Raw genomic sequence first — 72,089 nt, 5'->3', positions numbered from 1 at the left:
CTCAATGGGGGCTGCACAGTTTTCCCAGCCCACACCCTGCTGTGAAAGGTTGGGGCTTCCATGATTGAATAATCAAATGCCTTTTTTCTTAACTGAGTTGAAATTCATATAACATATTGTTGCAAAATATATATAACTTGAAATTTGCCAGTTTAACTCTTTTTTAAGTGTACAATTCAGTAGCAACAGTTATATTCACAATGTTGTCCAACCATCACCACTGTTTATTTCCAAACTTTTTCATTACCTCGAACAGAAACAACAAAATCAACCATTTTGAACAATTGGTACATTCACAATGTTGTGCAACTATCCCCTTTATCTAGTTGCAAAATGTCCTTATCACCCCAAAAGGAAACTCCATACCCCTAAGCAGTTAGGCCCTGGCAACCACTAATCTGCATTCCATCTTTATGAGTTTACCTTTTCTGGACATTTTATATAAATGGAATCATATATACAACATGTGTTCTTTTGTGACTGGCTTCTTTCACACACCATAATGTTTCCAAGGCCCATTCACGATGTAGGATTCATTTTTATAGCTAAATAATATTCCACTGGATGTGTCAAATGCTGATAACAAATGATATCAAATGCTGACAACTCAGGTTTTCTTCTAGTCAGTTCCACATGGCTGCAATCATTCCCAAAGTTCTTGTCAGGAGCTAGGTCTCAAACCTGCTTTTTTTCTTTCTTGCCCCTTACCTCTGTTTCTCTCTTTTGATTGACTGGTGACTAGGTGACTAGCTTTAGTCTTCCTGAAACAAAATGTGGGAAGGCCAGGCCTTGCACTCTTTCTTAGTCATCTAGTGCTACTATAACAGAAAATACCACAAGTGGATGGCTTTAACAAAGAGAAATTTATTCTCTCAGCCTAGGAGGCTAAAAGTCCAAATTCAGGGCGTCAGCTCCAGGGGAAGGATTTCTCTCTCTGTCAGATCTGGAGAAAGGTCCTTCTCATCAATCTTCCCCTGGTCTAGGAGCTTCTCAGCACAGAGACCCCAGGTCCAAAGAACGGGCTAGTCTCTTGTTTCTTGGTGATATGAGATTCCCATATCTTTTTGCTTGCTTCTGTCTTTTATATGTCAAAAGAGATTGGCTTAAAACAAAATCCAATCTTATAGATTGAGCCCTGCTTCATTATCATAACTTCCACTAATCCCATCTCATTAACATCATAGAGACAGGATTTACAACACATAGAAAAATTACATCAGATGACAAAATCGTGGACAATCACACAATACTGGGAATCACGGCCTGGCCAAATTGATACACATATCTTAGGCGAACACAATTGAATCCACGACACGCTTTATCTCCTTCTGAGCCACTTCAGGCTTTTTTCACTCAAAATTTTGTCCAACCTTATCTCTTACTATTTGTGATCTGTAAGCGTTGACATTTCCAAGGCTGCACAGCCCTGAATTTCTGAGCATTTTTGTCTTAGCTTCCTTGTGCTGCTTTAACAGAAATACCATAAGTGGGTGCCTTTAAAGATGAAAATTTTATTTTCCCACAGTTCAGGAGGCTAGAAGTTCATATTCAAGGCACCTGGCTCTAAGGAAGACTGTCGGCCCTGGGGAAAAATTCTTGTCTCTTCCAGGATTCCTCAATTCCTTGGCGATCGATTTTCACGTGGCGTCTGTCTTCCCTCCCTTTGTGCTTGCTTATCTCTGTGTCTATATCCCTCCTTAGAGCTCAGAAATGATTAGGTTTAGGACACACTCTATACTGATGTTGCCTCGTTAACATAACAAAGAAAACCTTGTTTCTAAACACGATTACATCCACAGGTAGGAGTTAGGATTTTGACAGATATTTGGGGGGGACACAATTCAATCCACAAAAATTCTCTATTCCTTTTTTTGATAATAACTATTCCATTGATGTTCAGACAGCATTGTTTGTAAAACAGGATATGATTTTATGCACCACCAAGAAAGAAAAAATATCTGCCAATTAGGCCACGTCATTTTATATATTGTAAGTGCTGTTAGCATGTGGGAAAAAAAAATTCACATCTCAGAGCCAACGTCTTGCAGTAATCACAACGACCACAGCGGTGTGAGTCACCAACACAGACTGAGGCCTCACAGTGTGTCAGGCACTGCGGAATCTCCCTGACAGAGGCGTCCATGGCATTATCTGTTTTACAGAAGAGATAATGGAGGCCCGTGGTAGAGCGAGGACCAGGCCCAGCAGCCCGACTCCACGGCTTTGCTCGGAATATCACTGTTTGGGTGTATTTTGCATCCGCCGTGCCTCGTGGCACGTGCTGCCCGCCCGCCGTGCGTTACACGTGCTGCCCGCCCGCCGTGCGTTACACGTGCTGCCCGCCCGCCGTGCCTCGTTACACGTGCTGCCCGTCCGCCGTGCCTCGTGGCACGTGCTGCCCGTCCGCCCTGCGTTACACGTGCTGCCCGTCCGCCGTGCCTCGTGGCACGTGCTGCCCGTCCGGCCGTCCGGTCAAACACGTTCGTGCTCTCTTGTAGGAGCGCACGTGTGGGTTTGCTGTTAGTTGCCATCTTGTCGACGCCCGCTCATCGACCTTAGGTACAACAGAAAGGAACGTTGGCCGGTCCTGTGCTGTTCTCATGGTCGTTGGTGTATTAAAGTCCATTGTTCTGGCCATTGTGTCAATCCATCTCATTGAGGGTGTCTCCTGTTTTCACTGGTCCTCTCTTTACCAAACAAGGCGTCCTTTTCTAGTGATTGGCCTTTCCTGACAATATGTCTATATTGGACAATATTCTGTTGTGACCCAAGGGGTTTTCTTTAGCTAATTTTCAAGAGTAGATATTGCCAGGCCTTTCTTCCTGGTCTTAGTCTGGAAGCTTCGCTGAAATCTGTCCACCACAGGTAATCCTGCTAGTATTTGAAATACCCATAGCATAACTTCCAGCATCATTGCAAAACACAAGTCACCACAAGATGACAAACTGACAAATGGGTGATGGTTGCATGTGGGTAGAGTGGGGATTTTCCCTCTACGACCTTTCAGTCTAGTGGGAGGAGGAAAGGGATGCAATGAGATGTCAAAGAAGCTATTAAAATAGTTTAGGGACTCAGATGAATGTCACAGTTAGGGGAGTGCAGGAAAACTCCACAGAGGTGACATTTGAACCAGGTCTTCAAGAGTAAGCAGGAATTTGCTGTTCAGATATGGAATGGAGGAGAAATTACCAGGTCAGGGTGAGGACAGTATAGACACCAAGAGCAGTGCAGTGAATTACTTAATACGGCCCTTCTAGCCACGCATGATCTCATGACTCCCTCAAAATGATTGGGTGGGACTACTCAAATAAAGTTTTTATGGCCTACCAAGGGGGTTGAACAGCCTAATAGTGCAAATAAGATGTATGGAACCCTAACAAGGGGATTGGTCAATTTTTCCACCCTGATGGGCTTAAAGGGAGCCAATCCTAGAAGCAGAGAGGGAGACATCACTACTGTCGAGAAGAAGGGCCAGGAGCGGACCCCATCTTTTGAACCCAGGGTCCCTGCGCTGAGAACCTCCTAGAGCCAGGAGACAGAGAGAGCCGTAACACTAGAGGCAGCACGAGACAGTGAAAAGCAGCAGCAAAGGGGCAGAGAAACAGCAGCAGCAGAACCAGGAGACTGGCATGAGACAGCAGGAAATAGGAGGCCACTGTGGTGGGCTTCCTGGCCCATGGAGCAAAGTGGCTACAGTGGACTTCCCAGCTCACAGAGTGAGAGAGCTGAGATCCCGAGGGTAGGGGGCTTCCTGGAGGAATAAGGTGCCTCAGGCACTTGCCTGTGGAGTTAAAGAGCTTTGTAACTCTTTCCTGAGCAGAGCAGAGAACAGGCCCAAGAGCGGGCTGAGGACCAAGAAAGGAGGCCTGTCCTGAGGGGTCCGAGAGGAGCCTGTCCTGGGAGACTGAGAGAAGCCTGCCCTGAGGGGGCCAGGAGGAGACCTGCCTGAGACCGCTGAGAGGAGCCTGTCTTGAGGGGGCTGAGAAGAGGCCTGCATGGCTGAGAGAAGCTGAGAGATCCATCTTGCACTGAAGAAGGGAAACTTTACCTACATGCTTCCTGACCCTGATCCTGAGTTGTAAACTGTTGCTTCCCTAACTTCATGACTGTGAGTATGGTCTGTGAGTTCTGTGTGGCCATTACAATGAATTACTGAATCCAGTAGAGAGAGCCGTGGGAGGGACAGCTGGGGTCAGAATTGGTAGAAAGGTTGAAGGGTGGAGGCATGTCTGACCTCCACCTCACAGGAGTCAGCCTCGGGTTCATGCCGGTAATGAGCCTCCTCCTCCCTTGTGAAGTCAGAGGACCTCTGACCCCACACCATTTTTTAGACCAAGAGAGGGAAGGGAGCTTTAGGCCTGAGACCCGGCAAGCGGCCATGGATAAGGAGGCTGCAGGGGGCTTGGAAGGGAGATGGGCGCAGCTGGAGAAGACCCCCCACATCACCCTGAGGAGTGTTATTGTTATTAATAAACTCAAATTATATATAAAAATTCCAACAATTACAATAACAGTAATAATTACGGTATTTTGTCAACATGCTTTCAGATCGCAGTGAGGGAGACCCTACTGACACCTATCCCAGGGAAAGCCCGAGTTCGGCTTGGCCCCAGCACGCTCCCTCCTCCCACGGCTCATGCCCATCTTTGAGCCAACAGTGTCCTCCGGGTGGGGACGGTGTCCCTCCAGCTCACGACCCTTGGGGAACATGAGTTATCTCTTCCCCAGAGTCATATTATCCCATGGAAGGGCTGCACTGGCCCAGCCTGGGCCCCATGCCATGGCAAGTACTGCTAATTGCCAACAGGTGTCCATTCTCCCCTTCTTGTTTAATTTAAAAGCCTAATTTAATTTAGGTGGCAATATATCCAGTGAAAAGACTACATTTCCCAGACTAGCTTAAAACTAGGAGAAGCCGTGTGACTTCTATACACAGAAATATTATGTAGAACTTTCAGTAAGTCTACATAATGTACTCATATCCTTACTTATTACTTACATAATATGCTTTTTTGTTCTCCCTCACTTCCTCCTATTGCCAGTATGGAGGAATATGGATTTGCTGGCTGGAGCTCCAGCAGTCATCTGGGACAATGAGGTCAATTTACACATGAAAGCCATACTCCAGGATGGCAGATCAGAAAGACAGGGTCCCAGGTCCTGCCACACCAGCCCTGTATTACCTATGCCAGACTTCTTTTATGTGAGAGAGAAATAAAGTCCTAACTTAGGCCACTGTTATTTTTCTTTCAGCTATATGCAGTTGTATGCAGCCAGACCTAATCCTCAGTGATGTTACTTGCCCACCCCTGTGGTTTAGGGTAGGGGTGCTCAGGATAACAGAGCCACCAGGATCACATGAAGGTAGAAGGGGAGGGCCCACCATGGACAGGATGCTGTTAGACCAAACTATAGCATATCCACTACAAAGAGCTGATGTTTGCTGAGGGCTTTCTCAGGGCCCAGCCATCTGCTAAGCACTCCCCCTACATCATCTCATTTAATCCATACCAAAATGCTGTGACAAGGACTCCCTCATGACTATGGTTATTCTCAATTTACAAATGAGGAAATGAAAGCTCAGGAGGGTCACTTTCTCAAGGTCAGGTTCCAATCTGGGTCTGTTTGACTCGGGGACAAACCCTTAAACCCCAGAAGGGCCCTAAGAAGCCGGTGCAGATGTGAAAGCTGGAGAGTGGCTCGATCAGATCTGTGGCTTTGTCTCATCACAAAAGTGAAAGAAGCAGTGGGGGGGGTGGTGCCTGGCAGGAAGACAGAGGCAGCCCCTGCAGACTAGGGCCAGGCTGAGGCAGTGCTGACTGTGAGCCTGGACCTGAGTGGCTACCTCACCAACTGCTTCTCAAGTCCTCAGTCTGGTTGTCCTCTGTTAGAGAAGAGATTTATGTCATGAGTTTTCATTAAGAGCCACTGTAGATTAATGGGCTTTCTAAAGCTGTTGTCTGACTAACTTTAATAACCCATGAGTGACCATCAGGAAATGGGCTCGATTGTTGTGAAACAGTTAAAGTTTTTAATGATGAGCTTTTCAAGAGAAAACTCAGGTTGCTTGGGGTATGTGTGTCCATATGGTGTTTGTCAGAGAATCATCAGGGGTGTGGAACAACGAAGTGAGAATTAGGAAGCCAACAGTGCTGTTAAAATCAGGGCAGATCAGGCAGACAGGACCTCAAGTCCTGCCACACCAGCCCCGTGCTACCAACACCAGGCTTCTTTATGAGGGAGAAATAAAGAGAGATCAATCCTAGCTTAAGTCACTGTTGCTTTTTTCCAGTCTTGATTTGGGTGCAGAGGAGCTGGCCCCACCCATTCTCAGGGCAGTATGCATCAGACTAAAATACTACTTAGACATTAAAGAGTTTTTTTTTTTTTTGTGTAAGTTATGAAGTCTAAGAAATGTCGCAGTTACACCAAATCATGCAAAATGATGAAAAGCATTATCTGCCACTGTTTACAATGGAAGGAATACATTCATAAGTTCTTCCTGTTAGCCAAAAGCAGAGAATTTTAACTGCCTTGGCTGTTAATAATCGTATTGTTTTATGTTTTCCTTCTTAACCTTTCAAAAGTATAGCCTGTCTTAGTTTAGAGACAGGGGATACAAACAACAAACCAACCACCAGCTGCTGCAGCGTCGACTTTCACTCACGGTGACCCCATGAGTGTCAGAATAGAACTGTCTTCCACAGGGTTCCAGTGGCTGAGTTGGGGCAAGTAGATCGTCAGGCTTTTCTTCTGAGGCACTTCTGAGTGGACTCAAACCTCCAACATTTTGGTTAGTCGCTGAGCGTGTTAACTGTTTCACCACACAGGGACTCTGGTAAAAAAAAACAACCTCAGGATGGACATTCATGCATTTGCTAGGACGGAATGACACCATGATCTACTGAGTGTTTACTCAAGGCTTATGCACACAACATACAGCTTGAACAGGTACGGTGAAATGATGCAACACTGGCCCACCCCTTTCCTGACTTTAAACCACTCAGTATCCCCTTGTTCTGTCTGAACAACCGATTCTGGATCTATGTACAGGTTTCTCATGAACACCATTAAGCGTTCTGGAATTCCCATTCTTAGCAATGTTATCCATAATTTGTTATGATCCACACAGCCTTCGCATAGGCAATAAAATATAGGTAAACATCCTTCTGGTACTCTCTGCTTTCAGCCAGGATCTATCCGACATCAGCAGTGATATCCCTGGTTCCACGTCTTATTCTGAACCCATCCTGAATTTCTGGCAGTTCCTTGTCTATATACTGCTGCATCTGCTTTTGAACGATCTTCAGCGAAATTTTGCTTGTGTGTGATATTAATGATATTGTTCGATAAGTTCCGCATTAGGTTGGGTCACCTTTTTGGGAACAGGCATAAATATGGATTTCTTCCAGTTGGTTGGCCAGGATTTTTCAAAATAAAAATCCTAACGACTGGACCAAAAGCAACATCGTGATAAACAGAAAAAGATTGAAGTTGTCAAGGAGTTCATTTTACTTGGATCCACAAGCAACACCCTTGGAAGCAGCAGTCAAGAAGTCAAAAAACACATTCCATTGGGCAAATCTGCTGCAAAGAACCTCTTTAAAGTGTTGAAAAGCAAAGATATCACCTTGAAGACTAAGGTGCACCTGACCCAAGCCATGGTATTTTCAATCGCATCATATGCATGTGAAAGCTGGACAATAAATAAGGAAGACCGAAGAAGAATTGATGCCTTTGAATTGTGGCATTGGTGAAGAATATTGAATGGACTGCCAAAAGAACAAACAAATCTGTCTTGGAAGAAGTACAACCAGAATGTTCCTTAGAAGCAAGGATGGCAAGACTGCATCTTACATACTTTGGACATGTTGTCAGGAGGGATCAGTCCCCGGAGAAGGACAGCATGCTTGGTAAAGTAAAGGGTCAGCGGGAAAGAGGAAAACCCTCAACAAGATGGATTGACACAGTGGCTGCAACAATGGGCTCGAACATAACAACGATTGTAAGAATGGCACAGAACCAGGCAGCGTTTCGTTCTGTTGTGCATAGGGTTGCTATGAGTCAGAACTGACTCGAAGGCACCTAACAATAAAAACATTCACACAACTATCCCTATGCTGCCATACCACCTCCCTTTGTACAGTAATAGGAATGCTTCCTGCTGTTGTGTGCTCTCAAGTGGATTTCAACTCACAGCAACCCCATGGGACAGAGTATAGGGTTTTCTAGTAAATGGAACAACTATTCCAAGGAGTTCTGGTGCAGTGGTTAAGTGCTCAGCTGCTAACCAAAAGGCCGGGGTTCAAACCCACCAGCTGTTCTGTAAGTGAAATATGGCAGTCGGCTTCCATAAAGATTTACAGCCTTGGAAACCCTATGGGACAGTTCTGCTCTGTTCTATAGGGTCACTATGAGGCATAACTGACTTGATGGCAACGGGTTTGGGTTTGGTTTTGGTTTTGTGTCAGTCTTTATGGGAGCATATCCCCAGGTCTTTCTCCCACAGAGCTGCCAAGTGGGTTCACACTGCCAACCTCTCAGTAAGCAGCCTGAGCACTTAAGTGTTGTGCCACCATGCTTCTTGGAATGCTTGCTACCTTTATTTAACTCAGAAGTTCATGGGTTGAACCTACACATTTATCATTTACTCAACATCACTGTACCTGGTAGATGACTTCAAAGTGCTCTGAACTCCATTTCTCTTCTTTCGTTTTCTGAAAACCTTACCTATGGTTGCTGTACCCACTCCCTCACCTCACATTCCTTCCCCAGCCCCATCAACTAGACCTCCAGCCCCACTCATGGAGGCTGTGTGGTGTTTTCACGGCCTCCCTTAGGCCGGTCCAGGGCTCTCTGTTATACTCTCATCTCAACAGCACTGGCAATTGGGTCATTCCTTCTTAAGACTTTCATTTTTTGGCTTCTGAGTGCCGAGTTTCTTAGTTGTCCTCCAACTTCATGGCTGCTGCTTTCCAGTCTCCTTTCTGGATTTACCTCGTTTGACTGACTAAGGGCCCTGGGCTCTCTTCTCATCTCTACCTACATGTTCTCTCTCTGTCTCTTCCTTGCCAGGTCTTTAACTCCATTTCTAGGCCATTAACTCCCAAATCTGCCTCCAGCATTGACCTTTCCCCAGAATCCCAGGTCTACTCAGCCTCTCCACATGGGTGTCTGATAGGCACTTCCAAATTAATATGGCCAAATAAACCACCTGGTTTCCCCCCACCCCAAGCTGCCTCCTCTATCAGCACCCCCCATGCCCCATCTTAGTAAACGGCACAACCCAGTTGCTCAGACCAAAACTTCCAGGGTTATCCTTGATGAATTCCTCTCCATTACTACCCCCAATATCAATAGTCAGAATAAGGCCAGGGGCCAACTGCAGATCAGACCGTCAATTACTCATATGCAAGTTCAAGTGGAAACTGAAGAAATTTAGAACAAGTCAACAAAAGCCAAAGTAAGACCTTGAGTATATCCCACCTGAATTTAGAGACCATCTCAAGAACAGATTTGACACGTTGAACACTGACCGAAGACCAGACGAGTTGTGGAATGACGTCAAGGACATTATACATGAAGAAAGCAAAACCAAACGCAGTGCCATCAAGTCGATTCCGACTCATAGCGACTCTGTAGGACAGAGTAGAACTGCCCCATAGAGTTTCCAAGGAATGCCCGGCAGATTTGTACTGCCGACCCTTTGGTTAGCAGCCATGGCACTTAACCACTACGCCACCAGGGTTTCCTGAAGAAAGCAAGAGGTCATTAAAAACACAGTAGAGAAAGAAAAGACCTAAATGGATGTCAGAAGGGACTCTGAAACTTGCTCTTAAGCGTCAAGTAGCTAAAGCAAAAGAAAAAAATGATGAAGTAAGAGTTGAACAGAAGATTTCAAAGGGTGGCTCCAGAAGACAAAGTAAAGTATTACAATGACATGTGCAAAGACCTGGAGATAGGAAATCCAAAAGGGAATACGAGGCTCAGCATTTCTCAAGCTGAAAGAACTGAAGAAAAAATTCAAGCCTCAAGTTGCAATACTGAAGGATTCTACAGGGAAAATATTAAACCATGCAGGTAGCATCAAAAGAAGATGGAAAGAATACATGGAGTTACTATACCAAAAAGAATTGGTCAATGTTCATCCACTTCAGGAGATATCATGTCATCAGGAACCGATGATACTTAAGAAAGAAGTTGAAGCCCAACTGAAGGCATTGGTGAAAATCAAGTCTCCAGTAATTGACAGGATACCAATTAAGATGTTTCCACAAATGGATGCAGCGCTGGAAGTACTCATCTATGCCAAGAAATATGGAAGACAGCTACCTGGCCAACCGACTGGAAGAGATCCATAGTTATGCCTATTTCTAAGAAAAGCAATCTAACCAAATGCAGAAATTATCAGACAATATGAGTAATATCACATACAAGCAAAATTTTGCTGAAGATCATTCAAAAATGGCTGCAGCAGTATATTGGCAGGAAACTGCCTGAAATTCAAGCTGGATTTAGAAGAGGATGTGGAACCAGTGATATCATTGCAAAGTCAGATGGAGCCTGGCTGAAAGCTGAGAATACCAGAAGGATGTTTACCTGTGTTACTGACTGTGCTAAGGCATTAGACTGTGTGGATCTTAAAATATTATGGATAACATTGCCAAGAATAGGAATTCTGGAATTTTCAATTGTGCCTGTGAGGAATCTTGCATGGAACAAGAGGCAGTCGTTTGAAAAGAACAAGGGGATACCGCATGGTTTAAAGTCAGGAAAGGTGTGTGTCAGGGCTGTGTGCTTTCACCACACCAATTCAATCTGTATGCTGAGCAAATAATCCGAGAAGCTGGACTATATAAAGAAGAACGGGTCATCAGAATTGGGGGAAGACTCATTAAGAACCTGCGTTGTGTACATGACACAACTTTGCTTGTTGAAAGTGAAGAGAACTTGAAGCACTTACTGAGGAATATAAAAGATCAGAGCCTCCAGTACGGATTTCACCTCAACATAAATAAAACAAAAATCCACACAACTGGACTAATGAGCAAAATCATGATAAATGGAGAAAAGCCTGAGGTTGTCAAGAACTTCATTTTACTTGGATCCACAATCAACACCCACAAAAGCAGCAGTCAAGAAATCAAAAGATACATTGCGTTGAGCAAATCGGCTGCAAGAGATCTTAATGTTAAAAAGCAAAGATGTCACTTTGAGGACTAAGGCGTGCCTGACCCAAGCCATGGTGTTTTCAGTCACCTCAAATGCCTGCAAAAGCTGGACAATGAATAAGGAAAACCAAAGAAGAATTGACACCTTTGAATTGTGGTGCTGGCGAAGAGTACTGAATATATCATGGACTGCCAAAAGAACAAACAGATGTCTTGGAATAAGTACAACCAGAATGTTTCTTAGAAGCAAGGATAGTGGGACTACATCTCACATACTTGGGACATGTTATCAAGAGGGATTAGTCTCCGGAGAAGGGCATCATACCTGGTAAAGTAAAGGGTCATTGAAAAAGAGGAAGACCCTCAATGAGATGGATTGTCTCAGTGGCTGCAACAAGGGACACAGCACAGAAACAATTGGGCAGATGGCTCAGAATCAGGCAGTATTTCGTTCTGTTGTGCATAGACAGGGTCACAATGAGTCGGAGCTGACTCCACAGCACCTCACAACAACAACGTCACTGCCCCCAAACCCAACCCATTTGTGAACTCCACTTCTAAGATATTACTCAAATAGGTCCTTGTCTCTCCATCTCTACTACAGTCATTAGACTCCTCCCTGGACCAGCTGGACCCAGTTTCCGCCTGGTCTTATACGATTGCTTCTATACTGAGCAGTAAGAGTTGTCCTTTGAAAATCCAGATCAAGTCATGTTACCCTCCTCCTTATTGCTCTTGGCATAAAATCTGAGCCCCTTTCCTTGGCCCCTCTAGCCCATTCCCTTCTTCTCCCCCTGTTGCTAACCAAGCATCAGCCATGCTGGCCCTTTCAGGTCCTGCAACATGACAGGCGTATTTTTGCCTTGGGGAACTTGGCATCAGCCAATTCCTCATCCCAGAATCCTGCTGGCTGGTACCTGGCTGTCACTCAGCTTCAATAGCACCTCTCCAGAGTGGCCTTGCCTGACAACCCATCACAGGAAGTTCCCTCTTAGAACCATTTGAACCCTGTGCTTCAGAGTAGAACTGTGCTCCACGGGGTTTTCAATGGCTGATTTTTTTGAAAGTAGGTGACCAGGCCTGTCTTCTAAGGAGCCTCTGGGTGGATTTCAATTTCCAAGCTTTTGGTTAGTAGCTTAGTACATAATCATTTGCATAACCATTTTTGCCACCCGAGGACTCCATTATTCCCCTCTTACCCTATATTAATTTTTTGCAGAGTTCATATCAATAGCTTGTATTTTTCTTATTTACTTATTTTCTGACTCATTCCACCAGAATGTAAGCTCCATGAAAACAAGGACTCTATTGTCTTTTGTTTCCTGTTATGTCCCTAGCACCTACATCAGTGCTTGGCATCTGGTGAGCATTCATCACATATTTGTTGAACGGTTAAGTTCCAAACTTCCTGTCTGTTGCTTCATAAATTCTGATACCTCGGCACTGGGTTTTTGTTTTTTTTTTTTTTAGTAAGATCTGCTTTATTAAGTAATGGCAGCTTTTTATAGGCACCAAATTTTAAAACATGATACATATTTAGTATATGATTGATTCATTTAAAATTCTGGACTTTTGACTGTATCCTGTGACTCAAAACACAGCATTAATGGAAAAACTTCCCAATAATCAACCACACGTATCTGGCTTTTTACCAAATCAATGGCATTTATGAATAATAGCCAATACTTAGAACCAAAAAAATCCATTGCCTTTGAGTCAATACCAACTCACAGCAACCCTATAGGACAGAGTAGAACTGCCCCATAGGATTTCCGAGGCTGTGATCTTTATGGAAGCAGCCTGCCACAAACCCTATAGGACAGAGTAGAACTGCCCCATGGGATTTCCAAGGCTGTGATCTTTATGGAAGTAGACTGCCACAAACCCTATAGGACAGAGTAGAACTGCCCCATAGGGTTTCCAAGGCTGTGATCTTTATGGAAGCAGACTGCCACAAACCCTATAGGACAGAGTAGAACTGCCCCATAGGATTTCCAAGGCTGTGATCTTTATGGAAGCAGACTGCTACAAACCCTATAGGACAGAGTAGAACTGCCCCATGGGATTTCCGAGGCTGTGATCTTTATGGAAGCAGCCTGCCATGTCTTTCTCCAAGGGCGCTGCTGGTAGATTGGAACTGCCGACCTTTTGGTTAGCAGCCAAGTGCTTAAGCACTGTGGCACTTTACATATATGTATATGTATATATATATATTTATAACTCTTTGAGGTGGGAACTATTACTGTCCCCATTTTACAAATAGGCTGAGTGTGTTAGTTTTCTAATGCTGTACGGAAAATTACCACAAACTTAGTGGCTTAAAACAACACCCATTTATCAGCTCACAGTTCTGTAGGTCAGAAATTTGGGCAGATATCCTGAGAGTCTCACAGATCAAAACCAAGGTATCAGTTGGGCCAAGCTCTTATCTGGAGGCTTTGGAGAAAAATCCTCTTTCAAGCTCATTCATGTTGTTGGCAGAATCCAGTTCCTGCCTGGCTGTCATCTGGGGATTGCTTTTAGTTCCTAAAGGCTGCCCAAATTCCTGGACACATGGCCCCCTCGTGGTTTGAATCTCTGACTTCCTCTTCTGCTGCCAGCCAGAGAAAACTTTTAAAGAGATCACCTAGTTTGGTCAGGCTCACCCATATAATCTCCATAGCTTAAAGCCAGTTAACTTGGACTTGAATTATGTTTGCAAAATCCCTTTACAGCTCTACCTGGGTTAGTGTTTGATTGAAGAACCAGGGGATGGAGATCTTGGGGGCAGGGAGGGCATTTTTAGGGTTCTACTACGCTGATGTTGACAGAAGTTATATAATTTGCTCAAGATAGACAACTAGTATTGGAGACTGGATTCCAACCAAGAAATTCTGGCCCTATAGTCCATGACCTTAACTGACACCAGCCAGTGTAACGAGAAACCTAGCGTAGCTGTGGAAATCCTGCTGGGCAGGTGTCCTAACAATCCAATCAGCCATGCGGATGTGATGCAGGAGCCTCTTCATTCATAATGACTGGAACTATCCATGGGCCTCCTCTGTTAACGCCCCACCTCAGTTATAGCTGAAGACAGACAAGGCTGAGAAAGTCAAGGCTCTGCTTTCAGATGGACCAGAAACTTGGAGGCTTACAATGTTACACCAATCAGCAACACCATTTCCAGGTTTACCCTGCCCACAGAACTTGGTGACCCCTCAAATCCTTTATCATCATTGTGAGTGGGATTGACGTGACTCACACTAATGAGAATATCATTATTGTGCAAATGATGATTAGATCCAAAATGTAACCGAAGCTCACAAATAATTTTAGTTAGAATAACTTCTAGCCATAACAAGTCTTTAGTTTTTCTTTCCTTTTTAAAAATATTGTCACTTGACAGTGACAGGGATCATGTAGCACCACTAATGTCAGTTTCAGCCTAACGCTGTGTTTTTTCTGGTGGGTTAAAATGAGGTGCCAACATCCCCCCTGAGCAGTTGTAAGAGGCATCCCCCCTGCCCTCTCTAGTCATGCTTGCACGAACCTGTCTTGTTCTCCGCGGTGAGTTAGAGTGAAGAGAATGCGCCTTACTTGAGTTGATGTTTGCAAGGGATGTGTGTCTGTGCCACGGTTAGGAAGATGGCCACACTTCTATATGCCAGCCTGAACTTTGCCCTCTTGGAAAGTCCCCGCCTCACACACATCCTGGCTCCCTGAGATATGGACCAGGTCAGAGTTCAGCTCCCCATGGCCAGTATACTCAGATGCTGACTGGGCACAGACCTCTGCACAGCACTTGGCCATTGTCTCTTGGAGAGCCTACACTGTGCCCGAAATGTTGTTGGCTCTTGCCATCAACCATGATATTCTCAGCTCTGGGGCTCTTTTATATTTTAATTTACTTAACGAATAGATGTAAGCTTGAAATTTTTAATTGTTTTTGGACCTGTTATTTGCTAATTGGTCAGATTTTACCTCATGCCAGGGTGCGCCTTATCAGGAACTACAAAGCTTAGAGTTGGAGTAGACCTTTGAGGTCGTCTGGTCCAGGGATTGCAATCCTGACTTACCTGGTCACCCAAAGAGAGCAAAACTGGCACAAACATTGCATTGTGTTCTTGTTCATTGCTCTTTTTGGAGCGCTATCATAGGTGTCATTAGATTTGTCTCCTTCTGTCCGGCATCAATGAGTTTTCTCTTTCTACTAAATAATTTCTATCAGTATACAGATGTGCTATCCTTTCTCACATCTTAACAAAAGAGAAAATTTCCTCTGCCCCATATCCCCTTCCAGATATCACCCCATTTCTAGAAATTATTGTCCTCCCTGTCTTCAATTTCTCCCCTCCCTTTCTTTCCTGACCTAATCCATTCAGGCCTTCACCCCTTCCTCCCCAACAGTGACCTCCTCTTGGCAAATCCATTGGCCAATCCTCTCCTTACTTGGCCAATCAACAGTGCTTTACCCAGTTGATCATTCTCTCCCCCTTCCAGCATCTTCTTCACCTGCCTTCCAAGGTGCTGTACAACTCTGGCTTCCTTCCTACCTCCTGACCCTCCTGCCCAGTCTTCTCTGCTGGTTCTTCCTCATGCCCTGGCCTCTTTAAGCTGCAGGGCCCTGGGCTGAGTTCTTGCTGTCTTTTTCTATGCTCATGCCTATAGTGAACTCATCCAGTCTTGTGGATTTACATACCATATTCCATCTAATTTAAGATGCCTTCAATTATAAGATCACCATTAATTTAAATTTCTACAAAGGAAGAAAAATAAAATACTGCCAACTAAACCATTACACTCTACCTATTGTAAGATAAGTCCGAGTTTCAGATCTCCATTTGTTCTCAAAGTACCTGAACTTCTCTGAGGTAAGTGATGAAGCATCTTTGCCTCAAGGCCCCTATGGGGGCTCAGGGTTCAAACCCTATGCTCTATTCTTTGCCCTGATTCTCTTCATCGCTTACTACTGTGGGATCCTTATATGGTCTTGTGGTGATATTACCTGGTATTACACCCAGCTCTGACACGTATGGCTGTGACATCATGACCTATATGAATTTATTCCTAAAGTCGTGCAGTGTACAACTCGAACAACTGCGTATTGTTGACTGGCTTCAATCACTTTTCCAGTTTTTTTTTTTTTTACATATGCTCAAAGGAGCCTGGTGACACAGTGGTTAAGCACTCAGCTACTGACCAAAAGATCAGTGGTTTGAAGCCACCAGTGGCTCCATAAGAGGAAGATGTGGCAGTCTGCTTCCGTAATGATTACAGCCTTGGATACCCTTCGGGGCAGTTCTTCTCTGTCCTATAGGGACTCTGTGAGTCAGAATCGAATCAGTGGCACAGGTGTACTAGGCTTTTGAAACTTAAAGGCAAAAACAAGACTCTTCAGTTGTGTGCATTCTTCTCTGTCATCTCTTCCCTGAAGCAATGGCTGTGGTCCTGGGCCTGAACTCCCCCAAAGCCAGTCACGTCCGCAGATACTGACGTCAGATGGATCCTAGCTGAAAGCTGAGGATACCAGAAGGATGTTTATCTGTGTTTTATTGACTATCCAAAGGCATTCAGCTGTGTGAATCATAACAAACTATGAATAACATTGGGAAGAATGGGAATTCCAGAACACTTACTTGTGCTCATGAGGAACTGGTACATAGATCAAGAGAAAGCTGCTTGAATAGAACAAGGGGATACTGTGTGATTTAAAGTCAGGTAGGGTGTGCATCAGAGTTGTATCTTTTCACCATACCTATTCAATCTGTATGCTGAGCAACAGCTGGACTATATGAAGAAGAACAGGGCCTCAGGAGTGAAGGAAGACTCATTAACAACCTGTGTCATGCAGATGACACCACCTTGCTTGGTGAAATTGAAGAGGACTTGAAACACTTACTGATGAAGACCAAAAATCATAGCCTTCAGTATGGATTATGTCTCAACATAAAGAAAACAAAAACCCTCACAACTGGACTGTAAGCAACATCATGATAAACAGAGAAAAGATGGAAGTTGTCAAGAATTTCATTTTAGTTGGATCCATGATCAACACCATGGAAGCAGCAGTCAAGAAATCAAAAGATGAATTGCATTGGGCAAATAGGCTGCAAGAGATCTCCTTAAAGTGTTAAAAAGCAAACACTTTTTAACATGTTCCCTTGAGGAACATGCACCTGACTCAAGCCATGGTGTTTTCAATCACCTCATTTGCATGTGAAAGATGGACAGTGAATAAGGAAGACTGAAGAACTGACACCTTTGAGTTGTGGTGCTGGCAAAGAAAATTGAGTATTCCATGGACTAACAAAAGAATGTACAAATCTGTCTTGGAACAAATACAGGCAGGTAGGCAGGGCCAAGATGGCAGAATAGGCAAACACTTCCAGTGAGCCCTCTTACAACAAAGACCCCAAAAAACAAGTGAAACAAGCATATTTATGACAAGCCAGGAGCCCTGAACATCAAAGGCAAAGTTAGAAAATGAACTGAGGGGCAGGGGAGGAAGAGATTGTTCAGAAGCGGAGAGGAGTTACCGGACCTGAATCGCCGGAAACCCTCAAGCACCATTCCAGAGAGTGGCTGCAGCGGGCTGATACTAGCATTCAGCAGCAGTTTCCTCAGGGAGAAGCGGCAGGCTGTGCAGCCTACTCACACCTCCGGAACCAGAGAAGAACGGTGCTCTTGGCAAAAGCTAAGTACTTGCGTATATTTTACCATGCACCACCCCCGCTCCCAAGCAGGCTTCAGCCGCTGCTTTCCCTGGGCCTGAGACAGACCCTGCTGAGCACCTAGAACCATCCTCCCAGCCTTGGAGAAGGATTAAATTTGCAATTGGAGGAAAAGATAATTTGCCAGCTCCACTAACCGGGGGAGCTCAGGACAGAAGTGACTCCTGTCCAGGCATAGATGGTCTGTGGACTTTGAGTACCTTTCCCCTCTGCATGGATCTGTGTGGGCCTATTTCAGGACAATAGGCCCTTGTTGGCAGACTACAACTGCTTCAGCTGTGCCATGGAAAGGTGGGTGTTTGATATTTGACATTGCTTTGCCTATTAAACAGGGTTCTCACCTACCCACATCAGGGGCCTAAGGACTGCTGGCTCCACTCAGGTCACCCAGCCATCTGCATCAGGGGTCCAAGGATAACTGTTACCTCCCAGTCCTTACAATGAAAAACTTGGGTGCCCATGGTCCATCTGCAGAACCCACCCACCTGTATGCTCTAGGGAACAGGGACATCCTTTCCTCAGGGACACTTGGGGGATGAGTCTCAGCCCCCTGCCTTGTTCAGAGTGTGACACCATGCTGGAACTAGATACTGGTACCTACACCAATCACCCCCGCCCCACTAAGACTGTAGGACAGAGCCTGTATCACACACTTGATGATCAGCTACCTGGACACCAGAGCTGAATTCATACAAGAAAAGTGAATGGACTCCTAGACTGATAAACCTGAAAACAGCTCTAACCATCTGGAGACAGGCTGTCAGAGCCCCAAAGGTGAAAATAATCAAGCTAGCTCCCTCAAGCAACCCATCTGGACATACTAAAACAAGACAAAGCAAGAAACTATGACACAGTGAGCAAACAAAATAAACTAATACAATAACTTATAGATGGCTTGGAGACAACAGTCAATATCAAGTCACATAAAGAAATAGAGCATGATCACCTCAACAAGCTCTCAAAACAAAGAATCAAGGGATCATCTAGATGAAAGTGCCTTCCGGGAATTACTGGAGACAGAATACAAAAGATTAATATACAGAACCCTTCAAGACATCAGGAAGGAAATCAGGCAATATGCAAAACAAGCCAAGGGACACACAGATAAAGCAGTTGAAGAAATAAAAGGATTGTTCAGGAACATAATGAAAAATTTAATAAGCTGGAAAAATCCATAGACAGACAGCAATCAGAAATTCAGAAGATTAACAATAAAACTACAGAAGTAGACAACTCAATAGAAAGTAAGAGGAGCAGAATTGAGCAAGTGGAAGGCAGAATTTCTGAACTTGAATATAAAGCACTTGGCACCAATATATTTGAAGAAAAATCAGATAAAAGAATTCAAAAAAAATGAAGAAAACTGAAGAGTCATGTGGGACTCTATCAAGAGAAATAGCCTACTAGTGATTGGAGTACCAGAACAGGGAGGGATAACAGAAAATACAGAGAGGATTGTTGAAGATTTGTTGGCAGAAAACTTCACTGATATTCTGAAAGATGAGAAGATATCTATCCAAGATGCTCATCGAACTCCACATAAGGTAGATTTTAAAAGTCACCAAGACATGTTATAATCACACTTTCCAAAACCAAAGATAAAGAGAGAATTTCAAGAGCAGCTAGGGATAAATGAAAAGTCACCTACAAAGGAGAGTCAATAAGAATAATCTTGGACTACTTGGCAGAAACCATGCAGGCAAGAAGGCAATGGGATGACTTATATAAAAAACTGAAGGAAAAAGAATTGCCAGCCAAGAATCATATATCCAGTAAAACTGTCTCTCCAATATGAAGGTGAAATTAGGATATTTCCAGATAAATAGAAGTCTAGGGAATTAGTAAAAAGCAAACCAAAACTACAAGAAATACTAAAGGGAGTTCTTTAGTTAGAAAATCAATAATATCAGGTATCAATCCAAGACTAGAACACTGGGCAGGCAATCAGAAGTCAACCCAGGCAAGGAAATCACAAAAATAAATCAAGATAAAAAAATGCTCAAAACGGAAACAGTGATGTTGTTATGTAAAAGAAGGCAACATTAAAACAATAAAGAGGGATTTTTTAAGGAATGTAGTCATAGAGCTTTCATATGGAGAGGAAGACAAGACAATATAAAGAAATAAAAGTTAGGTTTAAATTTAGAAAAATAGGGGTAAATAATAAGGTAACCACAAAGAAGACAAGCTATCCTACACATTAAAATAAAATACAAGAAAAAAATAGAGACCCAGCAGAAAAAAATCAACAACAATGAATATGAGGAAAGGACAATATATAAAGTTTATCTACTCAGCACATAAAATTAAGTGGGAAAAAGAAACTGCCAACAACACACAAAAAAAGACATCAAAACGATAGCACTAAATTCATACCTATCCATAATTATAATGTAAATGGACTAAATGCACCAGTAAAGAGACAGAGAGTGGCAGAATGGATTAAAAAACAAGATCTGTTTATACGCTGCCTACAAGAGACACACCTTAGACCTAGAGACAAAAAAAAACACTCAGACTCAAAGGATGGAAAAAACATCAAGCAAACAACAATCAAAAAAGAGCAGGAGTGGCAATATTAATTTCTGACAAAATAGACTTTAAAGTTAAATCCATCATAAAGGATAAGGAAGGACACTATATAATGATTAAAGGGACAATATATGAACAGGATATAAGCATATTAAATATTTATGCACCGAATGACAGCACTGCAGGATACATAAAACAAACTCTATCAGCATTGAAAAGTGAGATAGACAGCTCCACAGTAATAGTAGGAGATTCATTCAACACACCACTTTCAGTGAAGGACAGGACATCCAGAAAGAAGCTCAATAAAGTTAAAAAAAATACATATTTTTTTAAAGATACGGAAGATATAATTGCCACAATCAACCAACTTGACCTTATAGACATATACAGAACACTCCACCCAACAGCGTATGGTGAAAGAATACAACCCTGACGCACACCTTTGCTGACTATAAACCAATCAGTATCCCCTTGTTCTGTCTGAACAACTGCCTCTTAATCTATGTAAAGGTTCCTCATGAGCACAATTAAGTGTTCTGGAATTCTTCAAAATGTTATCCATAATTTGTCATGATCCACACAGTCAAATGCCTTTGCATAGTCAATAAAACACAAATAAACATCCTTCTGGTATTCTCTGCTTTCAGCCAGGATCCATTTGACATCAGCAATGATATCCCTGGTTCCACATCCTCTTCTGAAACCGGCCTGAATTTCTGGCAGTTCCCTGTTCACGTACTGCTGCTGCCGTTTTTGAATGATCTTCAGCAAAATTTTGCTTGTGTGTGATATTGATATTGTTCTATAATTTCTGCATTCGGTTGGATCACCTTTCTTGGGAATAGGCATAAATATGGATCTCTTCCAGTCAGTTGGCCAGGAAGCTGTCTCCATATTTGTTCACATAGAGGAGCGAGCACCTCCAGCGCTGCATCCGTTTGTTGAAACATCTCAATTGATATTCTGTCAATTCCTGGAGCCTTGTTTTTTACCAATGCCTTCAGAGCAAAAAAAAAAAAAAAAAAAATTTTTTTTTTTCAGAGCAGCTTGGACTTCTTCCTTCAGTGCCATTGGTTCCTGATCATATGCTACCTCTTGAAATGGTTGAACATCAACTAATTCTTTTTGGTATAATGACTCTGTGTATTCCTTCCATCTTCTTTTGATGCTTCCTGCACTGTTTAATATTTTCCCCCATGTAATCCTTCACTATTTCAACTCGAGGCTTCAATTTTTTCTTCAGTTCTTTCAGCTTCAGAAACGCCGAGCGTGTTCTTCCCTTTTGGTTTTCCATCTCCAGTTCTTTGCAAATGTCATTATAATACTTTACTTTGTCTTCCCGAGCCACCCTTTGGAATCTGCTGTTCATTTCTTTTACTTAATCATTTCTTCCTTTTGCTTTAGCTGCTCGACATTCAAAAGCAAGTTTCAGAGTCTCCTCTGACATCCATCTTGGTCTTTTCTTTCTTTCCTGTCTTTTCAGTGACCTCTTGCTTTCTTCATGGATGATGTCCTTGATGTCATTCCACAACTCACCAGGTCTTTGGTCACTAGTGTTCAATCCTCAAATCTATTCTTCAGATGGTCTCTAAATTCAGGTGGGATATACTCAAAGTCATATTTTGGTTGTATCCTTTCACCATACCTATTCAATCTGTATGCTGAGCAAATAATACAAGAAGCTGGACTATATGAAGAAGAATGGGGCATCAGGATTGAAGGAAGACTCATTAACAACCTGCGTTATACAGGTGACACACTTTGCTTGCTGAAAGTGAAAGAGGACTTGAAGCACTTACTAATGAAGATCAAAGACCACAGCCTTCAGTACGGATTGCAACTCAACATAAAGAAAACAAAAATCCTCACAACTGGACCAATGAGCAACATCATGATAAATGGAGAAAAGACTGAAGTTGTCAAGGATTTCATTTTCCTTGGATCCACAATCAACAGCCATGGAAGCAGCCGCAGCAGTCCAGAAATCAAAAGATACATTTCATTGGGTAAATCTGCTGCAAAGGACCTCTTTAAAGTGTTGAAAAGCAAAGATGTCACCTTGAAGACCAAGGTGCACCTGACCCAAGCCATGGTATTTTCAATCACATCATATACATGTGAAAGCTGGACAATGAATAAGGAAGACCGAAGAAGAATTGACGCCTTTGAATTGTGGTGTTGGCGAAGAATAATGAATATACTATGGACTGCCAAAAGAACAAACAAATCTGTCTTGGAAGAAGTACAACCAGAATGCTCCTTAGAAGCAAGGATGGCTAGACTGCTGCATTCTTTGCACATGTTGTCAGAAGGGGTCGGTCCCTGGAGAAGAACATCATGCCTGGCAGAGTACAGGGTCAGCAGAAAAGAGGAAGACCCTCAATGAGGTGGATTGACACAGTGGCTACAACAATGAGCTCAAGCATAACAATGATTGTAAGGATGGCACAGAGCCAAGCAGTGTTCCATTCTGTTGTGCATAGAGTCCCTAGGAGTCAGAACCAACTGAACGGCACCTAACGACAACAACAACCACCCAACAGCATCCAAGTATACTTTCTTTTCTAGTGCACATGGAACATTCTCTAGAATAGACCACATATTAGGTCATAAAGCAAGCCTTAGAAGAATCCAAAACACTGAAATATTACAAAGCATCTTCTGTGACCATAAGGCCATAAAAGTGGAAATCAGTAACAGGAAAAGCAGGGAAAATAAATCAAACACTTGGAAACTAAAAAATACCCTGCTCAAAAAAGACTGGATTATAGAAGAAATTAAGGATGGAATAAAGAAATTCATAGAATCCAATGAGAATGAAAACACTTCCTATCAGAACCTTTGGGACACAGCGAAAGGAGTGCTCAGAGGTCAATTTATATCAATAAATGCACACATACAAAAAGAAGAAAGGGTCAAATCAAAGAATTATCCCTAGAACTTGAACAAACAGAAAGAGAGCAACGAAAGAAACCCTCAGGCACCAGACGAAACAAATAATAAAAATTAGAGCAGAACTAAATGAAACAGAAAACAGAAAAACAATTGAAAGAATTAACAACACCAAAAGATGGCTCTTTGAAAAAATCAACAAAGTTGATGAACCATTGGCCAAACTGACAAAAGAAAAACAGGAGAGGAAGCAAATAACCCAAATAAGAAATGAGATGGGCGATATTACAACAGACCCAACTGAAATTAAAAGAATCATATCAGATTACTATGAAAAAATATACTCAAGCAAATTTGAAAGCTTAGAAGAAATAGATGAATTCCTAGAAACACACTACGTGCCTAAACTAACACAAACAGAGGTAGAACAACTAAATAGACCCATAACAAAAGAAGAGATTAAAAAGGTAATCAAAAAACTAACCCCCCCCCCCAAAAAAAAACCCTGGCCCGGACGGCTTCACTGCAGAGTTCTACCAAACTTTCAGAGAAGAGTTAACACCACTACTACTAAAGGTATTTCAGGGCACAGAAAAGGACGGAATCCTCCCAAACTCATTCTATGAAGCCACCATATCCCTGATACCAAAACCAGGTAAAGACACCACAAAAAAAGAAAATTACAAACCTATATTCCTCATGAACTTAGATGCAAAAATCCTCAACAAAATTCTAGCCAATAGAATTCAACAACATTTCAAAAAAATAATTCATCCTGACCAAGTTGGATTCATACCAGGTATGCAGGGATGGTTCAACATTAGAAAAACAATTAATGTAATCCATCAAAAAAACTTTTTTTTTCATATAAATAAAACAAAAGATAAGAATCACATGATTTTATCAATTGATGCAGAAAAGGCATTTGACAAAGTTCAACACCCATTCATGATAAAAACTCTCAGCAAGATAGGAATAGAAGGAAAATTCCTCAGCATAATAAAGGGCATTTGTACAAACCCAACAGCCAACATCGTCCTAAATGGACAGAGCCTGAAAGCATTCTCCCTGAGAACAGGAACCAGACAAGGATGCCCTCTATCACCACTCTTATTCAACATTGTGCTAGAGGTCCTAGCCGGAGCAATTAGGCTAGATAAAGAAATAAACGGGATCCAGATTGGCAAGGAAGAATCAAAAGTATCTCTATTTGCAGATGACATGATCTTATACACAGAAAACCCTAAGGAAGCCTCGAGAAAACTACTGAAACTAAAAGAAGAGTTCAGCAGAGTATCAGGATACAAGATAAACATACAAAAATCAGTTGAATTCCTCCACACCAACAAAAAGAACATTGAAGAGAAAATCACCAAATCAATACCATTTACAGTAGCCACCAAGAAGATAAAATACTTAGGAATAAATCTTACCAGAGATGTAAAAGACTTATACAAAGAAAACTACAGTACACTTCAGCAAGAAACCAAAAGAGACCTACATAAGTGGAAAAACACACCTTGCGCATGGATAGGAAGACTTAACATTGTAAAAACTATTTTACCAAAAGTGATCTATAAATTTAAAGCAATTCTGATCCAAATTCTAACTACATTTTTTATTGAGATGGAGAAACAAATCTCCAACTTCATATGGAAGGGAAAGAGGCCCCAGATAAGTAAAGCATTACTGAAAAAGAAGAACAAAGTGGGAGGTCTCACTCTATCTGATTTTAGAACCTATTATACCGCCACAGTAGTCAAAAGAGTCTGGTACTGGTACAACAACAGATACATGGAGCAATGGAACAGAATTGAGAATCCAGACATAAATCCATCCATATATGAGCAGGTGATATTTGACAAAGGCCCCAAAGCAGTTAAATGGGGAAAAGACAGTCTTTTAAACAAAGGGTGCTGGCATAGCTGGATATCCATCTGCAAAAAAATGAAACAAGACCCACATCTCACACCATGCACAAAAACGAACTCAAAATGGATCAAAGACATAGATATAAAATCTAAAACGATAAAGATCATGGAAGAAAAAATAGGGACAACACTAGGAGCCTTAATACATGGCATAAACATTACTAACAATGCAGAAGAAAAACTAGATAACTGGGAGCTCCTAAAAATCAAACACCTAAGCTCATCCAAAGATGTCACCAAAAGAGCAAAAAAGACCACCTACAGACTGGGAAAAAGTTTTTAGCTATGACATTTCCGATCAGTGCCTGATCTCTAAAGTCTGTGTGATACTGCAAAAACTCAACTACAAAAAGACAAATAACTGAATTAAAAAATGGGCAAAAGATATGAACAGACACTTCACTAAAGAAGACATTCAGGTAGCTAGCAGATACATGAGGAAATGCTCACGATCATCAGCCATTAGAGAAATGCAAATCAAAACTACAATGAGATTCCATCTCACTCCAACAAGGCTGGCATTAATCCAAAAAACTCAAAATAATAAATGTTGGAGAGGTTGTGGAGAGACTAGAACACTTATACACAGCTGGTGGGAACGTAAAATGGTACAACTACTTTGAAAATCAATTTGGCGCTTCCTTAAAAAGCTAGAAATAAAACTAGCATATGATCCAGCAATCCCACCCCTTGGAATATATCCTAGAAAAATAAGAGCCTTTACATGAACAGATATATGCACACCCATGTTCATTGCAGCACAGTTTACAGTAGCAAAAAGATGGAAGCAACCAAGGTGCCTATCAACGGATGAATGGATAAATAAATTACGGTATATTCACACAATGGAATACTACACATTGATAAAGAACAGCGATGAATCTGTGAAACGTTTCATAACATGGAGGAATCTGGAAGGCATTATGCTGAGTGAAATTAGTCAGTTGCAAAAGGACAAGTATTGTATAAGACCACTATTATAAGAACTCGAGAAATAGTTTAAACAGAGAAGAAAATATTCTTTGATGGCTATGAGAGGGGGGAGGTAGGGAGACTGGGAGAGGGATATGCACTAGATAGTAGATAAGAACTACTTTAGGTGAAGGGAAAGACAACACACAATACAGGCGAAGTCAGCACAACTGGACTAAACCAAAAGCAAAGAAGTTTCCTAAATAAACTGAATGCTTCAAAGGCCAGTGTAGCAGGGGTGGGGCTTTGGGGACCATGGTTTCAGGGGACATCTAAGTCAATTGGCATGATAAAATCTATAAAGGAAACATTCTGCATCCCACTTTGGAGGGTGGCATCTGGGGTCTTAAATGCTAGCAAGTGGCCATCTAAGATGCATCATTTGGTCTCAACCCACCTGGACCAAAGGAGAATGAAGAACACCTAGGATACAAGGTCATGACGAGCCCAAAAGACAGAGAGGGCCACATAAACCAGAGACTACATCATCCTGAGACCAGAAGAACTAGATGGTGCCCGGCCACAACCGATGACTGCCCTGACAGGGAACACAACAGAGAACCCCTGAGGGAGCAGGAGAGCAGTAGGATGAAGACCCCAAATTCTCATAAAAAGACAAGACTTAATGGTCTGACTGAGACTAGAAAGACCCCGGTGGTCATGGCCCCCAGACTTTCTGTTGGCCCAGGACAGGAACTCTTCAGACAGGGATTGGACTGGACAGTGGGATGGAGAGGGATGCTGGTGAGGAGTGAGCTTCTTGGATCAAGTGGACACTTGAGACTATGTTGGCGTCTCCTGTCTGGAGGGGAGATGAGAGGGTGGCGGGGGTTAGAAGCTGGCGGAATGGACAGGAAAAGAGAGAGCGGAGGGAGGGAGCGTGTTGTCTCATTAGGGGGAGAGTAATGGGGAGTATGTAGCAAGGTGTATATGGGTTTTTGTGTGAGAGACTGACTTGATTTGTAAACTTTCACTTAAAGCACAATAAAAATTAAAAGAAAAAAAACACAGGCAGAATGCTCTTTAGAAGCTGGGGTGACAGGACTACGTCTCACATACTTTGAACATGTTATCAGGAGTGACCAGTCCCTGGAGAAGGACATCATGCTTAGTAGAATACAGGGTCAGCAAATAAGAGAAAGACCCTCAGCAAGATAGACCGACACAGTGGCTGGAGCAATGGGTTCAAGCATAACAACGATTGTGAGGATGGTGCAGGACTGGGCGGTGCTTCGTTCTATGAGTTGAAACCGACTCGACAGCACCTAACAACAATAAGAGCCAATCGCTATGGCTAGAAAAAGCCACACTTCTTAGGCTAGGGAGCCCACCTGAAATCAATCATAGTGGCAAGGAGTGTATTACCTGGTTGTGCTTGGCTCCATCAGGACTCTTACCTCCATCTGAAGATAGAGTCAGTCCCAACGAAATGTCAAGGTGGGGAGAATGGAATGAATATGGGGCTCCCATGGGGTCTATTCATCAGGATCAAGGGCAGAGTGGGTCATGTTTTATGAGATAAAAGAGACCTGGGCCTATATTTCTGCCCACGGATAGGAAAAGGTTGAAGATATTGGAGGTAAAGGCCTAAGTTTGATTAGCAGAAAAGTCCTGGAGAAGAAGTGAGGATGGAGAGAGATGGGGAAGGGAACAGACGTGAAACGAGGGGAGGATGGAGAAGAGACTAGTCTGTTCAAGTGAAAGGAGGAATGCCGTGGAGGTCCTCCGTGTGCAAGGACCAAGTGTCTGTGGAAACACTGCTGGTCGGTGTGACTTCATACTTTTGGGGAAGTTCAGCTGTGTACTTCTACAGATTCTTCCCAATACATAGAATCACTATCATTTTCAGGGATAGGTCATTTCAAGACTAGGATTTTTATTTGCTTTTCAAATGAATAGACGACTTTGGCTTGAAAATGTGTCCATCTGCCTCGCATACTTGTGCAGAGCTTGGGAGAACAAATCATGAGGTGAGGGATGTCTGCAAAGTTATTTTTGGGAATCTGTACAGCATGGTGATTAGGAATGCGGGCTCTGAAGCCAGGCTGCCTGGGCTTACATCCCACCCTGCAGCCTTGGCAGGCTCCTGGGCCTCTCCGTGCCTTGGCTTCTCTACCAGAAAATGGGGATGGCATCGCTACCTGCTGTTTAGGCTGGTTCTGAAGATCAGAGGAACGTGTGTGTTTAGGACAGTGCTAGCATGTGTCAAATGCTCTTAAATGGAAGCCATCGATCTTTGCATGAATTCTATGGCATGCTAGGGTGCACTGTCTTTAGAAGGGATGCTTGTTTATTTTCCTGATTCAATGCATCCCAAGTTTTTACAGGGCTATGGTCTCTGGGTGGCACAAACGGTTTGCTAGACTACTACCCTAAATGCTGGTGGTTCTAACCCACCCACTGCAGAAGAAAGGTCTGGTAACCTGCTTCCAAAGAGATTACAGCCAAGAAAGCCCTATGGAGCAGCTCTACTCTGTAACACATAGGGTCCCCATGGGTCAGAACTGACTCAACAGCAAGGGGTTATTTTCTTTGGTAAAAGAGTATCCAGATGTTTAAAAGGTGTTTTCGAAGTGTTGTTGTTGTTAGGCGTCATCAAGTTGTTTTTTGACTCATGATGACCCCATGTGACAGAGTAGATCTGCCCTGTTGAGTGTTCTAGGTTGTAATCTTTACAGAAGCAGATTGCCAGGCCTTTCTCCTGTGGAGCCGCTGGGTGAGTTTAAACTGCCAGCCTTTCCATTAGCAGCAGAGCCCTTAACTGTTTGCACCACCAGGGCTCCTTGTCTTCAAAGCAGAGAAGTATAAAATGTCATCACTGTGTCCTTTCTGGTGAAATGTGCAGGAATAAGCCAGCTTAAAGAGAATCCACTATGGAAACTCCAGATGAAAAATCATGGGGGGTGGAGTGCCTATATGCCTTCCAGCCCATATGCCTTAAGGAAGGATTTATTTATTAAGATATTGGGAATGTCCTCCCCCTCTGACACCAACACCCTCCTCCCCCCTCCCAGCCCAAACGAGGAGAGCTGTTCAATGGAAGGTCAAAGGGAAACCAAGATGCAGAATTCGTGGAAGGGTCTGATACCACGCTGCGTAGGTAGGGCACACTTCCACTGGCCCTCCACATGGTGCCCGCATTGCTGCTTTGGGAGGAGTCCTGGCTGCATGTCTAATGTCCTGCCCTGGAATGTTCCAGAAGGCTCATCATAGCAACGTTGTTGTTAAAGAAACCACTGCTAAAGTGATAACATCTTTGGCAGGGTCCCTTCAGGAGGAGGGTGTGGCTGCCACTTGGAGCTTACATTTCCCCACTAAATATTTCACGTTTATTTAATTCGGGCATGGTGTTATATTTTTATTAGTTTTTTTTTTTTTTCCAGAACTCCCAGGAAAACAATTATTTGACTTAGTAAAAATCTTCATAAATAAGGAATAGGCTGGCTTTCCACATATAAGATTGTCTTAGTCAGGGTTCTTTAGAGAAACACATACACATATATATATATACGCACACATACATAGATACCACTACATACGTGTACTTCTCACTTATTGACTATCTTGTTATCCGACATTTTACATTTATGACAATAGTGAAAAATCTACTATCCGATTATTTTGTGCATTAATGACGTACGTCTGGCAGTAATGAACACCGAGGTGTGAGGAGAGAGTAACACTGGCTGCTGTGATGGCTAAGGCCAGCTTGGCTGGGCCATGATTCTCACTGGTTTGGCAGTCATGAAGTGATGTAATTTGGCAGTTATGTAATGATGCAGTCATCCTCCATTTTGTGTTCTGATGTGGTCATACTCCATTTTCATATAACTCCAATTTTTGCATAACAATCTGGTCTTTGGAACCTAACCATGTCAATAAGTGAGAAGGTGGTGTGTGTGTGAATATATATATATATGGGGCCCTGGTGGCGTAGTAATTAATGAACTTGCCTGCTAATCAAAAGGTCAGCGGTTCAAATCCACCAGTTGTTCCTTGGAAACCCTATGGGGCAGTTCTACTCTGTCCTATAAGGTCGCTAGGAGTTGGAATCAACTCAACGGCAATGGGTTATACATATATATCACTAGATAGATAGACAGAAAGACAGACAGATAGATAGATCAAAACCATAGATAGATGTATCTATGTTAACTGTTTGTGGGTGGCACAAATAGTTAAGTGCTTGACTACTAGTTGAAAGGTTGGGAGTTCAAACCCACCCAGAGGTGCCTCGGGAGACAAGCCTGGTTATCTGCTTCCGAGAGATCACAACTTTGAAAATCCTGCGGTCAGGCCTACTCTGTCCTGTTGGGCCGCTATGAGTCAGAGGCGACTCGATGGCACAAAACAGTGCTCATCCATGACCAGCCATGTGTCGTCCTCCAGAAGTGAGAGTGTTGAATGCAGAGGCAGAGGCCCTTTGTGGCTTCTCCAGACGCTTCGGTGCACCCCACGGGTGCCGCTGTCTCTCACTGCTGCATATACTTTAAAAATGCTTGAAGCTGTGGAAGACGACCCAACTGCCCGTATCCTTCAAAAGAAGACTGGGAGATTGAGTCCATTCTCAGTTCTTGAATGTAAACATTCATCAACAATTTTAAAAACTTAGATTGCTATGCCTTTTAATTCATTTAATTCCTTGTGCCTTTAATGTATGAATCTGGCATATACTTGAAGTTTGAAAAATTGATAGTAAAGGTTTTGTAAAACATTTAACCCTAAAAACAGGGCATGCTGTTGTTAGCTGGCATCGAGTAAGCCACCTACTCATGGTGACCGCATGCACAACGGAATGAAACGCTGCCCGGCCCTATGCCATCCCCACAATCAGCTGTGGATCTGCAGGGTTTTCATTGGCTGCTTTTCAGAAGTAGGCTGCCAGGCCTTTCTTCCGAGTCTGTCTTAATCTGAAAGTTCCACTGACTCTGGCGTCATAGCAACGCACAAGCCTGTACTGACAGATGGGTGGTGGCTATACATGAGGTGCATTGGCTGGGAGTCAAATCCAGGTCTCTTGCATGTGAGACAAGAATTCTCCCACTGAACCACCACAAGCAGGGCATACAGCTATCTGATAAACAGCTCTGAAGAGATTATGACTTTAAATCCTGTGAGTTGTTGTAAGAGAAGAATATATGCAGAAGAGAACATACCGAAATAGACATTACCAGGACAAAGAAAACCCAGCTCCTTAGAACATAAGACAGTATCCCACTTCCTTCTCTGAAATGCCTTGACAGGAGCAAACGTTTCATAAACGACACTGCAGTGTACGCTTGAAATTGAAACGCACGCGAGACTGCTGCGTTATTTTTCAGCTGTTTTCCCGTTTCCTAAACAGAGCGCTGCCCAGGCGACCCCTGGACTGTGTGGGGTTAGTGGCTGGGTGTCTGACAGGCTCCGGAAGGGCTGCAGGGACCCTGGGAACTGGACCAGCCCAGCTCACAAGTATGAAGAGAATGTTAGAGAGGAAGTGGTGCTGTGATTCAGCATGAGTCATCTCGTTCTAATGAGAACGAAGACCCAGCCCGAGGTGTGCGCCTTTTTTTTTTTTTTTTTTTTTTGGTCTTAATCGTGTGGACATCATTGGGAAATGGAAAGAAATAAGTAACTGTATACCTACTGCTTGTCAGGTTCCAAGCTGACGTTCTAGGCAGCTCTGCCGAGCCTGTTTATCTTCCTATCTTCAGGGCACAGTTCCTGGCATGGTGACGGCATCAGCTTCTCCCTGGTGAGTATGCTTCTATCATTTTTTATGATCATTTGTGCAGTTTGCCTCTGAGTCTGAGCTGTGTTGGAGGGCTTGTGTCGTGGAGTTGACACTGTGTTTCAGTCAGGTATTGAAGATGTGTAATTTGGAAAAGTGGCTCCCTCTGCTCCCACCCTCATAATTACTGTAATTTAGCCTGGTTGTCTGTAGAAATTTCCTGGTAATTAATTGTGTGTGTATGGATCCATCGCACATTATGTTGTCTTGGAAAAGATAGTGATGCTTGCCTGGAAGATAAACTGCTTGAGGCTCTTCGGCAGAAGCCAAAGTGAAGTTTAGAGATGGAGGTGGGTGTACTCGTGCCTACCCAAGGGTGCTGAGGTCGGGTCAGTTTCAGCTCCTCAAGGGGGAGGGAAGACAGTCTGAGCAGTTGCTGCCTGCATGAGCTGAGCTGCCCAGTTTAGTCAAGAAATACAAGAAAAAAAGAGGCAGAATTTTGGCTGCCCCTCTAAAGCACATGAATGATCCTGGGAGCTGATTTTATGTCCTTTCTTTTCCTTAAGACCGAAAGTCACAGATTATGATAAAATCACCAAGAAAGTGTGCTGGGGTGGGGTAGTCTTGGCGCCCGGCCTGACCGTGATGGGTGTTTCACAAGCCGTTACAATTCCGATGAAGCTTAGCTTTACTGTCAAGTAAAAGACAGGAAATATTTTTTTAAATGTCGCTCCAGTTACTGTAAGTGAAACAGTTAAAATGTCATAAATACCTTATGATAAACATTTTTGAATTTGCTTAAAAAATAACATATCAGTAAGCAGGGCATGACAGGGAGCTTTTTCAGTACAGTCATTTGAGTGCGTGGGCTTCCTGGGTTAATAATGAGTCAGCACCGATTTCTAAAATTGGAGCAGCTAAGAGAAGCTTCAGTCTGCCCCTGAACACAGCCTGGCAGCTCAGCAGCGCCCTGGGAGCGTGGCTGTGTGGTCCCGGGTTAAAGTCGCCTTGAATGCCTCCCCTGTTTGGGGGATCCACTCTCAGCTTCGTCCCCAGCTCCCGGGTGCTGTGGCTGAGGGGTCTCTCTTTCGGGACTGACATATTTGGCTTCCTCAGCAGCTCTTTTGGCTGACATTGATGATTTTTAGGTTCTGTCTTGACAGAACTGGTTTAATAAGCAGTTTGTTAAATGAAAATCCAGTGTTAATTGTGGCCCAGGGAGGCCTGGGGCCAGAAGCTGCGTCTAGCATCCTGTGACATTCTCCTACCCTCCACAGTGGCTGAGCGACTGGCCGGAGACTCGCCACTGCAACAGCTTCAAAGCTGACATTCTGCACGTAGCAGGTAGCCTGGGAGGATTAAGTTGGCTTAAAATCAGAGCAGGATTCCAGGGAAGAAAAACTTGTGTGAACCTTATTCTTCTAATCTATGCAATGACAGGAATGTTGAGAAAATGAAGAAACAGAAAATAGCTGTGGTTGCATCTGGCAACCCAGGCCCAGATGCAGGCCTCTTTGAATCCATCCCCCAGTAGGCTTTGGGTTGTCCTTCTCAGGGCTGGTTTTTTGTCTTCCGGTGCAGGGCCCTGTGGCACTTACTGCTGCACAGGCTTGGATAGGGCAGAGAGGGGGGGCTTCAGACCATGACACCACCTGCCTCAGAAGGCTGCTGTGAGGACTCAGTCAACACCTGTGAAGTCCCAGCATAGGGGCTGGACACAGAGGGGCGCCATCAATGTTAGTTACATATGGTTCTGTTACTTACCTGGTGTATAACGAAATACCATGAATTGGGTCACTCATAAGGACCGAGATCTCCTGTCTCACGGCTCTGGAGGCTAGAAGTCCAAATCAGGGTATCAGCCATGTTGAGTCCTTCTGAGCCTTTGGGACATAATCAGTTCCAGGCCTCTTGCTAGCTTCTGGTCGCTCCAGGCGTTCCTTGGCTTGCAGCTACAGGATCATATGGTGTCCTGCTTCTGTCTCCCTGTCTCTGTGTCTCTTGCTCTGTTTTCATAAAAGGACCTAACTGATAACATCTTCAAAGACCCTATTTCCAAACAAGATCACTTTGACAGGCACTGGGGGTTAGGATTTCAACATATCTTTTGGGGGGACACAGTTGAATCCATGAAACATTGAAGGTGTTGGGGTTTGCACGCCTGAGTTAGAGCCATGGCTTTTTCAGAAAGATTCTGTGATTGCAATGCAGGCAATCATTGTTCCCAAGCTAAGACTCACAGCCATGTAGGCGTCAACACAGAGCTCTCAGCAAAGGAAAGTCTCCAAGGTCTCCACTTGGTCTATCTTGGTGAATTATCTTTGTAAGAGCTCAAAGATATCCCATCTTCGTAGAAAGAAGAGCTTGCGAAAGACAAACTGTTTTAGGCATGACTCAGCAATTCATGCACCTTAGCACTTTCTCTTGGTTCCTTTTCCGAGAAGGTGCCAGAACTGAACGTGTGTCTATTGCTGGGTCCCAGGTCTTTAAATCCTTCTAGACGAGTGCTGTTGGGAAGTGGTTTTTAGATGGGTAATCTTTATTCTGGTCATTGATTTCATTCTGTCATGTAGATTTAGGCAGTTGCAGGAGTTATGGAAGATGACTCAACTCTCAGTCATTCGAAGCCAGCCTGTGGTGAACTGATATCATTACTTTTACAATCTGGAGAAAGAATCCAAGAGCAGGAAATAAGCTTACCGACATGTCTGAAAATACAGCGTTTATTACCATGATGTGCTGGTTTGTCATGTTTGCCTGACTACCAAGAAAGCTGGGTCCAAGTGTGACGAAGGCCGGGAACGAAGAGGGAGGCCTTCTATGGCAGAAGAGTCTTTTAAAGGACACGTACTACGAAAAAGAAAACCCTGGCAGTGTGATGCTGTAAGAAAATTGCTCAGTGCCCTGTGGCTATGGCTTACTCTGCCCAGGGACTACTCTGTGTCCCACTCTCCACCCCTTGACAATCCCTGCTTTGGGCTCTCATTACCTCCTGCCCAGAAGATGGCCACAGTGCCCACCTAGTGTCCCCCGGGCTGCAGGGCAAGTTAAGCTTCTGAGCACATGTATACAGGTCACTCTCAGCTCACAGAGCCCATGGGTGATCGCCACATCCTAAATGCAGCAAGGTTGCTCACTGGACTCGTAGCCTTTGTGCCATGGCTCTAACCACCACGTACTCTAGTCACCAAGGTGGACAAGCTGCCTTCCTCTTTGAAATCACCTCAGAGCTTAATTTGCACCTTTCCCCCACATCCCCTATTTTTCTTGGAACTGACATTGTTTGCATATTTGTCTTATTCTCACTCTCTGGGTATGAAAATCTGTGCATAAAGGGCCAGGGAGGGGTTAGGCAGCTTTCAAAGCCACGCCTGGGTTACAACATCTTCCCCAGCACTCGCCAGCTGTAAGGTCTGGAACAACTTACTCAACTTCTTTGTGCATAAGTTCATCATGAAATGGGATGATATTAGCACCTTCCTCATGGGCTGTGGTGAAGATTTCATGAACTGGTGCACAGAAGCTGCAAAGGGACTTAATAACTGTTAGGTACCTATTCACTTATTCAGAAATATAACCAGGCCTTTGTATCTCCTCATGTATGGGCCCTCTGCCCTGTGGGTGCCCATAAAGAGCCGACTCCCGCGCCCCTGAATGGAGATCCCTTCAGCATCATCAGTTCCTTGGTGTGCTCTGCCTTCGCAGGAATACCACTCCTTACTTAATTGGGTAAATGGGAAATGCTCCCCTGTTCTCTCCAGGAAAAGCTGTGGTTCTCGAATTCATCATCATTAACCTCATCATCATCGCTATCACAGTAAGAGCAGCCCCCATTTTATTCAGCTCCAACCACGTGGTAGTAACTTACATCCCAAACGAAACCACATCAGTTGTTGCTGAGTCGACTCTGACTCATGGCCACACCATGTGTGTGAGAGTAGAACTGTGCTCCCTAGAGTTTTCAGTAGCTGATTTTTTGGAAGTAGATCTCCAGTCCTTTCTTCTAAGGTTCCTCTGGGTGGACTAGAACCTCCAACCTTTTGGTTAGTAGCTAGTGTATTAAACTTTAAGCTCCCTACGACCCTACTAACACATACCCTGGAGGATAAGAAGGAGGACAGGTTACTTGACTCATTCAAAGTCCGAGAATTTCCAAGCAGACACTGCTGCTGCTTCAAAGGGTGCATCAGTGCTGACCGCCCCTCGTTCCCACTCAGGAGAGGAAGGTGAGGAAAAGCAGCAGCCAGAAGCCTTCCTCATGTGACCCGCTGAGTCCTGCTTAGCTAGTCCCTGAGGAGCACTGGGGTAGGAGATGGAGCCAGTCCTCAGGCCCAGGTTAGACATCTAGCCAGACGGAGACCATAGGCCGGAAAATCCAGGACCACTGGCCTCGGGCCTGCCCAGAGGGTGGAAGCAGCTGTACTCCGTGCTCAGGCTTCCTGTCTAAAGTCATGCAGAGTCAACTTATGGTGATCTAGGTTCTGGTTATTTGAAAATCATCACAGTACGTGGAGATGATTCAAACTGAAAAAATTAAGTAAGATACACTTAAAACTAAACCCAGGGTGAACATAATCTGGTTTTCCCTGCCAATTCCAAAGAAAATTGAAGAGCACACGGCACCTCGGAAGCTAAGTCCTCCCACTCCGTTTTGCAGGAGGTTCAAAAGAAGTACCAAGTGTGTCTTTTTATCCGTGCCAGCTCTGGTGTTGCCTGGTGAAGTCGAGCGTAGCGTGTCCTATAACTCCCCTTCCTGAGTGTTTGTCTAAGCTCTGAATGCTGAGAAGTACCTGCTCTATGTCAGCCAGCGGTAAATGGTGGTGATTTGTGGGGAGGTTTTTGCTGAAAGTTTCAGGACTCCTCTTTGCCCACAGTGCATGGATGGGCAGTGGTGTGCTCAGCCCAGGGCTGTGGGGCAGGGATGGGGCTCCCACAGGTGCCAGGAGGTTCTGATTAGACCACAGAGCCCGGTCAAGTAAAGGCCAACTGAAGGAAGTTGGGCCCATGGAAGGAGGCATAGGTGGGAAGCTTGGCTAGTCTTAGAGGATCACTTTTGCTCAAAAAAAAAAAAAAAGACTTTATTGCATTTTGCGTCATTGGAAAACCTAAGGCTATGGTGAATCTCACCAACTGCGACTTTCTTGCTTTTCTATTGCTTTCAGGATTGATTATCAGGCAAGCAAGAGCTTCTGTTACAGGGGCTTTCAGCCCTCCTCCCACCTCCCTTCCCCTCATTTTAAATTAATTATACTTGAAATATTGGAATTTTCAGTGATGGCAGGAAATGTATCATTTTGGCTGTTCTCAGGGAACAAATCATTTAAAGAGAGGTGGGAGGGGCACAGGGTTTCTATAAATTTAGCTAGATATAAATGAAACCCAAATAGCAGTGGCTCCAATAAGAATCAGGCTTAACTTTTTTCTCATACAAAATAAGACTGGGAGCCGGCTGCCCAGAGTGAGCGCCAATAAGCAACCAGTTCTTCTGTCTCTCTGCTCTGCCACCCTTAGCACTGGCTTCCTTCCTCAAAGTCCTCTCTCTTATGGTTTCGAGAAGGCTGCTAGAGCTCCAACCATCACCTATGCATTCCAGACTGGAGGAAGGAGGGAAGTGTGGGGTCAAAGGTTAAGCCTCCTTGATGTCAGGCTCCTTTAAAGAGCTGTCCTAAAATCCTCAACTAACCATTTGGGCCGTTCTATCTCAAAGGAGCCTTGGAAACAGTTTTTTAACTGGGCACCTTGCTGTCGTTGATGACATGGGGCTTGTGGATGGCAACAAAAGAAGCAGGGAAAGATGGATACTGGATGGGAAACTACAAGTGTCCACCACAGACAGCTCCTGAAGACAACTGGATTTATACTCTACAGCAATCTCTGCCATGTGAGTGCACCTGGGACAAATCACTCAGTTGCTCTGTGATCAGGGTCTGCTTTCTGAAATAGCCACATTGCTCCCATCACAGTCTCAGGAGGGGTACCTATGAGATTGTGCCTTCAAGGGCTTTCAGTGACTTGGAGGACAGCATCGAAGGGACTGAGATCATTTATCTGATTTTTTTATTATACCCAAATAGAATTCCTTTTCATACATGCAGCTGGTAAGTATATATCATGTGTCCAATAGCACACTAAGAACAATTCATGCAATGCTGTGCTTAGTGCCTGCTTACTTGGTACCAGACAATTCTCTGGATACCGTGCAGAATGGCCTCACTTGGCCCTCACAGAACCACAGGAGGTAGACTCTTTCACTCCCTATCATCCAGATGAAGAAGTTGAGACATAGGAGTTAAGGGAGTTGCACAAATTCACACCTCTAGTGAGCAGAGGAGTTTAGCTTTGAACCCAGGCATGCTGGTTCTGTGACCACAGGAAAGGAGAGACAAACTAGCAGAGCAGACAAAGTCTCTGCTGTTGTCTGTTGAAACAGTGACGTCAGGCTGTCATAGCACCTCGAGGGGACATGCCCAGCACAGGGAGGTGTGGAACGCTCATCTTAGGCAGCACCTCCTGCCTGGGGGAAGGCATGGCAGAATAGGGTCCCAGCTGAGCATCCTTTCTCTCCAAAGGGGCACACACCAGGAATCTCAGCTCTGTCTAGGTTTGTGACCCACCCAGTTCTTAGCCAGTTCTTCCAGCACTCATGCTCCTGTGTTGGGACAATGCCCTTGCAGCCCGAGGATGTGGCAAGGTTTTAAAACTCAGGCTACATAGCAACAAAGAACAAAGTGGTGGCAGTAGAAGAGTTTCATCTCTGAGGACATAGAACTTATTAGATAACATGCCCTTACTCCAAGGCCAGAGCAAGTGAAGCTGTAGCCTTTTCTGCTCCAAGTGCCCTGTTATCTAGTGGCACCGCCAGGGCCATGAGGGTGCGTCATGACACGAGGGGTTTGGGGGTGGGCAGGCTTCTGTCACTCCTTCACGGACTTAAACCCCTTCTTGGCCTTCACTGTTCTGCACCATATTGAAGCCTTGCTGCTCTCCTCCAGCTTCCTGGTCTTCGGGAGCCTGGGCACTCTGCTTGCAGACGTGACTGTTTTTGAAGTGGGTTTACCTGTACGATGCAAAGAGAGGTGGGAGAAATCACTGCTGACGTTCAGTCTGTAGGTCAAGCAGCACCGCCTGTCAGGGTGGAGCTGCCTTTCATGCCTTTGGTACGGGGGGAGGGCAAAGGGCTGCAACCTGACTTCCAAGGCCAGAGGTGCTTTTGCCTTCATGGACTTCTTCCTCATCAAAAAAATTACAACTGCCTTGGTATAAAGACAAATGTGACCTAGGCTGGATTCATTATTACATATTCACTTTTATTATGTTCACGTTTTTCTTCTGATTCGCCAGGCCCTGTGCCCCCATGTCTTGGAGGGTGGAATGGAACCACGGGCCTGGGCGTGGATGGTATGGTGGGTCCCTAGAGGGCCACTGGGGATGCTCCCACAGCAGCGTGCAGGGAAAGGCTACCCTTAATCTTGCCTCTGCAGATGGCAAATGTGTTTGGCTTCTTGTGTCCTGAAAGCAGCCACACCACTCACTATAGCTTTGAAATTGATGGTAAGGATGTTCACAGCAGACTTGTCCGTCCTGTCTCCATATTTCTCCGTCATCCCTCATCCTTTCTTGAATTATTTGCTATACACTTGGCTTGTTAAGTGGGTACGCGTTTCAATCTGCAGTGCTAAGGTGTCAAAATTGTAACATTTCCTTGATTCTCTAAATGATACTAACCTCACTCCAAGCTCATGCTGCCCTTGCTTTACCCCTTCAACCTGGCTATTGGGACATTTGGGTTCTGCCATTATTGGGGGCCCATGGTGTCATCATACAGCTTAGAGTCACATGGTCCGGAATACCAGGGAGTGGGACGTCCACTGTTGAAGGTGATCGTCGTCATTGCTGCTTCAATATCTCAAGATTTTTTGGGTGTGGGTCTCCAGGAGCTGTGTCAGCTGGGCAGTTGCCTGCACCTCCCAGGGGTCCACCCCTGACCAGAATTACCCTACGAGAAATGTCCCTTGGTGTGAGTCCCATTCTCAACAGACACCGTCAGCCTGGTGGGGCACCCTCTGCTTGCCTTCTCCAGATAGCTGCTGACCACTACTGGGCTTTTCCCAGCCTGGGCCTCCCACCTCAGGCTGGGGGCCAGGAAACGGCAATGATAGCTGAGGAGGCGGAAACCTAAAAATCCCAGGGACCTGGCGAAGTCACCTGGTGTCTTCTTGTGGTTTCTCAAAATCTCTAGAGCAGTACTGTCCAATAGAATCTCTGTGATGATGGAATGTTCTGGATCTATACTATTCAACACAGTGGCCACAAGCCACACAAGGCTATTGAGATTTGGTTGGTGTGACTGAGGAACTGAATTTAAAGCTTTATTTGATTTTAATTAATTTATATTTAAATTTAAGCAGCCACAAGTGGCTAGTGGCTGCCGTATTGGACAGCACAGGTCTGGAACATGGGTCTCTTAATCTGGGTGGCTTCAAAAGATGTGTTAACACCCTGAAGACAGATGTGGTGCTGTGGGAGAGTACCGACCTGAGCACCACAGCGTTCTGTGGAGTGGGTCCTGGCCCTCAGGAGATCCTCAAAGTGATGGTGACCCTCCAAGGTAGAGGGACCCTGGGGCAGTCAGTGGGGCACCCTAGGCTCTGCTACAAGTGGCCACCAGCAGAAGCCTCAATTTTCTCATCTCGAGGGGGCTCTTGGGGCCTGTGTGTGCCCCAGAGTGAAAGTTCCTGTCCAGGAGCCTGGACCTAGGGTGATTCTGCGTCTCACCTGGACCAGGAGAGCCTCAGGTGAATTACGCACACAGCCAGATGGTCAGAGCTTCTAATATCTATGTGTGAACTCACCCATGTGGAGACAACAGTTGCTGCCCACTTGGTTCCAACTCTTGGCGACTCAGGACTGTGTTCTGTAGGGTTTTTAATGGCTGATTTTTTGGGAAATAGAACACCTTTCTTCCCAGGCGCCTCTGGGTGGGCTCAAACCACCAACCTCTTGGTCAGTAAAGGCTTGCATTATCCAGGGTCTCTGTGTAGAGGCAGGTATATTAGTTTCTGATTGCGTAAAGCCACTGCAGGGACTAACTAGACTGGTATATAGAAATTTCAGGTTTGGCCCCTGGCACTGTGCTACAAATCCCCTAAGCTTGTCTTTTTGCTCCTTTGGCTTTTAAAGGAGAAGCATTAAACTGTTCAGGCATACCTGATAAGAAGCACACAAAGCTGTGGAGAGGTGGGCTGACTGGGCACTGAGATGGCACTCGGGCCCAGGGTTCTCCCCATTGCACTCTCCTGACCTCTCCACCGTGTCTCTGGCACAAGATATCTTGAGTGCAAGTAACACCCTTGAGTGGTGGGATCATGGGCTGAGTGGTACAACCATGCCTGCCCTGCAGCCACTCCTCAAATTCCAGCCAAGTGTGGTCAGTCTGTCTTTGGGGACGGTGCAAGGCACAGTGAGGATGCCACAGCCTTGGCTCTGCCACTGACTTATTGCATGCCAAGTGGCTCAAAGCCTACTTGCCTTCATTTCCTGGTGGTCCAATGGTTAAATGCTTGGCTGCTAACCAAAAGTTGATGGTTCGAACCTACGCAGCAGCTCTGTGGGAGAAAGACCTGGCCATCTGCCTAGAAAACCCTATGAGGCAGTTCTTCTCCGTAGACTCAGCAGCACCTAACAACAACAATGCAGAAGTAATTGCCCTAGATGGTTGTTCTGAGGATGAAAGGAGTTAAAAAAACAAAAACAAAAACAAAAACATTGCCCTCAAGTCGATTCCTACTCATAGCGACCCTATAGGATGGAGTAGAACTGCCCCATGGAGTTTCCAGGGAGCACCTAGTGGATTTGAACTGCTGACCTTTTAGTTAGTAGCCATAGCACTTAACTATCACGCCACCAGGGTTTCAGTGAAAGGAGTCAGTGCACGAAAAATCCTTAGGGAAGTGACGCTCACAGGAAGTGTTCTGTGACATTAGCTGTCACGCTGGAAAGGACACCTTTCTGCCATTTACTCCTGATATGGGAGCCTTTCTCTGTGATCAGGATCTCCACCTGGCAATGACTCTTCCACCCGACCCCAGAATCCCAAGAATTCAACAATCCTGCCTTCACGTTTCATTTTCTCAGGCCCAGGGGCAGCGTTAGCTGTGCAGTAGCTGACATGTTGGGAAAAGAGATTTCTGCTTTCATTCACTTAGTCGTTCATTATTCAGCAAATGTGTACCAAGACCTGTGAAGGCGGGTGATAAACCTGTGTGCAGCAGCTGGTGAGGCGGCTGCTAAGGAGGACAGGGAGGGGATAGGGAGGTGTGGGGAGAAGCAGCCTCATACACAGGGTTATCCCCGAAGGCCCCTCTTATGAGAAGACATTTGGGTGAGATCCCGAAGAAGTGAGGTCTGTGTATCTGTGTGTCGGTTTGCTTTTCTGGTGTGAATATGGCAGCCAGAGTGGGGGACATGAAGAGAGAATCAGGGAGAATCTGGGGAAGGTGATAGATGTGACTATGTCTGTGCCAGTAGAAGGGACTGGCTTGGAGTCAGAAGCCATGGGACCGAGTCCTGGCTCCCTGCTTGCTGGCTGTGGGGCCATGAGCGTGTCACCGGACCACTCTGACCCTCTGTGAAGCGTAGGCGAGGTGACCACAACGGCAGAGGCTCTATATCCCAACTTGGAATCACTGTCTCTTTGAGTAATATTCTTCACTTTGAGTCAGGGATTCTCTGAGTTGGAAAGGCATAACCCACCACAGGAGCCACCTCTATAAACTCCCATAAGGGGCCACCTCGTACTTACACTGAAAAGTTCCTTGGTGGCACCAGTAGTTTGAGATCAGCTGCTGAGCTAAAGGTTTGCAGCTGGAACCACCTGGTGGCTCTGCAGAAGGAAGGCCGGTGAGCTCCGTCCCTAAAGATCACAGGGAACAAAACCCTGTGGAGGAGCTCTACTCTGTGACACCTGGGGTCACCATGAGTCGGAACCAATTGATGGCCGCAGTTTGCACGGCTGGAAATTATCCACAGTCTGTTTTCTGGAACTTCCACATACCGGACCTAGCTCTGTCCCCAGAAGCCACTCAGTCATGGCCATTATCATAATTATGCTCATAACTCGGCAGATTCATCGAGCACTTACTATGTGTCAGAACCTGCTAAATTATAAAACGATCCCAGGCTGCCTCCACGCCAGAGCCCTCCAAACTTCACGGCAGTACTGCTTATGTTCGCTCCTCCCTCTTCCCACGACTCCTGCAGAGACTGCGTGTGCTCCCCTGCTCGGCTCCCCTTGTCCCCTCCGCTGCCTTCCTGAGCGTGGACTGCAGTTTTCCACTGGCCCTCTCCACGTGAGCACAGCGTCCACTCTCGCCCTGGGTCCTAGGCTGAGGGTCTTTGGCAACTGTATCCCTCTGTTAGGCCCACATTATACTAGCGGCCAGCTGACATTCTGCCCCTTTGGGCTTGGGACATGCCCTCCTTCTGCACCTGAGGTTGTTTTTCACCCAGGTAGAACTTTACACTTGTCCTTGGTTTGACCTTATAGATTTGGCCCACCTATTCTCTAACATAAAGCACATCTGGGTGGTACAAATGGTTTGTGCTTGGCTACTGACCTAACCACTGGCAGTTTGAAGCCACCCAGTGAGACCGCAAAAGAAAGGCCTGGTAATCTACTTCCATAACGATTAAAAACCAAGAAAATCCTATGGAGCAGTTCTACTTTGTAACACATGTGGTCACCGAAAGTCAGAATCGATTTCACAGCAATGTTTTTTTTTTTTTTCAATCCTCTAACATAAAATGCAAAGCTTTCTGTCATCTGCAAGTTTGAGACTCAGACCCTTTCCACCTTCATCTAAATGATGAAGCAGATCCTTTGAGTCAGCATAGACCAAGAGTGGAGCCCTGCGTCACCCTACTAGAGATGGTCCTCAAGGGCCAGCACCCCAGACTCCCAGGTGCCTAACTAAACACAGACACTACCTCCCTGAGCCTGTTTCACAAATGGGGATGAAGGGGGTCATCAGACATACCATACAAACCAGTGTGTGATGTAATCCCATCAATGAGTGGAGTGAGTGGCGATAATGCAGACACTCAGCAAAAGCCGGTTCCTCAGGAGCAGAGTCCAGGAATTCCCCCGATGGGGTCCTGCCTCCCTGTCTCCTGCTCTTCCTTCCCTCCATCCTCAAGCGTGGTGGGGTTTTTGGCAAAGCTAGCTAATGCCATGGAGCCACGAATTAGGTATTAGCAGTAAGTTACCTTGGACATCCAGAACACGCACGCTCGGTTGTTGACGATGGTTGTTTTAGCTGTTTATACACGGTCGCATCCTCAGAGTTCAGGGCTTGGATGCCTCTGGTTTGCTTCAGATGAGCTTTCTGAGAGGGCACTGCTGAGCCTGGCTTCTGCAGACAGGTGGCCCAGCAAGGCTCTGTCTGTGTGGAGGTCCCTTTGAAGTCCCCAGATGAGCCTGCTCCAAGCCACCTCCTCAGAGGGGAGGAGTGAGGCAAAATGAGTGCAGACTGCCACCCAGCAGCAGGAGAGGTGACTGCACACCAGGAGGGTCCCAGTGAGAAAATGACTGGCCCGTTACTCTAACCTGTCCAACGTGCTTATCACCTGCTCTGCTGTTCACCCTGAGTCCATCAGAGGAGGCGCTTGGACAGAACAGGAAGGGCCACTCGAGAGGGGGCAAGCAGCTGCCTCCCCCAGTCCTTACACAGCCCTCCGACAGCATGTCCTCCTCACCACCCATCCTCCTGGTACTAAAATGGTTAGAATCTGCCCTCCCTAATTTCTATCATTCTCTATGAAAATGAATAGTCAGCGGCAGGCAATGGACATCCTTTTGAGATGGAAATTCTGCTTTATATTTTAGGAAATAGATTAAAAAAAAAAAAAAAAACACCCCCCCTGAATTCCTGAGTAAGCTGATTCAAAACAGCATACCATTTCTCAGTCCTCTAGTGGTGGAAGAGAGGAGCCCTTGGTTCTCACGGTTGAGGTTTTCACTTATTCCTCCTGCAGGAATTAGGGGAAGTTACCTATGCTGCTTAAACCCTATTAGTGAACCAATTTAACGCCCACAGGGCCTCCTGGCAGCCATAGGAGGTAGAAAACTACTGGGTATGAAGTGCCTTCAATGGACCAGTGTGAGCCGGTGCTTTATGTCTATTACCTTGTTTAACCCTCCTATCAGTGCCACAATGGCTGGGTATCATTAATTCCATGTTGTGGATAAGCAAACTGAAGCTCTTGACAGCTCAAGGGTACATAGCTAGAGGCAGAGCCAGGGCTCCCAGCCTCACTCTAAATACTAGGTGTCTCCAACAGGCCTCCTGTCTAGCCTTGCTGGATTCTACTTTCCAAGACCAGATACAGATTAAAGCCTTTATTTAAAAAAAAAAAAAAAAAAAAAAACACTGTCACGTTGATTCAGACTCACAGTGACCTTACAGGACAGCATAGAACTGCCCCATAGCGTTTCCAAGGCTGTAATCTTTATGGAAGCAGATTGCCACATCTTTCTCCTGTGGAGAAACCAGTGAGTTTGAACCGTTGACCTTTCAGTTGGCAACCAAGCAATTTAACCACTGTGCCACCAGGGCTCCTTAGCCTTTTAGAATTATTCAAATAAAGTATTTCCAAGAGAATATAACTTTCTTTGTGAGCCCTGCCCAGGTAGCTCTTCCACAGCCTCAGCAGTGTCTCACCAGAAGCTCTGCAGTTAGCCGGGGGTGCCCCGTGCCACAGGCACCTCTGGGTACTGGAAAGAGTCTCTCATCACCAGTGGGGCTGACCTGCAGCATCTACTGAGAGAAACAAACAGAATGTCTCTTTTAACCCACAAATATGATGAGTAAGGGAACAGAGTTTTCAAATTTAATTAATTTTTTTAATAAGCTATAAAAATCACACTACATAAAAATTATCAAGTGGAAAGCACATTCCTACCCCAGTTTCCCATTCAGTTTCCACCAACCACCCCTCCATAACCCTGTAATTAGTTTGTGTCACCTTCCAGAGTTTCTTTACGCAAATATGAATGCTTCTTGTTCCCTTTTCCACAGAGACTATCACGATGGTTTTTAAACGTTAAACCACTTTTGCGTTCCCCAGACACTCACCTGCACGTTTTAAGCACAGCTGCTCTGCATCGTGGGCTGCTGTGTCTCAGGGCACGGGTGAGACTGGCTGAGCTGCCCATTCTCCTCCTGTTCCCCCGTCCCTGTCTGGTGCACTGGGACCCTGAGGTTGTCCAGGCTTCAAAAGGGGAGGTGGGGGACAAGAGGGGCCCCTAGCCTGCCCCTCACTCACGCCAGGAAGGCACCAAGGCACCATGGGTGATCTCCAGTGACACCTCAGGCAAACAGGACGTGAGCAGTAGGGCACAGTCTCACCTCACGCCAAGAACCTCATGAGACAATCAGAACTTTGGCCAACATAGTCCTAAAGATGCATTTTCCTGCTCTTTTCCTCCTTTCACGCCCATCACTCCAGGTTACACAATTACAGAGCGAGGGCGGAGGCGCGAGGGACTGGAAAGTCACATTTTATGCAGGGACTTTTGGGTGTGTTTCCCAGTTCTTGAACAAGGGTGCCGTGAGCCTAACACAGACAGAGGTTCAACAAATAGTTCAGAAAACAGGAACCGTCAATTCATGAGAATTTAAAGAAAAAAGAAGAGTTTAAAGAACTGAGAAGTTGCCACATTATAGTGAAAGAATATCAGGTTTTGGAAATGACAAAAATGAGTAATTTTCACCTCGAAGGCCCAGTGGAGTCTGTCCCACAAGACGTAACCACACACAAACGTGGGCATTTCTTATAATGTAATGGTATTTACAGTCAAGAGGTTTATTTCTGAGTATTTCATGAGAATCCATTTTAGTAGCAAAGGTAGCTTTAAGCAAAGAGTATCCGTCAAGAAAGTGAAACCTTGAGTTCAAAGTCAGGGGCAAGGCAAGCGCAAACTCAGAACAAGAGAGGACTGCCACCCGCCGCCCACTCGCAGCCTCACCTGCTCACCCCTCAGCTCCTAGCATCACGGTCCACGTGGGGAAGCCCCAGAGAGACAAACAGTGGATCGTCCCAGGCTTCAGAGATGGCAAAGGGCAGCTGGAGGCAGCCAGCTCGCCTGTTCTCCTGTAGGGCCACACACCCATAGAGCTAAGTGGTCTTCACAGTTTGCTACGTGTGTCAGCATTTTAATTTTTTTAAACATTATTTTTTACTTGTAAACTTGAGAGCATTATTTAAAGCAAAGCAAAAACCTTATGTAAAAAAATTTTTTTGTCTGTAGGACATCAATGACTTGTTATTTTCATGTAAAATCTAAAGAAAATATAAAAGCACTAGTGGCAAGGATGCTGAGGATGCTGGGTAGCTGCCCCGAGGCAAGAAAAGGCTCCACGCTGCCCACCGTGGTCATGATGCTGGACGCGGGGTTCTAGAAGAGAAAAAACAAGGAAGAAAATAATATTTGTGTTTCTACAATCTACTGTTTCCGTTCAGGCACCTTTCCTTTTAGCTCTTTTCCTCTCTATATAATATATTTAATGATTACATAAGTAACTTGTAACGTAGCAGTTAAGTGCTCGGCTGCTAGCCGAAAGGTTGACAGTTTGAGCCCACCCAGCTGTACCTGGGGAGAAAGGCCTGGCAATCTGCTTTCATAACGATTACAGCCAAAAAAGCCCTATGGGGCAGTTCTACTCTGTCACATGGCGTTGCTGTGAGTTGACAATCAACTCCACAGCACTGAACAACAAAAATAAAACAGAATAATATAGTTGATGAACATGTTTTCCTCATTTCCACCTTACTTAACCTCCTTGGAATGGCACAGGCCCCTCCCTATAGGGGCTTTGCACATAGAAGCGTACTTACTGTGTTTAAAATTTGCCCTCCCTGCTGAAGAGTGTTGTAGCATAAATGCAATAAAATTGCAGTTATGCACTGAAAAATTGTTTTACAGGATTAAATGCAGACCTCAGAAATGCTGATTTTAAAAACAAACACATAACCTAGCCATGGTCTGTTAACTGGTCTCTGGATGAATGTGGAAATTACCAAACTATATCATTAATATCACATGCAAGTAAAATTTTACAGAGGATAGTTCAAAAAAATGTTGCAACTGTACATCGACAGGGAACCACCCAAAATTCAAGTTGGACTCAGAAGAGGACATGGAACCAGGGATATCAATGCTGATGTCAGATGGATCCTGGCTGAAAGCAGAGAATACCAGAAGGATGTTTACCTGTGTTTTACTGACTATGCAAAGGCATCTGATTGTGTGGATCATAACAAATTATGGACAATGTTGCTAAGAATGGGAATTCCAGAACATTTAATTGTGCTCATGAGGAATCTTTACATAGATCAAGAGGCAGTTGTTCGGACAGAACAAGGGGATACGGATTGGTTTAAAGTCAGGAAAGGTGTGCTTCAGGGTTGTATTCTTTCACCATGCCTATTCAATCTGTATGCTGAGCAAATAATCTGCCTGGTGACCTGCTTCACAAAGATCACAGCCTGGAAAGCCTGTGGGACAGTTCTCCTCTGTAACACACGGGGCTGCCGTGGGTCAGGATCAGCTCAGGAGCAAGGAGTGTGGTTTTGGTTTACGGCCTGCTTATCGCTCTTTTATAAATTGTCTGCTCATCTTCTTTGCCCATTCCCCCCCCCCTTTTCTTTTAGTTTTACTTTTGCTCTGCAGAAGCTCTGTTAATATTCTGGGTACTTTGATTTATACGTTGCAAATATTTTCTCCCAGTTTGTTGCTTGTCCTTTTACTTTGTTTACTGTGTCTCTTGATTTATAGAAACATTTCACTTTTCTGTAGTCCAGCCTGTTATTATTTTCCTTTATGACACCCAGGTTTTACATTGCTTAGAAAGTTTGTTCCCAACCCTAGATTACGAAAATATGCTCACACATTTTTTTTCCTGGTATTTTATACTTTTATTTTTGAAATTTAAAATATTAAATCTGTTGGAACTGAAATGTTTATGATTTGAAGTAAAATGTCTAATTTTTCCCTAAAACCTGTTGCCGTCAAGTTGATTTCGACTCATAGTGGCCCTATAGGACAGAGAAGAACTGCCCGTACAGTTTCCAAGGAGCCGCTAGTGGATTCAAACTGCCACCCCTTTGGTTGGCAGCCAAGCTCTTAACCACTGCACCATCAGAGCTCCTAAATGGACAGCAAATTTGCCCAACATCATTTATTAAGTACTTCAGCTTTTTCTGCTGAAAATATATTTTAAGTTAATGAGTTTTGTGTGCAGGAGAGATGAAGGAGTGGAGCTTAGAATGTGGACTTGAGTAAAGCTTTGACTTGCTGTCTGTGTCTTTCAGATGTCCTGTGACTCTGGGCAAATGCATGGAGTGGGTTTAGGGCTTTTAAAGACAATGAGAATGGAAAGTGAAAGAGGCCCAGGGAGGACAATGAACACAATGAAGGGACATTAAAGCCAGGGCAGTAGAGAGCTAAAGAGAACTGTGGAATGTGCTGATAGCACCCTCAGCTCAGGAATGGCTGATGCTCCAGACAGGATGTGGGCTGGACTCAGCAGCACCCCGTGAAGATCTGTGGGCACTGGGAGAAGCAGGTTCAAAGTCTTGAGATGAGAAAATTTGCCCTGAAGGGTGAAAAGTAGACGTGAGATCCAGGTAGAAAAGAAGCCTGATTTTCCTGGGGCCAAAAATAAAGAGACCGTTGAAAACATCCTAAAGAATGGACTAGGCATAACCAACAAGAAGACTAAATCCACCAAAGTGTGGAGACTGAGTCAAACCAAACAATGAGAAGGGGTATCAAGCCTGAGGAAGGCACCAGCAGACCGGGCTGAGAGCCCTTTTCAAAGGAGTCACTCCACCCTGAGGACCTTAGACCATTAAGTCCCCAGTTCTCTCCCTCTGGAGTTCCTGGTTGCAGAAACTATTGGCTAATAACCAAAAGGTTGATGGTTCGAATCCACCCAGAGATACTCGGAAGGAAGGCCTGGCGACCTAATTCCAAAAGATCACAGCCATTGAAAACCCCAAGGAGCACAGGTCTACTCTGGACGTGTGAGGTCGCCGTGAGTCAGCATCAACTCAAGAGCAACTGATTTCCTGGCTTTATTCTCCGTCTGGGTCCATGGCTTCACGGGGTAGGAGCTGTGCATCACGCAGGGCCCTGTGCTCAGACGGGCTTGGTTTAGTGCTCTGCTGTTGCCGTCTTGAAATCCTTAACGATTTTTTGAACAAGAGGCCCACATTTTCGTTTTGGACGGGCCCCGCAAATTCTGAAGCCAGTCCTGACAATCAGGCATGGGTGCCAGCAGCCTCCCTGCTGGGCCCAGACGCTGCCCGCTGTTCTCCAGCACACCACTCGGGGGGCTCTGGGGGAAGGCGGGAGCCAGAGCCCGAGGAGGTATAGTTGCCGTCTGTGACCTGGATTCTGCCTCGCTGCTTCTTGTACCAACAGATCCTGACACACAGTGTGGCTTAAAAGCAACCTACAGAAATAAGGGGTGGGGGCGGGTTTGCAGTGAAATTCTGCCCTAGTTTAGAGCCTCCAGCCACATGACCTGCTACCCTCACTGTGTTCGAAGGACACACAGAGAAGGAAGGCTGGCAGCCAGGAGGCCGAGACGCTCCAGGCCTGACAGCTAAGACCTGAGTCAGGCATTTATCCTAAACGGTTTCCAGAAACGAGAAGGAAGAGGCCCTGGAAGAGTAAGAGGTCGCTGGCAGCACAAATGGTTTGTGATCAGCTGCTAACCTAAAGGCTGGGGCTTCACGGAAGAAAGGCCTGGTGATCTCCTTCTGTAAAGACTGTGGCTGCTGCTGCTGGGTACAGTCGAGTCCATGTGACCGACCACCAGCTTACGTGAGCCTGTCCTACTCCAGAACAAGCGGAGCTGCCACGAGTCAATGTGACCGACCGCCAGCTGTTGCTGCTAGGTACAGTTGAGTCAATTTGACTGATCGCCAGCTTACGTGAGCCTGTCCTACTCCAGAACAAGCGGAGCTGCCACGAGTCAGAGCCTGCGTGATGACTATGGGGTGGGTTTAGTTTTTGTTTGTTTGAAGGAGTAGTTGGAGTCCCTGGGTGGTACAAACGGTTAACACAGCTGCTAACTGAAAGATTGGAGGTTCGAGACCACCCAGAGGTGCTTTGGAAGACAGGCCTGGCGATCTACTTCCCTAAGTTGAAAACTCTACGGAGCACAGTTCTGCTCTGACACACATGGAATCGCCAGGAGTCAGGGTTTACTCTGTGGCAATTGGCTACTGGAAGGCATAGCCGTGGAGGCCGCTCTGACACAATCTAGGCAGCCTTTCCAGCAGGGGACCCCTCAGGGCTGAGGGAGCCAGTTTTCTGTTCAGGGCTCTTTTCAGGGCGGTACTCTCTCACCACTGTACTCTGTGCCCTGCTGCCCTGGGATCCTCCCCGTGTGGGGGCACCAGCCTGGCCTCAGCATCCAGGAACCAAAAGGGAACACCAGCCAGAGGCATACCTCTGTCATGATGTGGAATTTAGGTTCAGGCCAGGGTGCAAACGAAATCGCTACCCTGTTACGAAGAGGCCACCAGGGGTCCAGCATGCCAGCCCATGTCCCCACCCAAACTCTGCTAAACCCACAGCCTTTGGACAGTTCTCCTTCTAGGTTTTACTCACTGATCAGGACCCAGCAAAGAGGAACCCATGGAGGCCGGATCTCCTTCTAGGTTTCACTGATCAGGACCCCACAAAGACGAGCCCATAGAGGCCAGAGGCTGGCTACAGGCCCTTGGAATTTGGTAGCTCAGCCAACATGATCACTTACTACTTGGAGCATCCAGCTGCAGTTACTCCAATAGGAAGCAGAGGCTTTGATAAAACTTCTGTAAAGACAGCACTCGAGGTGGGTGGGTGCCAGTGAGTGGTGTGGGCCCTAATAATGTCATGTCCCCAAAAGTCTATGGTCAAATACAGAATGGGAAATTCAGGGGTGATCCAAGTGAAATATATATATATATGATTTTTTTTTTTTTTTTTTTTTTTTTTACTGCAGGTCTTCTCAGAGCCTTTAGCCATGTTGATGTGTTTTGTAAATGCCCCAAATGGCAGAAAATAAGCAGTAAATGTTCAGAGTAGCTGTCTGTGGAGCACTCTCCTTTTCCCTTGGAAAACTTCATGGAACTGGAGTTCCAAAGAACAAAATTTAGGAGAAAATATATGAATGTGATGGAAGATTAGAAACAGAAGTGGCGTTTGGGTTGAAATTGGAAACGAGGAAGGAGTTCCATTCGGGAGGAGAGACAGGGTCAGAGGCCCACCCGCTCACGAGGCTGGGCTGGAGGAGGAGCTGGGGTGGTTTGTGGGGACCCTCAGTGGCCAGAGCACTGGGTCTGCCTTGACATTCGTAGGCAGTGTAGTTGTGTGTGTGGTGGGCAGGGTGGGGAGGTCCTTAAAGCTTGTTGAGCAGAGACATGGAATGAACGTACATCTTTAGAATAACCATTTTGTGGGAAGAATTGAAGACATACTGGAGCCTTTAGGCCTCTTAGAAGGAGCTCTGGAGGTGCGATTGTTAAGGGTTCAGCTGCTAACTGAAAGATTGGGGTTGGACCCCAGCAGCAGTCCAAGGGAGAAAAGGTCTGACAATCTGCTTCTGTAAAGATTACAGCCTTGGAAACCCAGTGGGGCAGTTGTACTCTGTCCTACAGCATCGCTGTGAGTCAGAATCCACTGCACAGCACGCTACGGCAACAGCAGGCCTCCCAGCAGGGTCTTCAGTTAGGAAGTCTCGTGTGGCAAGGAGTCAACAGGCCTGAACCACTGTGGGTGGCAGGATGGAGACGCGAGAGTCGCATGAGGGCAGAATTGGAGGAATGACTGAATGTTAGTACTTAGAAAGGCAAGCCTGATGGACACCTACATTATAAAGAACATCAAAAGCCAGTTTGCTCTGGAAAATTATATTAGAAATATGTCTACACTGTAATTTGGAAGTAATGAGATGTGAATGAAGTGAAAAACCACACATGTATAACTAAGTCCTGTAGGTGCTGACAAAGATACAGAGATGAATCAGAAAGCCATCCTGGTGGCAACGGCTTGTCGTCGTTAGCTGCAGTCGAGTGGCCCCAGAACGAGATGCTGTGGGGTCCCGTGCCATCTGTGATGAGCTGTGGATCGGACAATTGTGATCCATAGGGTTTTCTTTGGCTGATTTTCAGAAGCATATCACCAGACCTTTCCTCTAGTCTGTCTTAGTCTGGAAGCTCCCCTGAAACCTGGTCAGCATCACAGCAACACACAAGCCTCCACTGAGGGTGGGCGGTGGCTGTGCGTGAAGGGCATTGGCCGGGAAACAACTGAAAGCCTCAGAAAAGTAAGATCTAAACAGTGAAGGTGTGAAGGAGGCAGGGAGACAGGAGTGTTGGGACCTAGAGTCAGGGAGGGAGGGGGGCTGGTACTGGGACCCACCGGCTTTGCCTTTGGACCAAGTCTTGGAGGGCAGGTAGATATGCAGGTACGGCAGTGACGGTGGAAGGCTCGACGCGTGCAGACCTGCATGTGCAAAGCATGTGGTGGGAAAGTTGAGCCTGTGTGCGGGGAAGGGGCTGTTGTTTACAGAAAATAACAGCTCATGCTGGCATAAGGAGCCGTGGTGGCACAATGGTTAAGTGCTGGGCTGCTAACTAAAACATTGGTGGCTCGAACTCACCAGCCGCTCTGAGGGAGAAAAGACCTGACGATCTGCTCCCATAAAGATTACAGCCTAGAAAACTTTTTGGAGCAGTTCTACTCTGTCATACAGGGTCTCTACGAGTTGTAATTGATTCAATGGCACACAACAACGTGTGCGTAGGAGGCGAGGTGCAGAAGGTGGGTTCGTCTTTATCAAGCCTGCTGTAACGTAAATACCCAAATGAGTATAGTCACCCACCCCCAGGACCAACACTCTTCTGCCATGGCTGACATCACTACAAACAGAGCTGAAATTCCTTGTTGGGAATTACCCTCAGAGCCTGACTATAAGCCACAGTGAAAAGACCCTCGTTGCTCCCACATGAGCCAGCCAGGCCCCCACCTGGTTCGCTTCAGCTCACACAGCATTTGTCACACTGCTGAGCACCCACAGAATGTGCTCTTGTGGGCTCGAAATCTGCTCCAAAAGAGGAGTTTGAAAATTGAACGTGAAGCAGCAAAAACTGATTTCCAAACCGCAAGGTTTGTTTTAATTATCTCCTCTTCCTTTATTAATCACCCAAATGTAAAAATCTGTGAGATTCCAGAACAGGCATTGGACTGTCTGTGAACAATGGATTTTGCTGTTTCCAAATGTCAAGAAAATTCTCTTGTTTTAAAAGAGCCAAATCCGTTTGGAATATTCTTTATCAGTTGCCCATTACAGTGTTACTATGACTTCAGGTTACCTATTTGGGATCGTTTAGTGATTTCTCAAGGAGCCCTGGTGGCACAACGGCTTGGCTGCTAACAGAAAGGTCGGCGGTTCAAACGCACCAGCTGCTCTGCGGGAGAACCATGTGGCAGTCTGCTTCCGTGAAGCTTTCAGCCTTGAAAGCCCTGTGTAGCAGCTCTGCTCTGTCCTGTAGGGCCGCTGCGAGTCGGAATAGACCCGAAGGCAGTGGGTCCAGACATTTCTCACTACAGTGGATTTAGTGAACACAATGGACCTGCTCAACACTGATTCCATTACTTCTGTCCGCAGCCATCCTCTGCTGACCCTGCGCTGTGTGTCTCTGTATGCATCTGCGCTGACAAGGTTGAAGTCTTGACTCCATATCATTTTCTGTGTTATTTAGGATTCCACTGGGAGGACATTACCAGTTTTGTGAAACCGAGTGGGTGTGTTGGCTGAGGATCCTTCAAGCGTTTGCAGGCTGGGGCGGCCCCAGTTGTGTCCAGTCGCCACATGTAAAACCTGGCCAGATACAGACTCTGGGCAACTTGTGACCAAATGGTGAAACCAAAATGGCTTTGGTTTGTTTCTGATAATGCATTTAAAAGACCCTCTTCTGTTTATCTGTCTGACCCATGGATGAACTATGTAGCAAGTGGCCAAGTGAAATGTGTGGCCAATCGATCATGTTTCCTTATAAAGATAAAAGATTTTCACTTTTCCTTTATTCATTGCTGGCTTCTGTGCTTTACATCTGTCAGTTACAAAAACTCATAATTTGCTAGCAACGGCGTCAAAGCTGTTTTTGGTTTCAAACTATACACTTTTCATCTCTACAAGTTCTGACCCATGGTGAATTGTAAATACGTGGGGTACGGCTCTCGGGCCTGTGAGAGAAATGGGCTCCTGGTGTTGTGCTTAGCATCCAACATTCCCGGGATAAGGAGCTGCATCACTTATTGACCACCACCCGTCTGTAAGTTTGTTGTACTGTGGTGGCTCGCATGTTGCTATGATGCTGGAAGCTATGTCACTAGTATTTCAAATGCCCGCAGGGTCACCTGTGGTGGACAGGTTTCAGCAGAACTTCCAGACTAAGACAAACTAGGAAGAAAGGCTTGGGTATCTACTTTTGAAAATTAGCCAATGAAGACAACAGAATATTGTCCAATATAGTCCAGGAAGATAAGCCCCCTAGGTTGGAAGGCACTGAAAACACACAGTAGCAGCAACAATGAACTCAAACATTCCAACGATTGTGAGGATAACAAATGACAGAGCAAATTTATGTTCTTTTGTATGTGGGGTTGCCATGAACCGGAGCAGACTGGACATCACCTATCTAAGGGCTTGATCTAAGTTATTCCTCCCACAAAGGGCAGCTCTGAGGTCTGCTGGTCTCCTCCCTGGCCTAGTAGCTCTGTAGACGTGGCTTCATTCCTCCATGCTGAGCGTCCTGTTCACCATGCAGCCTGTCAGCATCACGTGAAGGCTGCTATTTAGCCCAAGCTCCAAGGTTCTTTTCCTTGAACCTTTCAAGTACAAGTTGTGTGAGCCGTCTTTGGTGGTACTTCTGGCCTGAATTTTTGTTTGTTTGATTTTGCTTTGCAATTTTTAATCTCCTTAATTTCAGCCACATGCTCTATTGACCATCTTAGGTCCGTCTCCCAGACGTTTCCTTCTATTTTTGCTCTTAAATTCAACCTCATCTGGACTTGGCTCTACTCTTCAGAGCCCAGGTTGTTTTATCACCCATGTCATCAGACTGAGGTTGGATTTCCCATCTGCCACTTACTAGCGGAGTAACTTTGAAAACTGCAGTTTGCATTCCTGAGCCTCAGTGGCCATAACAAGGCAGTGAATGACAGCACCCGCCTCAGAGGCTGTGGCCAGTGTTAGCGCCAAGCATAGCACAGAGAACGGGTGCAGGAAACGTCGGCACCGTTACTCACAGGCGCTGGCTGTGGTGTTTTGCAATGCTGTTTTCCCTTTCCTAGAGTTGCTATGAGTTGGAATCGACTTGTCGGCACTGGGTTTTTCTGGGTTTAGACTCCTCCCTCCTGCTTCACTTGGAGTCCTGCCCACTGGGCCTCGATCCCATTCCTTAGATGGCAGGCAGTTGAGCCTCTTTGGTTTGCTTCAACTTCTGTCTCTTCCCCACCCTTACAAACCGCTGATGGCCATAAAATGATAATAAGTACACTTGACAGAATTATTCTGGTCTAAAGCTCACATGTGGCAGTGGTGTTTCAGTGGTAGAATTCTCAACTTCCTGCGGGAGACCTGGGTTGGAGTCCCGACCAATGCGCCTCACACAGCCACCACCAGTCTATCGGTCAAGGCTTGTGTGTTGCTGTGGTGCTGAACAGGTTTCAGCCAAGCGTCTAGATTCAGACAGCCTAGGAAGAAAGGCCTGGCAATCCACATCCAAAAAATCAGCCAAAGAAAACCCTACGGGGCACAATGATCCGGTCCCGTTGTCCATGGAACCACCATGAGTCAGGGCTGGTTCCGCAGCAGCTAACAACAACAAAAAAAGCTAGGATAAAAATATCCCTAAATAATTTATTTGACACAGGAGTAAAGGAAGCCTTTGTGGGTCCCTCCTCGTGAATTTTACTAGCACTCTTTCCGGTTCTTTTTTTTTTTGTCTGAGTGAGTGTTGCCTCAAATCACTTGAGTTAAACTTCAAATGAGCCACATATGAAGACAAAATGGCTGCATTTTCCAATTTCTAGAAACTGATTTGACTATAAACTAGCCATTTGTTTTCCTAAGTCCCACGAGAGGCAAAGGCTGTAGGTGTGTGCAGACCCCGAGGCTGGCCGTCCACTCCCAGGAGCCAGCCTCCCCTTGGATTCACGGAATGACCCAGGAAAACACCGCCCAGTTGTTTCCTTCCTTCAATTCGTGTGATTCCCGGCACATGAATTGTAACGCTCCATGTAAGTTAGACGTTTGGTGTTAGCCTCGGGGCTTTCTCCTGACGTTGACACTAATTTTCCACTTAATATTCATGATTGCCCTTCTGAAAGGAGAATCCTGTTTCAAAATTTTAAAGTAAATGCGATGCAAATACTTCATCAGCACCATGAACACATTAACTTCTGAGCAAAGAATGAATGTGCAAGACTATGGCAGACAGGGATCGGCCAGGAAAATCGTTTGCATAAATGTGTTTGCTGCATAGTGAAACTGAAACCCCAGTTGTTGAGCAAGACCCCGCTTCCTAATGGCAGCGCTGCCTCCCATGAGCGCCCTCACCAGCCATGTTCCCCTCCAGCCCCCGACAGAGCCAGTGTTTGGCAGGGCCACTGGGCCAAGGGCACAAAGCGTGAAACCAGAATGACCATGTGGGGCCCATGCTGGCCTGAGGCCCCCTTGTCCCACCCGGTGAAGAAACCCTCACCATCCTTTTTTCCTAAAGAATATTCGAACCTGTCTCACTGGGGTCTCATCCTCTGTGACGCACAGAATCTCGAAAACTGGGGATAAATCCTTTCTCGAGAGCTTCTTGTTTCCCCCGAGAGCCTGTTTCTGAGTATGTGAGACCATTTCAGAACTTGAGGCCTGAGGGTCACTGTTTGCTCGAGGAGGGCTCAGCCCTCTGGGTGTCAGAAAGGATGCTCCAGGAACAAGCAGCTTCTCCCACTTGGCCTATACCCCATTTTTGGTTAGTGGTAATTTTAAAACTAGATGATCTTGTATGTTTTGCCGTGTTTGGCTATCTAATGTCTCTAAATGGCAGGGTGAAACTTTCTGGACAATATGAGGATGATTTTAATACAGTCTGTGGGGTGTTTGGAGCCCTGGTGGTGCAGTGGTTAAAAGCCTGGATGCTAACCAAAAGGTTGGCAGTTCGAATCCATCATCCACTTCTTAGAAACCCTATGGGGCAGTTCTACTCTGTTGTATAGGGTCGCTACGAGTCAGTTATTTGTTATCTTCCTATATCTCACTCCAGTGTTTCATGGTTAACGTCCATAAGGATGATATTACTGTCCCACATAGTAAGTTCTCACACACATAACTCTGGGCATAAAGTGAGTAAAAATATAACACCTGAAAGAATATCTCATCAAGATACGGTGACTGGGGGTTTCATTTACCGGTGCGGTAGCCCCCCTTTATCCGAGATTTCGCTTTCCGCGGTTTCAGTTACCTGCGGTCAATCGTGGTTGGAAAATGTTAAACGAGTCGTGTGATGAAATCTCATGCCCTCTGGCTCCGTCCCGCCCGGACCACATTCATATTACTTTTATTACAGCATGTTGTTGCAGTTGTTCTATTTTATTATTAGTCATTGTTGTTCATCTCTTACTGTGCCTAATTTATAAATTAAACTTTATCATAGGTATGTATGTGTAGGTCAAAACATAGTATATATAGGGTTCAGTACTCTCTGAGATTTCAGGAATCCATGGAGGGGGAGGGTCTTGCAAAGTATCCCCGCTCTGATAAGGGGAGATTGCTGTACTAGAAAGCTCCCAGTAAGTTATATATATATATATATATATATATAAAAAAAAACACTTTGGGACATGGAAATAAGCTTGACAGGAAGATGCAGAGCAGGCCTTGGAGAAGCCAGAAAGCACAAAAGGAGAGAAGCTTTAATGTGTGAGAAGTAAATGTTTGTTCAGTGCCCACCGCAGCCAGACTTGCATCAGATATTCTGGGGCAGTTGTTCCCTCAAGAAGCTGATAGATCACTTAGGCAGGAACCCCCCAAGCAGAGGCCAGGGTCAGATGTGTGGAGCATAAGCCCAGAGGGAAATCTCAGGAAGGATCAGGTCACAAGGGGCCCCATGGAAAAGGAAAGACTTGGCTGAGCCTTGGAAGACTGAGTAGACAGAGGGAGAAGGAGCATCAGAGGCCACCAAATAGAGGCAGGAGCCACACTGGTGTGAGTGAGCAGAAAGCCTGGCATTCCTTCTGCGTGAGAATTTTATCTGCCTGAGAGCAGTGGCCATGCTTTATCCATCTTTGTCCCCTTCCCTGTTCCTTCCACCCCAACCCCCTCTCCATGGCATCTTACTGGTGCGCAATGTGTTTTTGTTGAATAAAAGCATGGATGGATGGACAGGAGGAAGAACATGCTGCAGAACGAGGATAGGACCAAATCATAGCGGTCCTTCTTAGCTGTCTGAGAATTTAAGTTGAGTTTTGGAGGCAATAGGGAGCACTTAAATTTTCGAGCCGAAGAATTCCATGACCAAAGTCATCTTTTAGGAAGACTGGTATGCTAAGACTCTGGAGCTCTGAGAGAGGGAGACCAAAACTGGGAACCATCAAGCCTAGCCCAATAGCTCCACGATGATGTATTGTTTGACACTGGGGGAATGGAGGGGGGTTTTCCCTTCCCGTTACGTCAATATTCTCTACTGAAGGGGCAGACATGGAGCTCTGGGGGGCTAGGTATTTGGAATTCTACCTGGGAGACAGGTAGAAGACAAGCCCGTAGAAGCTCTGATCTGATTGGACCAAGACACTTCACCTATAAAAGGAGAGAGTGAACAAGCTGGTCTGTGCAGATGAACCTTGGGTGGTACAAACAGTTAAGCACTTGACACTAGCCAGAAGGTTGATGGTTTGAAGCCACTCAGAGGTGCCTGGGAAGATAGTCCTGTTGATCTGCTTCGGCAAGGTCACAGCCTTGAAAACCCTGTGGAGCAGTTCTGGGCTGAACACAGGAGGCCGCCATGAGTCAGAACTGACTCAACAGTAATGAGCAATAACAATAAGGCCTGCGCAGAGTCCCTGGGTGGTGTAAATGGCTAACGCACTTGGCTCCTAACTGAAAGTCTGGAGGTTTAAGACCACCAGGAGGCAGGTACCTCAGAAGAAAGACCTAGTAGTCTTCTGAAAAATGAGTCATTGGAAGCTCTATACAGCACAATTCTCCTCTGATACACGTGGGACTTGACAGCAACTGGTTGGTCTTAAAGTCCATGAAGCTTTGGGATTCAGAGTCCACACCCACATGGTTCCAGGGGCAGGTGAGTGTTCAGAGGAACCTGGTGTGTCTCTAGCACCGCTGCCAGACCGAGGCTTTCATCAAGGAGCTGTAGCACCCCAGATGCCTCCCCGGAAACTGAGGAGATACTGAGCTGAGAGCGTCTGTGTTCAGAATCCAGCCATAGGCCAAAGAAGCCACAGAGTGAAGCACACGAGCTGCAATAGGGACTGGCCCTCTGCCTCCTGGGGTTCCCTGGCCACCCTAGCCCCTGGTATGTCTCGGTGCTTCCGGCTTTCTTTGGCTTTTCAGCCACTGCCAGTGGGAGGCCCTTCCCTAGTCCTTAGCTTAGGCGAATTTTGGTTTCACGTTAAATTATAAATACAGTCCTTTTTATTTATACTCAGGGTTGCACAATGATAAATGAATGAAGATCAAGGCAGATCAAATGTCAAACCTCAGCAGAAGCCCTTACAGGCAGTGCTATTTCTGTGAAGCACATCAAAGCTCATACTATCAAGGACATTTTTTAAAAATTGTACTTTGATTAAAGTTGGGTTGTTACTTCTCGTTATTTCTAAGTGTGGTCTGTGTAAACACCTTTTAAAAGTCTCTTTAAAAAAGTCTTATACTGAGTTATTACGAATGTCAATGAGAAGCCATGTAATGCCAAAAGGCCTATAAGTGTTATTTGTTATAATATGAAAATCGAGAGTCTTTATGCATTAAGCTTTTCCAGCATTATTCTACTGTACTCGGCCAGATTCCACAGCTAGGAACACTTAGCCCAGAAGGAAGTAAGAGTCTTGGGGTAGGGAGAATTGTTTTCTTGTAAAATTGCTGGATGAGAAATATGTTGAAAATGGAAGTTTAATGATTATATCATAGTGTATCTTCTCATTACTTAGTCTTTTGTGTTTCAATAAACGATTTGATCCGGCTTTCTAGTTTTCTGCATGCTGTAGTTTCCATTTTAATTTCCATTATAATTGTTGTGCAATATAAAGGGGACTCAGAAGGACTCCAGTGGGCAGCTCAAGGTTACGTTCGTGGGAGCAGCAAGTACTGAGAGGACTCCTTTCCTGTGGATTTGACTGCATCTTTGGTGTCCCTGTCTGTGTCTTTCGTTAAGCGGGATGGACTGTCGAGTAGTACTGAGCACTTTTTAAAGGAAAAGGAATCATGCTCGTAGACCTTCATCTTTAGGAGAGCAAAGTATATAATGGCAGGGGGATTTCTGATTTAATTAAGAGTCTTTTGGTTAAAAACGACAGAAAACTCAGCTCCAAGTAGCTTAAGCAATATCCAGAATTCACCATCTCAAGTGCATTAAACATCTAGGCATACGGTTGACACAGATGCAGGTAAAATGATGTCAAAAGTTTCAGCGCCTCTTCTCCTCTTGGCTCAGCTTCTAATGTGCTGACACCCTTCTCAAACAGACTCACCTCTCATGGTTTCAAGGCAGCTGCCACCCATCCTTCCAGGTTCAAATCCAACAGAAGAGAGCTTTTATCTCAGCATTTCCTACAAAAGTGCTGAGACACTCCGATTGGGTCAGTTAAGGTGCTATTCCTGATCAGATCACAGTGGGCAGAAGAGTGTGAGGTGTTGTATCTCCACTTGTCTCCTTGGGGTGGACTAGAGATTATAAATGGGACCTTGTTGCTGTCGTTAGGTGCCATTGAGTAGATTTCGATGGATAGCAGCCCCATGTGACAGAGTAGAACTGCCCCATAGGGTTTTCTTAGCTGTGATTTTTTCAGAAGCACATTGCCAAGTCTTTCTCCCGCAGAGCTGCTGGGTAGGTTCAAACCACCAACCTTTTGGTTATCAGTTGAATGCTTAATCATTGTCCGCCAGGTTTTACTACCCAAGTCTTGAGTTCCAGGTAGCCGCCTTTTACTTCCTTGTCACACTAACTACTCCTTTTATAAGCTGACTGGGAGAAGGACGACCTCAGTCAGTTTACAAAGTTACAGTTTGAGCACGATGTCCATTATTTCTAAACCCAGCGTGACACTGGTGACAGCAGAGCTCCCATTCACAGACTGTCTGCCCTCTTTCTTCCAACACCTTCTCAGCAACTCCAGCTCCAACCTTCTAACACCTTCCTTATTGGCACAAGGAGTTGTTTTTTGTGTTTGAGGAGGACTTTCTTATTTTATGTATCCACATCTTCTTTTGTGAAGAAGACACAGGAGTTTTGCTTTTCTGACTTATTATACGTGTCATTTAGCTACAGCCAATGAGTTGCTTCAAAAACGTTTTCTGATGCTGATGAGATGTTTTGTCTACTCTTCTGCCCAAGGAGAAATTCCTCCCTCAGCAGAAGTTATAACCTGAAGTTTCATCTACATTGGCCAGTCAAGAATGCCACAGGGATGTTCTCTCCAATAACAGTCATTGTTATGGATTGAATTGTGTCCCCCCAAAGTATGTGTCAACTTGGTTAGGCCACGATTCCCATATTGTGTGGTTGTCCTCCATTTCGTGATTGATGTAATATTCCTATGTGTTGTAAACCCTAATCTCAGCCTGTGGTTAATGAGGAAAGATTGGGTTATAATGTTAAAGAGGATTAGGGTGGAATGTAACACCCTTACTCAGGCCACATCCCTGATCCAATGTAAAGGGAATTTCCCTGGGTTGTGGCCTGCATCACCTTTTAACTTACAAGAGATAAAAGGAAAGAAAAGTGAGCAGAGAGTGGGGGCCCTCATACCACCAAGAAAGCAGTGAGGGGAGAAGAGCATGTCCTTTGGACCCGGGGTTCCTGTGCAAAGAAGCTCCAACTCCAGGCGAAGGTTGATGACAAGGATCTCCTCCGGAGCCGGCAGAGAGAAAGCCTTCCCCTGGAGCTGATGCCCTGAATTTGGACTTCTAGCCTACTAGACTATGAGTGAATGAATTTCTCATTGTTAAAGCCATCCACTTATGGTATTTCTGTTACAGCAGCACTAGATAACTCAGACAGTCGTTTTCTAGATTTGACTACTGAGAGAGTTCATCGAGAACTCTTGGAAAAACAAAACAACCCACACTTCCTTGTCTTCTATGCTCAAGGCACATCCAGAGTGTTCTCAAAGATAACAAAGAGCAGGTGAACGATGGCTGGTGTATTAATTGATGACCTTCATTATTAACGGCGATTTTTCAGTTCACATTTAGCTCCTCAGAGCACTTTCCACCATTTGCTCTGCTAGACCATTCCCAGTCTGTTCCTGATTAGTGAAAAGTGCTCTGACCGGCACTGAGTTCACATTTCAGTTTTGATTTATGCCTTCCTATCTGCAGATATGTTTCTTGTTACCCCATACGCTAGGAGGCCTCTTCTTATTTACTGTGCTCATTTGGCAAGACCACACACACAAGTGTCACAAGATACTGAAATGTGGAGGGTAAATAATAATCCAGTTGCTGAGTATCAGAAAATGAACAAAATCTTACTTGATGAAAAATTCCCTGAGTTGATAACACCAAATTTCTAGATGTCCGTCTTGGGTAGGTGAAACGTGGTTTTAGAGCTATTAAAAATAAATGATAGACTCAGAGGAATTTAGGACAAGAAACATGAAAAAGAAGCATCCCAAGGAACTATGTCAAATCCTAGCGTTTTCATGAACATGAACCCATAAAAACAGACTGTACACTTCAGGCCATTTTCAAGAGAAAATGTGGCCATCGAGGCCAACATCTTAAGTTCTCTGTTTCCTCAATCTCACTGGCCCTGAGCCCTGTGCAAGAAGTGGGCGAGGAGGGGGCCCAAAAAACAACATAGTGGTCAAGGCATAAAGGCAGAGTTCAAAGAAATCATTGACAATTCAGTAATGTCCTCATCTTTCCTGGAAGGAACCTCGTGGAGGCCCTGTTCCTGTGAGGAGAAATACAGGTATCTCAGCCCTTTGCGCACCTCTGACCCTGGGAACCTCCAAGGGTACCCTTCACCTTGAGAACAAGCCCTCCCCTTCTCTAGCACAACCAAGTTCTACAACAAATGTTATGGGGGGCGTTTCTGTTTTCATTGTGTTTGTGGCTATTTCTAGTAGAATATGAATTCTTACTAATACAATGTGGACTTTTTCACATAGAAATGAATACTGTAACGCAGAAAAACAAGCCCACACCTTATTAATTTTTTAAGATCAGGAATTCCATTTATGGCTGCCACCACCGACTACTCTGCCAGCAATCACAGTAGAGGGTCCCAGACAGAGCTGGAGAAAAATGTAGAACAAAATTCTGACTCACAACAACAACAAAAAAAAGACCAGGCTTACTAGTCTGACAGAGATCGGAGAAACCCTGAGAGTACGGCCCCCTAGACACTCTTTTAGCTCAGTACTGAAGTCGTTCCTGAGGCTCACCCTTCAGTCAAAGATTAGACAGGCCCACAAAACAAAACTAGGCTAACTGGGTACACCAGCCCTGAGGCAAGGATGAGAAGGCAGGAGGGACAGGAAAGCTGGTAATAGGGAGCCAAAGTTTGAGAAGGGAGAGTGCTGACATGTCATGGGGTCGGCAACCAATGTCACAAAACAATATGTGTAAAATACTAACCATTTAATGAGAAGCTAGTTTGTTCTGTAAACCTTCATCTAAAGTACAATAATAATAATAATAATAAATTTTTTTTCATTTATTTTGTCTTAATCTGTCATCAAAGACATTTAAAGGCCTGTGGTGGCTTCACTTAAAAATCAAAATGAAATAGCTTTTAAAAGGTCTTTTGTGTGTTTTGTGAGGAGGACTTTATAGTGCCTTCATTTGTTTTCTTTTCTGCCATTTATACAGACTTTTCTTCTGCTCTTAGATAAAATACTAATAAACAGGAAGCTGAAAAAAAAGAAAAAAAGCATGGTGCAATTGTTCTGAATGTTGTTTTTCTTGCAAGGCTCTATGAGCCACACCACACCGTCCTATTCAGAGCAGTCCCTGTAGGTGGTAGTGTTCATAAAGAAATGAAGCAGCCAGCTCCCCCCAGCTGGCTCTGCGTGCTTGCCTCCTGCTGCTGGGGCCTCAGCCTTCAGGACAGGAGAGGCCTCCTCGGACATCCCAGCACTTCCTTCTTTGTTTGTCCTGAACCAAGTTGTAGAATACTAAGGAGGTGAAAGTAAGGGCCATTCCTAAGGAAAATGCATTTTTCTTCTTTGCTCCTCACACTGAGTGTCCAAGAATATGTTATTTCCTCAGAATGTTTATTCTGTGTGTGTGTGTAAATAAACCAGGAGCAAACAACTTAGTAGGAATGTGCAGTTTTGGACAGTTGATTAGCTACAACTTGGGCCTGCTGCCACTAGCACAAGTTGTTAAGAAAATCTGAGCCTTACTCTCTTTTTTAAAAGAAGAATGACTTTAATGGTCCCAACAACAGTTACTGAGCTTCATGGTACAAGCACAGGTACTCCTGAAAGTCAGGTGGAGACCCTCTGCCTTCAACAAGTCCTGGCCTGTGTGAACTGAGGGTTTGGAGGCTCTGACCCCTAGGAGCAACTAGAAGTCGAAAGGGGAAGGACTGGGGTATACCAGTTCTTGGGAAGCAGGTGTCAGTCCAAGTGTCAGTGATGCCCCAGGAGGTCGTTGGTAACACCTCACTTGGAGGATTGTTTTAACACCCACAGCCTCTCACTAGTGTGTGAAGCTGCAGACCTAGGCCTGCAATGTCTGACCCCAGGCTGCTGGCTCTTGTCTCCCAGTATGGTGCCACCTCCTTGGGCTTCTCACAACGGGGAGCCCTGGCTCCAGAGGGGGGCCAGGCAGGAAAAGGGAGTGGAAGGTTGAACGAAAGGTGGGCTGATGAGACAGAGGCTGCTGGGAGGGAGCAGGGTCCCTGACGGGGAGGTGGGGGCTGAGACAATGCCTGTGAAAAGCCCTTCCCTTTCACCACCCCCAGGCTTTTAATTCACACCTAACAGGGTCCCATCTAAGCTCAGCCCTGTCTCTGCTCCTAGTGAAGCCTGGGCCCAGGCTGACACCACACAAGCCTACACTTAGCATTGCCTGTCCTAGGTCCGTACTTCTGTCTTTTTTGGGTTTGTGTTTATTACTAAATGAAACACAATGTTAAAAACTGGAAGAAGTGGAAAGGGAGGTACTAAGGCCATCTGTGTGGGACCTGTTCCTGGGAACTGACAAGCTGTGATACCATTTAAAAGGTTGTTGTTTTTAACGTCAGGAAACAGGAGAGAGAACATGAATCCCCCCTCTGTCACTCTCCACCTGGAGGAAAACACACTCTTTGGGCATAGTAGGATTTCACCAACTGGACACCTAGGAAGTGTTTCTGGGATTCGGCCCTTTTTAGGGAAGAACATGGCTATGTATGAGTGTGTGAACATTCACTGAGGTTCTGTGGTGGGGGCGGGGAGGGTTCCAGAGGCGAAAAGGTTTGCATGTGGAGCTTCATGTTGAAGGGACCTTTTATGGCATAACAGAAAAGAAGCCTGAATCCCACAGGAGCAGCTTTGAGGCCACCTCCAGTGGAGCGGCTGTTTCCTTAACACTTTGTCTGCAGGTTCCAGGACTGCTACTTAAACATTCAGCACTCTCATTGCTATTTTTAACCTTTTATTTTCTGTTCAGAGTTGGGAGCTCCACCTCCCTAACCCAGCCCCTGTCACTCACTACGTGTAATGTTCCAGTATCCTACCCCAGACTCCTGCCATGTGTGAACTTAACGTTTTCAGATCCCAGAAAACCCAGTGCCATCGAGTCAAAATGTTTTCAGATGAAACCTCCAAAATCCAGTCGGGTTTAGACTGTCTGCAGGAAGCAGTAGGCTACCTTTGTGTATTTGGGCATAGTTTTCGTGAATTATTAAGGTTTTTCTTAGATGACTGAGCTCCACGGTTAATGAGCAGAGAAGTTTTTTTTTTTTTCTATGAGCATTTTCACCGATTTCAGTCTTACTCACTAGAAAATAACCTATTCACCCACAGTTGCCAGGGTTCTACAACAAGACCAGGGTACCTTCTCCTTCAGCCATTTGAGACCTTTCCCCCACTGTGGCTTTCGCAGGCAAATGTGAGTCCACAGACTGTGATCTGTGAGCCATTTCTGGAGTGAGCCTACCCCCTGGCCGCCACAATGTTTAGTGGTTTGGAGGGGTGTGAAATCAAACATGCACGCCAAGGTCCTAGGAAGGTCACGCACCCTTGAATTCTGCCATTGGAACTTGGGGGTTCAGGCATTATTAACAAAAAATGTAGCCTGACTAAACACCGGCTCGCAACAGCTCTGTTCTATCTCTTGTGAAATTGTAGGGATTTCTGTAACACATGCTGTTTCAGTCATTTTAAGACGTCAGTGAACTTAGCCTAATCAGCATATTTTTGTTTTGACATTCTGTATTTTAGAAGGGATAGAAAACCAATTTGATCTGTTTAAGTTTGTAACTTCCCCAAAGGTTGTTTTTACCAGCTTTAGACTAATGTTGATACTGCTTTCATTTTAAACACAGTAATTTGCTTTCTGTTCAATGGTCACTCCTTGCTTGGTGTGTGGTCTAGTGATTGCTGATTTCAAATACAAAGCGGGGCGGGGGGCGGGGGGGTTGAAGGAGGGTTGGATGTGGAGCCTGGCCCTGGTAACCCCCCACCCAGCCTGCCTGTGCCCTGAGCAGCGTGTGGCTGACACCAGGTGCGTGTGATTTTGTCCAAAAGAAGGAAACAGGACAGGACTGGTGTAATTTTATGGCTTCAGTGCTTGTCAGTCTGAAAGATCCATTCTCTTCTGTAAGATATTTAGATATACAGCCCCTCTACCTCTCCCCCCAGATAATTAAGACAGACCACAATCACTGTGCAAGTCAAGAACTGCCTTTTCTAGAGGACTTTTCCCTTTTTCCTAGGAATTCTATTTATAAATCTTCTTGGTTCTTGAAAAAATATATATTGCATAGCTTTTGTATATATAAGCTGTCTGAAGCTTTTTAAAAAGAGAAATAGTATTAGTTGATTAACCTCAATTTCTTTTCAACGTCAGAAGGGGCATTTGTAATACCTCCTATAAGAGACAGTTCAGAAATTAAAACAAAGTGGCATATGCCCAGTGTTGAGCTTTTGTATTTTTTCCTCTGCCAAGTTTTTTGCACAACATCAAGGCCTTTTCAAATCTAAGGTGTGTTTGATTTAGAATGATTTCAAATTAAAACTGTCATATGCTGACTGACATGTTTCGCTGTTGTTATGAGATAGCGAACGATGGTGTTTAGTCAATAATTCCCATATTAGTTCAGTGATTTTTATCTTCATGTTTGTTCATTTTGCATGACATTAATATTTCATATAAGCTTACCTATTTAAATTAATGTTTCATATACACTTACCTATGAAATGGGTATTTCATATTTGCTCACCTATAAAATTAGTTTTTCTGTGATGCTGCAACTCATTTGAGTAGCACACAAACCAAGAAAATTAGCAAAGGGCATGTGTGAAACCAACAGCACACACTGTCTTTTCAAACAATTTTCATTATTAACAGATGAATTTTAAAAACAAACTTGCCTTTTCTATCAACAAGGAACACCGTTTCTTCCTCTCCCAATCCCCTTCTTACTGATTCTTTTCTGTTTTTTATACACGAAATAAATGAGTCAACTTGAGTCCCACCTTCCGGGGAATTAATTACTCAGGGTATTTTCTCCAACATTCTCCCGGGCTAATTTTTTTTTTTTTTAATGCTAGCATTCACAATCGGCTTCAGGGTTTTTCGAAAACTTTATTCAGCACATGAGAGAGAGGCCGCATATGCAGTGCGCGCCGTGGTATGTGCGGCAGTAATATGGTTTATTTTTACTTCTGAAATGACTTTTAAAATGTCAACTTTAAAAGTGTGTCTTTTACAAACCAAAATAGCCTGCCCCAGTGTTTCACTGGGTGCCTCCACTGCACGTGTTCCTTGTAATACAGTTTAGATGTTTGGGCTCAACTTCCATTTCCTGGGTCTGTGAAAGAATTGCTCACACCAGTGGCCCAAGTGAGACCACTTTGTTTTAGTATAATTTGTATATAGCCAGCCAGAGAAAGGGCACCATCTCAAATAAACCATCATCCTTTTCAATCCATATGATGTCATGGATGTTTGTGCATATATATTAAAAAATAAAAAAGAAAATTTATATGTATATATATCTCAGAAGTCTTATAGCAAGGAAATCTATTTCACTTTGTTTAATGTATTTCCCGACCGTATTCATTTAAAAAAATTTTTCCCTTCATGAGATATTTATTTTTAAAAATATACATTCATGGAAATAGGGCATTCAAATCACTAAGAGTAATAAAGTTAGAAGCTAGATGTGATTTACAAGGAATCATAGAAATTATATAAAAAAAAAAAACAAACTCATTGCCTTCAAATAGATTCCACCTCATAGCAGCCCTGTAGGACAGAGAGGGACTGGCCCATAGGATTTCCAATGCTATAATCTTTAGGAAGCAGACTGCCACATCTTTCTCCTGTGGAGTGGCTGGTGAGTTTGAACTGCCGACCCTTCGGTTAGCAGCCAAGCACTTAACCAGTGCAGCACTTTGTATACATTAAATTTTAGTTCTCGTACAACTCTGTGAGGTGGGAACCATTTTACAAACGGGCTGAGTGTATTAGTTTTCTAATGCTGTGTGGCAAATTACTACAAATTTAGTGGCTTAAAATACCACCCATTTATTAGCTCATCGTTCTGTAGGTCAGAAATTTGGGCAGATATGCTGAGATACACCTTAACCACCAGGACTCCAATAGAAATTATGGAGCAGTGGGAGCTTAAGAGTCATCATCCAGCCCAGATCTCTGGTGTCACAGACATGGGAGCTGAGGCCCAGAGGAGGTCTTTGCTTTTTCTGGAACACAGACCACAGGAGCCCACTCCAGGGCTCCTTGCTGACCTTTTGCTGCCTCTCCCCAGAGCAGTCGTTTCTTCTCATTGTAATAAAGGCCTGCACCAAGAACACAGTAATCCCATAGCCTTTCATCCAGGCGGTTCCCAAATTAGACTGATGTATCTCTGGTAGAACCACCCCCCCAGACCATGGGGTGGCTCCACCACACCCCTGACCCCAGAGTAGTATTAGTCAGGAGACTTTTATTACATGGGAAAATCATGTTTTAAACAAAAGTTGTTCTCCAGCAGTTTACAGCCCACTGGCTCTCCAAGAATACAGCACAAGGCTTCTCACAACACGCAGACACTGCTGCTCTGTGTAAACATCGAGCCTGCTAGCTTCTACCCACATGTTTACACCTCAATTCGTGTTTAGGTTATCTCTATTGTTATCGAGTGCGCTATTTCACTAAGGGAAGTATATGTGTGTGAGTTATTAATACTGATTTTTGTAAGCGTCTTACATTAGCTCGGGAGCTAAAACCTCATGAAACAAGTTTCATTAACCATTCTGTGGCCTTGGAATGTAATTTTCCAAGCCTTTTGTATTGTATGTCTTCATGTTTGACTCCAGTATGTATCCCCTATGATCAAACAAGTTTTTGACCCACATTTTTTTTTTAATTCCATCTAAGTGGAATTAAAAAAAAAATTTTTTTAAGTGGAATTAGCAATAATTTTCTTTAATCCCACATAAATTGTCGTCCCAGCTGTAGTCATTTTACTGACCTCCCAACAGCAAACATCATACTAGTGCAAGTTTTGATTATAAAATATTTTTGTCCAATTGCAGTATTAACAATCCTGCATGGAAACTAGAGTGCGATGAAGAAAGTACCTGAGCAAGGGACCACAGATGCCTTAGGGCAAGCAACTCAGTGAAACAAAAGCGTGACACATTTTTTACTTCCAAATGGTGCAACGCCGCAATTAAAAAGCCACTTGCCTTTCACTTTCTAAAATACGCCTCCTGGAGAAAACGGTTGCTCAGTCCTATCCCTTGCCCAAGTAAATGCTATTCAGGGAAATGTAGCAGGAACAGCAAGACTTCAGTGGATTTATAACTGAAGATGGTACACAATCCCAAAGTGAAGTCTGACATCCCATTCAATGTCAGGGCTGTTCAAGGCTATGTCTGTGTTTGGTTTTGTACTTCAGTTAACTGAATTTTAGGCTAAAGTGTATTTCTCCTAAACTGATAAGTGTTTTCCCGATCCTGAACTCTCCCGGAAATGGACCACCTACATTGAGTTGGATCACCTAGATGGAAGAACGAGGCAGAGAACCCCAAGCAACTAAAGGAAAAATCACTGAGAACTGTTTAGTGGTAAAAAGACTCTCCAGAATTAAATGTAGTAAGGTTGCCTGAATGGAGCTTGGGCAGGAAAAGGAACTTAACTCTCACATACATGAAGATTACTGACACCCAGAAGGTAAAGGACCTGGTTAGCAGTGTATAAAGAAGGGTAACCAGAGTAATGGGGTGATACCAAGAGAGGATGTCCCGGAATTTAATATTAGAAATAAACTTCCAGACAGAGGAATGTCCGTTAGAATGTGAAATGGGCTTATCAGAGAAAAACTGGCTTGCCAGCTCTAGGGTCATTGAAAAGAAGGTTAGGATGAGAAGCGGACGAACAGGAAGGAGACTGGCCGGTGGGGTGTTTGTTAACGGAGGTGGAATGTGCAAGATGGAGCATTTGGCCAGGCTAGAGCTGCTGGCCTGAGGGACACTGGATGTTTACTGGGCACCGATCTGCCCCTAGGCTGGGAGCTGCTGGACACTCGGGGCGTTGTTGTTAGCTGCTGTCGAGTTGGCCCCTGACTCTTGGTGACCCCACACACAATGGAATGAAACACTGCCTAGTCCTGCCCCAGCCCCAGGATCTTTTGAGTAAAAAAAAAAAAAAATTTT

Source organism: Elephas maximus, chromosome 17, assembly GCF_024166365.1.
Source record: "Elephas maximus indicus isolate mEleMax1 chromosome 17, mEleMax1 primary haplotype, whole genome shotgun sequence".
NCBI lineage: Eukaryota > Metazoa > Chordata > Mammalia > Proboscidea > Elephantidae > Elephas > Elephas maximus.
This window is presented reverse-complemented; position numbering follows the sequence as displayed.